The following is a 69747-nucleotide window of genomic DNA, read 5'->3' as shown; positions in this document are numbered from 1 at the left end:
TATGTTCCCCGGAGCACCGCCAGGAGTAATTCCTGAGTGCAGAGCCAGGTGTAACCCCTGTGCAGTGCCAGGTGTGACCCAAAAAGGGATAAAAAGCAACACAAAATAAATTATTTAGGATCTGCCTTTTGAGCATGCTTGGGTGGTGGTGGTGGTGCAAAAATTCAAATAATGGTTGTGGGAAGGTGTATCGGTGGTGGGATTAGTGCTGAAATAGTGAATGGAATAAAGTATTTATTGTGAACAATCACTGTCATCCCGTTGCTCGTCGATTTGCTTGAGCAGGCACCAGTAACGTCTTCATTGTAAGACTTGTTACTTATTTTGGCATATCAAACTCACCACAGGATCTTGCCAGGCTCTGCTGTGCAGGTGGGATACTCTCAGTAGCTTGCCGGGCTCTCCCAGAGGGGTGGAGAAATTGAACCCGAGTCGACTGCATGCAAGGTAAACGCCCTACCTGCTGCGCTATCACTCCAGCCCATTGTGAACAACAATTTATAAAAATAAAAATTAAAAATAAATAAATAAGAGACGGATGATGTTGGCACAAACCCAGTGCTCAACACACATCCTCTCATATGGAACCTGTGCTCTGGCCTGTTCATTTCTGACGCCTCTGTTTTACCAGTGTCACTTGCTGGGAACGTGGCAGGCTATCCCAGAGGACAGGATTCTGTCTTTATTTTCTTTAAAGGGAACGGACCCAACGTGAAAACTTCATTCTCCTCCTTCCTGCACACACCTTCCCATGTGCTGAATGGGCTGTCTACCCTGGTCCCCCCACTCTCTGAATTACTGGCTTGGATGGGCTCATCAATAGCTTCCAGCGCTTCTTGGTCCTGGAGCTGAATTGTTCTGTCTTGTCTTTGCCGTTTTCAGAGTCTGAACAGTCTCGGTAGTTTTATTTGGCCTTGCAAAGCAACATCAGCAACAGCCACAGTGACTCAGCTCACTCTTCATACCCCCTGCCCGGGAGTTGCAGACCCTGTGGCGCTCTCTTTGATTCCCTGGGAGACTGCTGACGAGTTTTGGTGACTTTTTTGGGGTGCTCCCAGACATGTTCTTCCTTGTTATCTTCTTCAGAGGCAGATGCGAAGCTAGAGAAGGAAGAAAATTAGGCTTTGGGCTTGGCCCTTCGCTTTTGCGCTCTTGGCAATGATATCATCTTTAAAATATTTTTTCCAGGCCAGAGCGATAGCACAGCAGGGAGGGTGTTTGCCTTGCTTGTGGCTGACCCAAGATCAATCCTGGATCCCGAAAGATCGCCTGAGCACTGCCAGAAGTAATTCCTGAGTGCAGAGCCAGGAGTAACTCCTGTGCATCGCTGGTTTGAATCCAAAAAGCAATTATAACAATAATAATAAAAACAATTTTTTTCTTTTGTGTCTTCTTATACTCTACAGTACGGCCTCTCAACTTTAAGTTCTTTCTTCCTGCCTTCCTGATCTTTGGGCTTAAATGTTTCCACACATAAACCTCTGTCGAGTAAGTGAGCTGGAGACCCCCAGCTCAGCGCCTCTCTGAGGCCCGGGATTGTGCATGCGACTGCGTCTCCTGGTTCCCTCCGGAAGCTTCCCAGTAAGCGAGCCATCAACCCTGGCAGCTATGTGGGCCCTTCCAGATCCAGAAGACAGTATGGCCAACATGGACTGACCTGGGCCAGAGCAGCTCAGATCCAGCCTTTGTTCAAGCAGGGGTGCGTAGGGATGGGGGTGGGTCCAAGGGCAGGGCAGGGGCAGGCCAGGCTGGGCGCCTACACCCTGTCCCTGCCCCCAGAGACCCCAGAAAAACAAGAACAGAACTGAATCCTGAAGCCTTTCCTAAGAAAGCCTTGCAAAGGTGGCTGTGCATGACCTCAGGCCTCACTTTGCTCTCTAGATCATCTCAGAGTCTCCTGTGGCCCCTGCCCCCATTCCTGAGGGGCCCACCATCCTCTGGGTGCTGCCTGGATGTTTGCATCTGGGTATGCCTCAGGCCACATCCCTTCCCGACCACTGTCCAGGGCGGTGTGGTAGGGGACCCCCGTGGCAGTAGATTTTACCACCCCCTTTTTCTAAATAAAAGGGATCTGCATCTGGGTATGCCTCAGTTTCTCCTCTCTGAGGAGCTCAGACTGTATGTCGAGGAAATGTGGTCTCGGGGCAGGAAATCTGAGTGTTCTTACTCCCCAGCAGCCCATCACCGGGCGGGGCAGCCAGTCTGGGCTCTCTCCTGGCTCTCGTCCCTCCCAAACCCCAGCTCCCCCCCTGGAGGCCGCCCAGCACCCAAGCCTTGGGTGAAGGGGCTCTGTTCCTACACGCCCACACTGGGGACTGTGGCCGTGTGTCCAGCACACCACATGCTCTGGAAGGCGACACTGTCCCTGCCCCTCCCCAGGCAGGCAGATGCCGAGGAGACAGCAAGGGGCTGAGAAGGACACCGGGACCCGACTCTGACTCCAGGGCCCCAAGGGGACGGCCAGGGGCAGGCCTGGGTCTCCATAATCCTGCACGCTCACTGGACCCAACAATGGGTCACAGGCTGGGCAGTGCCCACAGCCTCTCCTCACGCTGCCCGTCAGCTTCTCCACTTTCCTCCCTGAGACCTGAGTCCCTCAGATAAGCTCAGGGGCAGCGTTGTGTCTGCCCCCGGGCATCTGAATACGATTTTTACTTTTTAAACTATGCAAATATTTATACAATTTCTCGTGCCTGGGACCCAGGACGCATGTTCCCGCCCCTGCACCTCCTCAGCTGGTGCTGTTTCCATGGCTGTCACAGGCTCAGGTGGGAAACAACACACCTGAAAAAAATTCAGCAATACAGAGGGAGGGACAGAGGGAACCTGGTCCCAGACAGGGCGTTTAATGGTTCTGCCTCTGGCCTGGCTGCAGCTTCTCTCCCTCATGGTTGGAGACACCCTATCCCTAAACACACACACACACACACACACACACACACACACACACACACACACACACACACACACACACACAATCCCAGCAGGATGGTTTACACAGAGGAACCTTTATTCCTAATTGAAAATGACTAAACCAACAGGAACGGGGATTATACACAGGCCACATCCCTTCCCAACCATTGTCCAGGGCAGTGTGGTAGGGGACCCCCGTGGCAGTAGTGTTTACCACCCCCTTTTTCTAAATAAAAGGGAGCCCTGGGTTCTGACCCTCAAGATTTGGTTGCTCCCAGATCAAGTGTTGCCCTACGGGACCTGCGTCCCATCACTGAGTCTCACAGTCCATCCCCAGGGAGGCGCCTCTACTCCCTTCGTCTCTTCTTGCCGCCATGCTCACACTCCTCGGGGCGGCTGCTGTCCGAAGGTCTCTCGGAGCCACCGTGCTGTTTGGCTTCTCCCAGAAACTTGTCCAAGCCAAGAGGATCTTCTTCAAACTGAACTGGTCCCTCTCGGCCTCGCTGCCTACGATCTGAACCAGCAAACTCCTTATAGGGACAGATCTGTGGGTCTTCTGGCTTCAAGATCATCACCATCCATGTCCTTGTCTGAGATTTCCCTGGGCCTGTAAATGTCGGGGGCCCTATCTTTGCCACATCTCCATGCTTGGTCGTAAACGTTGCATATTTTATCTTCTCCTCCTGTCAATCCCCTCAGATTGGTTGGAGAGCCTCTGGTCGTACTAACCACCATCGGAAGGCCGAGGGTTGGCCACACCAAGGGCAATTGACCTCACTGATACCTCAGTTTTCATGAAGTTTAGGCCTTTTCTCAGGCGCTGCCCTGGAAAGACTGTGGTCATGCCGTCTCTCTTTCCCCTGTCCTGCAGATTCCATCTCTCTCGCGTGCCTCTCCATCCTTTTTCTCAACGTGGGTTTTGAGGTCAGCTCTTCTCCCCCGGCTCTCTGTGCCATTTCTCTAATTGTCTGTTCACGTTTCTCCTTTTCTTTCTGAGCCATCTTTCTCTCTACCCGAGCACGCATGTCCACAGCTTCACGAGCCTTCCGGTCGGCCATGTACAGCGCTTCTGCCAGCTTGGCAACGTTCTCACTGATGCGGACGGTCTGCACTCCCCCTCCAGCGGCAGCCAGGCGTTTGTCTAAGGGGATTGTGTAACACTTCGCGTTCTTCCAGCTGGAGAGAACAAGGAGGAATCCTCCCTGCTTGCTGCTTCTTCACAGTCATCTTCCGGCTGGGAGAATGCACGAGGGGCGCCGGGGGAGAAGGTGGTCCCCGAGGAATTTTCTTATTAACTTTGAATCTTGGAGGCTCTGTGGGATCTTTCTGCATTTCCAGCACAGAATAACCCTGTGTTTGTCTCCAGAGTTGAAAGCCGCCCCCTGCCGGGATGGAGTGTATCAGATATACTGAGCAGGAGCCCGCTTGTCAGCCGCTCAGGGAGGCATGGTGACAGCCAGCTTCTGAGACACAAACCTCTCTAAGGCTCGTCTGCTCGTTTCAGTTATCTCTTGAAAGGCTTCTTCATCGGGTGTCTGGAGGTCTGGTTCATCTGCGTTGGTGACTTCTTTGGACATCAGGTCACTGTACTTGCTGTAAATCACCTTGTCTTTGGACTGTCCTTGTCGAGAAGTTGCATCATACTCGATTTTTCTTGCACATCCTCCTGAATGTCCAGTGCATTTGACATTTTTCCCTTCTGTCCCCTTGCCAGTGGGTATTGGGCCACGTGGATCTCTGGAAAAGCACCTCCATCTCCAAAATCCTCCAGTGAGCGAGGTGTCCACCCTTTCCTGTACCCGTATGCTGGGGGTTCTCTCCGGGAGGACACCAGTGAGGCCTGTGGGGACCTGTGGGATCCTGCCCTTTCCTCCGCCTCACGCTCGTCCTGAGCCTGCTGACCTGGTGCAGGTAACAAGCTGCTGAGCACCATCTTCTCGGGCTCCTTCCAGCGCCAGTGACCTCTCCTGGGTCTCTCTTGAGCTGAAGAGCTTTCCAAGCCTCCAGTCTCTCCTGGTCACTATCTGTGTCAGTAGTGAGCATGTTCAGGGAGATGGGCCACTCTGGTTCCCCTGTGGATGCTCCCCGAAGAAGACTCTCAGAAGGATGCTCTCAGAAGCATCAGAGTCTCAGAGCTCTTGGAGGGAGGCTCCCAGAGGGATGCTCTTCCATTTCTGGATATGAAAGAACTATTATGCAACCTGGAGGGTGGGTGCCAGACAGGGTGTGGTAGGACCTGGCTGGGTCATGATGTAGGGCTAGGGTGGGGCCAGCTTGGTGTCCACACCTTGTCTGTGCCTCCAGGGAATGAAAAAATGCGACTCCTGCTGTCCTGTGTCCTGGGAGAGCCTTGCATGCTTAAGGCCTGTTAGTCTCATGCCTCAGGGCTGACCTGAATATCCCAGACTCCTCTGCAGCTCCCCCTTTCTGCAGAAGTTTTGGGGCGAGAGGTGGGTGACCCAGAAGAGATGTAAGGGCCCTCAGCTCTTTCCTGGGCCCTTGTTGGCAGAGACCCCCACCCCCTCAGGCTGGTTTGGGAACGCCCCTGGTGTTCTTTGTCCTGCGTCTCTGTCTGAGCCTCTGTGTGAGCAGAGGCACCCACGGACTGGGCACAGAGATGCTGTCCCTTAGAGGTGGGCCCATCCCTCTGCTCAGCAGATGGGGGGGTGGGGGCCCAGTGCTCTTTGGCCCCTTGCACCCAACACTGAGACCAGCTCAGCTCTGGGCACCGAGAAGTGCCAAGTTTCAGGTGCCATAGGCTTGGGCCCAGAATCAGTGCTGGATGCCCAGTTTCTAGGTCCCGGCAATGCCTAGTCGAGACCTGCCACCCTGAGCCACACCACTGGGTTCAGTTCCCAGAGGGCCCCAAACTCAGTCCTCAGAAGGGCCAGACGGCGTCAGAGCTGCTCTGCTCCTGCTCACTGTTAGGGTCTGGAGTCCATAATTTCCCCCTCCTCGAGCCCGCACAGAGTTCAGCCAGTAAAGTAACACACAAGCCAAGTTTATTAAGCCAGCTAGCTGGGGTCAAGCTTTCTGGCATGCAGGCCAAAGCAAGACGACGAACAAGGGGAAGCCGCAAGCTTTATTGCCAATGCTTACATCATAGCCCACGCTTACAAATTCAAACAGAACTGAAAGTGAAAATTGCAAGTTTCATAATTGAGAAGAAAACATAATTTCAAATAGTACAAACAGTTACAGATAGGTCATCTAGAAATGTTTTCAGAACGTTCTGGCCGCTGGCCTCCCCGCCTGTGTCTCTTCTATGGATAGCAAGTAAGCTATCTATAGAAGCTTATTCTGAAACTATTTGCCAAGGCTGAGTTTTAGGTCAGTTGTCCTTCCCTTGCAGATGGCCACGGGGAGAAGTGGGATTTTAAGGAAAAACAAAAAGGTTCAAGTAAAACAAGATGTGAAGTAGGAACCAGGCATGATGGAGTTTTTCTTACCTGGCTCCTTATCCAACATTTCCCTCTTTTCTGTTTTAAACTGAGGTTTCATCCTCAGCCACAGGGACATTAGTGTATTGGTATTACTGTCTCATAACCATAATCTGTACTGTATTTATTCTGCTCTTAACAAAACCACTATCTTGTTCAGGATGCAGGGGCCCATGGTCAGGAACAAAAGCAGGAGCACCAGGGGTCCCAGGTAGGATGGGATCAGGGTAAACAACTTGACTTTCTCATTTCCCTTTCTCTTACAAGATACCTGTAGCCCATTTGTCACCATTAAATACAATTCAGGAGTACTTGAATTGGCAAGGTAGGAGGGGAACAAGCAAGGGGTTATGTACAAGCAAGCCAAGTATTGTTGCGTCCCAGTATACAACTCGTCTAGCTGACCTGTGGTATATTTGTTGGGAAGCCACTTTATAGTTTTGGTTACAATAGGCTTGGTAGGTCCCTGACCAAACACGCATCCCAGCATGGGTCATAACTGGCAACGATCAAGGTTAATTCTACCTGTCTCAATATCAGAAACTACCCAGTGCCAATACCGGAGCAGGTAAGGTACTCGCACTACAGTTTTCACTACAAGCATACAGAAACAGAGAATAACCCATGCACTTCCCATGTTTCAAGTCACTTTCATCAGTTTTATCTTGAGGGTGTCTTCTCCCGTGGTCCATACATGCCACTGCTCGTTCTGGTCATTCTATCTCCGAGGGACAGACAGCTTTTTGATTCCGTCTTCTTTCAAAGGAGCTGGTGTGTTCAGGATCACGATGTGAGGCTCTCTCCACCAAGGTTCGCAGGTGGCAGTCTTATGCCGCCTGATTCAAACCAGCTCCCCCAATGCATACAGGTGAGGAGTTTGCTCTGGCAGTGTGCTCCAAGCCCCCAGGGAGCTGGGCCTTGATTCCTGTAAAGGCTAGTAATAACTGGAGAAGGGAGATCACATATTCTGGCCTACACTTCCTCTTTTAAGACTAAGTTGGAATAGTGGCAGCTGACCCAAAAGAATTTCAAAGGGAACAGAGTTCCTCCGTTAATGGGGTTCACACTCACAACAGGGCAATTGGGATTTTCAAGGTGGGAGGGGTTTCCTTAATCTATCTACCTACATCATATTCCCCTAGATATTTCACCACCTTTAATCCTTAAAGGGAAAATGGTCGAAGTTCCATCTTCTGGAGCTGCTTCCTGCTGACATAGGGACTGCACGAGGGGTGAAATCTCAGGCTACCTTAGTTTTTAGTGAGCCCCACGCAATGAATTCGAAAAACAAAATCAGTTAGGCTAAGGAATGCTACTTTGAAATGACCAACCCTTGGAGGCAGAAGAATAAATCACAAATGCTCAAATGCTCAGGGTACAAAAAACCAATTATCAATGGTATAGGAGGCACAGTTCTGAGTTACTTGCTTCTTACTGCCTTGTTCATCCTTTCAATATTTCACTATATTAGTCTAGGGGTCTGTAATTTCAACTTCCCTTTGGAAACCTCGCTCCAATGCCCATCTCCCTCTTCTGCAGGGTGTTCTGGCTTAGAGGAGATATGCTGTAATGGGCTATTAATCCCATGATGGAACAAGATTTGAGAGCTGTTATGCACTAACTAAGAACGAATACTTAGAACCAGTTTAGACGTCCACTCTCAGTTCTTTAATCAATTGAAAGGTTGGGGGAAAGCAATTGATACTTAAAAAAAATTTTTTATTAGTGAATCACTGTGAGATACAGTTACAGACTTACAAACTTTTATGCTTTTGTTTCAGTCATACAATGATCGAGTACCCATCCCTCCACCAGTGCCCATTTTCCACCACCAATTGTCCCAGCACCCCGTCCCCTCCACCCTACCCCGACTCTGTGGCAGGGCATTCCCTTTTTCTCTCTCCTTTTGGGTGTTGTGGTTTGCAGTACAGGTATTAAGAAAGCATTATGTTCGGTTTATAGTCAATTTTCAGCCCGTATCTCCCATCTCTAGCGGGCCCACCTAGCACCCTTTGCTTGGTGGTCCCTTCTCTATCTGAGCTGCCTTTTCCCCCAGCATGTGAGGCCAGCTTCCAAGCTGTGGAGTAATCGTCCTGGTACTTATCTCTACTATTCTTGGGTATTAGTCTCCCATTCTGTTACTTTACATTCCACAAATGAGTGCAATCTTTCTATGTCTGTCTCTCTCTTTCTGACTCATTTCACTTAACATGATACTTTCCCTGTTGATCCACCTATATGCAAATTTCATGACTTCATCTTTTCTAACAGCTGCATAGTATTCCACTGTGTAGATGTACCAAAGTTTCTTTAACCAGTCATCTGTTCTCGGGCACTCGGGTTTTCCCAGATTCTGGCTATTGTAAACAGTGCTGCAACGAACATATAGGGGCATATATCACTTTTAGTGTACTTTTTTGCATCTCCGGGATATATTCCCAGAAGTGGTATTGCTGGGTCAAATGGGAGCTCAATTTCTAAGTTTTTGAGAAGGGTCCATACTGTTTTCCCAGTCGGCATTCCCACCAGCAGTGAAGGAGAGTCCCTTTCTCCCCACATCCACACCAACACCCATCGCTTTTGTTCTTTTGGATGTGGGCCAGTCTCTGTGGTGTGAGATGGTATTTGATTGTTGTTTTGATCTGCATCTCCCTGATGATTAGTGATGAGGAGTATTATTCACGTGTCTTTTAGCCATTTGGATTTCTTTCTTGCGAAAGTTTCTGTTCAGTTCATCACCCCATTTTCTTGTGGGTTTGGATGTTTTATTCTTGTGAGTTCAACCAGTGCCTTGTAAATCCTTGATATCAACCCCTTATCCGATGGATATTGGGTGAATATCCTTTCACATTCTGTGGACTGTCTTTGTATTCTGGTCACTGTATCTTTTGAGGTACAGAAGCTTCTCAGTTTAAGGTAGCCCCATTTGTTTACCTCTGTTTCCACTTGCCTGGTCAGTGGCCAGTCCTCTTTGAAGATACCTGTAGCTTCAATGTCGTGGAGGGTTTTGCCGACATTCAGATTCAATGCGATCCCTATAAAGATATTCATGACATTCTTCAAGGAAGTGGACCAAACATTCCTGAAATGCATATGGAGCAACAACCCCCCAAGAATTGCTAAAGCAATTCTGGGGAAAAATAAGATGGGAGGCATCACCTTCTCCTACCTCAAACTCTACTACAAAGAGGTAATCATTAAAACTGCATGGGACTGGAACAAAGGCAGAACAGCAGACCAATGGAACAGGGTAGAATATCCTTACACACACCCTCAAGATATGATCATCTAATCTTTTATATGGGAGCAAGAAATGTGAAGTGGAGTAAGGAAAGTCTCTTTAACAGATGGTTAAATGTTGCTTTCAGTTTCTGGATCCATTTTGCCACTCTGTGTCTCCTGATTGGTGCATTTAGACCACTGACATTGAGAGAGATCATTGTTATGGGGTTTTGTGCCATCGTTCTGTAAGGGTTTGTTGTGCTTATTGGTGTTTTCCTTCTTGTCTTAGGGAGCCCTTTTAGTCCTTCTTTTAAGTTTGGTTTTGAGTCTATGAAGTTCCTGAGCTGTTGTTTTTCTATAAAATGGTGTATTGTTCCATCGAATTTGAGTGAGAGTTTAGCTGGATAAGTGTTCTTGGTGAGGCTTTCATTTCATTGAGGTTTTTCACTATATCCCACCATTGTCTTCGGGCTTGGAGGGTTTCCTCTGATAGGTCTGCTGTAAATCTAAGGGGTGCTCCTTTGTATGTGATTTCCTTCTTTGACCTTGCTACTTGCAGTATTGGTCTCTATCCATGGCATCATTTTGACTGTGATATGCTTTGGTGTGTTTTTATTAGGGTTTCTTTAAGCTGGCACCCTTGAGGCTCCTAGGATCTGGATGCCTGCGTTCCCTATCTCTGGAACCTTTTTAGCAATGATTTCTTTAACTGTGGCTTTTTTAATTGGGGTTGCCTCCCTGTCCTTCCAGTTCTCCAATGATTCCAATGATGTTTTTGTTGGAGTCATCCCCTAGTCTCTAATTCGCCTTAGAGCTATTTTGAGGTCTTTTCTCTTTTTTTGTTGTTGCCTGTACGATTTCTACTGCTCATCTTCAACTTCACTGATTCTGTCTTCAGCTCTAGACATTCTACTGTTGAGGTACACACTGAGTTTTTAATTTCATGTACCGAATCCTTTCTTTGTGACATTTCTTTTTGTATCTTATTTCTGCTCTCATTTCTTTCTGTATTTTCTTGGCTATCAATTCAACTGTTTCTTTCATTTCTTCCTTTAATTTTCTGTATATTCGCTCCATTGATTTTTTTGAGTTCCTTGAATATCCTCAGCATTTCATCTCAGAATTCTTTGTCGGAGAGATCGTATTTGTGGGTAACCCCAGTTGAGGATTCGGGACTCTTTTCTTCGTCCTCTCCTTGCAGTGGAGATTAGCGCTGTTACTTCATGCTGTCGTGGCTGTATAGAGTAAAACCTTCAAGTTCACTAGCACTGTTCCCTCTTTGTGCAGGAAAGGATTCTGAATAAGCTCTTGGATGTTGGTCAACCTTCTCCCGTTCTAGAGTACGTCCTACCTCTCAGACATTATTCTGTGAGACTTATGATAGGCATCTAGTGAAGCATTGGAGGAGGTGTTCTTTTATACTGGGCTTTGTACAGTGTCTTGTGTCACTGGTTTTTGGGTGGAATTGGAATAGGCCAGTGGATTATTGTAGTATTGTGTTTGAGGCGGCCAGGACATTTTCCACAGAATTAGGTAATAAAGGTTGGGATGTGAGTTGAGAGTGCTAGGAATGGGAAATATAACTGTGGCCACACAGAAGGTCACGCCCACTTTTAGGAGGCCAGGTCCTCTAAGGTGGAGGTCACACCCCCAGCCAGTCCGGATGCTAATGCCCGGGTCTATAGCCCTGTAAAGAAGAGAGGTGGGGAGTTGGGCAGGCGCTGACTCTGGAAGTCGGGACAGGTACCCCCAGGGCTGGTCCTAAGTTGGGGGGCGCAGGGCTGGACATGGAGGGGCTGCACAAGGGGATTCACAGACTGTATAAAGAAGAGTGGTGGAAGTTGGGACTAAACTTGTATTTTAAACAATCCTTGAAAATAAAAAATACAGAGAAATGGAACAAACTTTTAGATTATCTATATTTTTCTTAGTATGAGGGTCAAATATTCCTTCTAGTTTTCTGTTTTATCTCCTACTTCTTTTCATAATTCTTGAGACAAAATCTTTCTGCCAGAATGATTTAAACTTTAAATTTCTTTTTGCCACAAATACATATTTTGTTTCCTGGATATTCCCAATTCAAAAATCATTCAAGACTTTTAGCATTTAGATATTAACATCCTAACTTCAAGACTGGTATCAGCATAATACTGTGATATGTTACCATTCTCAGCTCTCACTACCGAGGTCTCAGGGGTCTTCTGGAGGTGGGTGGGGTGGGTCAGAGCCAGGGGACAGCGGAGCCGGGGTCCAGGCACAGGGGAGATGCTGGTGTCAGTTCCCTCTGGTCTGCAGCAAAGGGACAAGCTTGTGGGCCTGGGGCAGTTCCTAGACCCTCAGAGCTGAGAGGGTGGGGGCTTGGTTGGGAACTTCAGAGCTGTTTCCCTGTCCACATCGGGGGCTAGAGGAAGGGGCCTCAGTTTCCCCTGGATGGCTGCTGGGGGCAGCTCCATCTTATCTGACTCCTCTGCATGTCCTAAAACTTGCTGCCCGTCCTGGGGCTCTAGCAGGTCAGGAAAGCTGACGCATTCCTGCGACCCTAAACTCTGCCCCAGACCTTCAGTCAAGATGAAGAGATGATGGGACAGGGGAGGGCACTAGCCTTGGACAGGGCTAACCAGGATTCCTCCCCCCAGGGTCCGAGATCCCCTCTGGAATGACCCCTGAGTGCAGAGGTCAGGAGCAAGCCTGAGCAGGGCCAGCTGTGGCGGGAAACCATCACCAGCAAAGCTCGAGGGGCAGTGCCGGCCTCTGTGGAACTAACGCCCTGTGCGTCTTGGGGGAGAGCCGCGAGCCTCAGTGGGAGCAGGGACTCGACCTCCCCATACACACGGGGCCTGAAGGAACAGGCATCTGGGAGCACTGGGACCCAGTTTTCCTAGAGTCCCCAAGGAGGAGCTCTGGTCAGTCCCACGGTCCTCCCTCCCAGCCGGGCATCCTTTCCTGACTCTCCATAGACCTATTTCCACGTCTGCCATGGTGACCGATATCCTCATCCTTGGGAGTATTGAAGGACCTGGGACTCCTGGGCAGACCTGCCCTCTCAGTCTGGCTTCCTTAGGGGTCTCACCTGGAGGGGGTGGCATAGTGACATTGGAGGAGCAGGCCGACTCGGTGTCTCTGCCCCCTGCCCTTCTGGGTTCAGACCCCTGGGACTCCACAGGCGGCAGCACCAAGAGGCTGGAAGCAGCCGTGGCCTTTTCCAATCTGCAGTTCCTCCCTTCCCCGGTGCCCATGCCCCTCGAAAGCCTCACCCAGCTGTGGGCTCAGATCTCCAGTGATGTTGTCTGGGTGAGATCAAACTGTGGGCGCGTGGTGTGTGCATTTATTTCCCCAGGACCACCTCCCCAGCAGAGGGAGGGGGGTGCCACAGACTGATGATAAGAGAGGCCCATTTATGAGAGCTGCTGGCAGAGTCAGAGAACGTCTGAAGGGTTCAGGTATAGGACGCACGTAGGGGTGGCTGATCACTTAGAGGTAAATGGGTAAAGCGTTTATACCGGGACAGTTCTCTTGGAATTAACTCAAGGAGAACCTCTGTCTCCTGGGTGGAAAAAATACTACACTACTTTACCCTTTTCTTAGCTACTAGTACATTGAAACATTTAAGTTTACTTAATACTGCAGCAATTTGTATGAACACAGTAAAAAGATACTGATTCCAAAACTTAGTTCTCTGTACTCCATGGGCAAGACTGCTGGGCTCCTACCGTAAACCTGATTAGCTCCTCAGGCCTAGTTTAGTCCTTCCTCACCCACGGGGTCCTGTCTCTTAAGTCATAATGGTTTGCATCAAGATCGTGCTTTTATGTTTTCTGGATTGTCCTATTTTAATGCCTGGGTAGCGTCACTGCTCACCCTGGGTCCATCCCAGTCCAAAAGTGTACCTCTGTTTGTGGGGTGTTAGGAACTATGGGAACCGATGCCTGTGTCAAGGAATTATAACGGAGGCCCAAGATCTATCTCAGAGCCAATCAACTCCCAAATACTAGCAGCACAGCATTAACAGTCTCTCTGTGCTGAAGCAAATAACCCTGCTCTGTAGTAAACTCTGAAAAGTGTATAGGGAAAAGAGAAAAGCAAGGGGAGCGCAAGTGGTCTGGAAGCAGCCTCAGGTCGTCAGGGTGGGACAGGTGCAGCTGGGGATTAATCTCACCTGTAGGCCGTGGCCATATGCCCCAGTGTCTAGCTGCTTCTTTTGGTTTCCTTTTGGGCCACACCTGGCCTTGCTCAGGGATTGAACTGACAGGACTGGGGGACCATATGGCTGCCTGGATCTGTCGGGATGTGAACACCTGTAGGTGCTCACGGCTGACTTGACCCATCTTGACCCAGCCGGACGTTCCTGAGTCCGGGGACCAAGAGGGCGGGCCAGAGAAAGGGGAGGTCAGTTCCCGGGGCTGCCTGCCCCGCACTCACTCTCTAGAGCCAGTGACAGCACCGATCGTGTTTCCTTATTTTATACCCAACCTCTTTTTCCAGCAATCGCTCATGGACAAGGCGCTGTTCCTATTTCAAAGTGACGCCTTTCCTGCTGTGTAGACAGGGAAAGGGCCCCTGGGAATGTTCTTGTGGAAATTAATAAAAATTTCTGAATCCTAGTTCTTAAGTCATCAAAGGCATGAAGACCACATTCTCTTATTTTATTTATATAAATGGAGATAAAAGCACACAACCATTGATAAAATTCAGGAATCAACTTACATTATAGCAAAATTTTAATATTAAAATCAACATATCAGTATTAAAAACAACATTAAAATAAATCAATCTATCAAACTAATTATGGGCCTCAGTTCTAAAAGCTGGGGCCAGAGCTGTCGTCGCTGACCGAGGGCGCTGTGACCGGAGGGAAAAAGGAGGCTGTGAGGTTTAATGATGTACAGTGGGGCCCTACTGTCTCTCTCCCGGTTTCCAATGAGCATCTCCAATCCTGTCTGGAAAGTGTGTCTCTGTGGGCTTCTCAGGGTAAGTCCAACCCTCACCTGGCACCTTCAAAGACGGGGTCACCCATGGGCAGGGATGGAACCATTGATGCAGGACAGGGCCCAGGCCCAGGGTTAAAGTGAATTAAGGAGCAGGTACGAAGACTTCCCGGGTTCCCCGGCCGGGAGAGGCACCCATCAGTCCTTCCTGCTTCTTGGCAGACGGCCGTCCAGGGGCACCTCGCACACCGCTGCTTTCTGTTGACAGACTTGGAGCTATGGGTGCTGTCTAGGTTCCATGCTGCATGGGGACACGTGTTGTCTGACCCCCAAACAGGAGACTGGGTGTGCCCAATTTCCTGATCTCTGGATTCGAGGAAGAAAGTTTTTTTTTTTATTTTTCGATTAATAACTTCTTTATTCTGGAAATGAAAACAAAAGCATGAGATGGCTAAATTTTCTGCTCAAGTATCTCCAAATACGTTGTCATCCATTCCCTGACCTTTCCATGTGATATTTCTTGGGTTTTTATTTCTTTTGTTTTTCTGGGTTTTTCTTGTGTGTGTTTCTTTCCGGATCAATGCCATTCTCTGTTCGTGAGTTGCTGTGGTACAAGCTTTCTTGTAGAGTCGGATTTCTCCAGGGCCCGGATCCACATGTGCCACTGGCGCGCTAGAGGAAGCTGGACATCTTTGACCTCCAGAGTGCTGGACTTGAGATGCTGAGCAAGTTGGCAGGCGGCTGTCACCACACTCTCGAAAAAGTCATCAGCAATCTGCAGCAGCATCTCTCCCACACCTTTGTCTAGTTGCTCATTAGGATCCACTTCCCTTACTAAGTCTTGTCATTTCTTCCTGGTCAATACCTGATTGTTCTCATGGTTTAGTCTCCCTGCAGTCCCAGGAGTAACTGGTGGTTTTACTTCTATAGTATTATTGGCCATGGAGCCTGGTGAAGGGGTGCCTCGGTGAGGATCAGGGAGGGCCACTCAAGAACAGAGCCTTTGCCGTTCAGGTCAACCCCGACAGGCACCCTCCAAGGAAGGCTCAGAGGGATGTGCTCAGAGCGATGCTCTTCCACTTCTGGATAGGGAAGAACTTTTATGCAAGCCTGGAGGGTGGGTGCCAGACAGGGTGTGGCCGAACTTGTAGGGTCAGGAGGTAGGGTTAGGGTGTGGCCAGCTTGGTGTCCACACCCTGTCTGTGCCTCCAGGGAATGAAAAAAGGAGACTCCTGCCTTGTGTCTTGGGAGAACCTTGCACACTCCTGGACTGTTACTCTCACACCTCAAGACAGTCCTGAACCATCTCAGACTCTTATACAGCTCCCCCCTTTCTGAAGGGGAGTGAGGTAGGACAGGTGGGTGACCTCTAAGAGACCTTAGGGTCCCTCAGCTCTTCCCTGGACCCTGCCAATGGAAGACTCTTCAGCTACCCCAGGGGCCATCCTGTCTATGGGATGATTTATTTTGTCATAGATAAGAAGTAACTTGGGAGGGGTCTATGATTGGACCTCACTGGTGCCCATCACATACCCTATTGGCATCAGTAGGTGACCTGACTGGTCATCCCCCAATCCCTGTGTCCACAGGGCACAGCAATCAGTAATCACGCTGCTGCCCCTTCCCAGGAGTCAGCTGCAGAGAAGCCCTGGGCTGGCTTCAGGTGCAGAGTGATAGAGCCATAACACTGGCTGTCTCATGGCCCGTCGGCTTCTCTTCCTTGGGTTCCAAAGATCCTGAGGGGAGTCACTGCAGCAGTGATGCTAATCCAGTCTGAGGGGGGAGTCCTGAAGACTTGGTTCCCCCAAACAAGTTCATTCTAGTCTCCATCACAGATGGGGCGAACGAGTCTTCCTCTTAGCTTTGAGGAAAAGTGGTATCTGGTCCCACCCTGGGCACAGGGGCAGTGGTACAGGTGGATCCTGTCTGAGACAAGACAACACGAGACTAAGATGGTTCGAGTAGCCCTCAGGAGGGTCCCTGCTTGTGGCTGTCCCATTCTCCCCAATGAGGCCATTATTCCATTTTACGTTTTGAACTTTATTTTAAATTTTTAAAATTTTATTTGTGGTGTTCGAGTCACACCCAGAAATTCTCAGAGGTTCTCCTTGTACTGCTGGGGGACCCAGTGGGATGCCAGAGATCGAACTTGGGTCGCCTGCATGCAAGGAAGAAGGCTACCCACTCTTCTATCACTGTAGCCCCCCTTAATGAACCCTTAGTGAAAACTATATATAATCAAAGTTCAAGCATATGTCCTGGCTGGGTCAGTGGACCAAAGGGGGAATGCGGTGACCGCTGGTCATCAGGACTTTCAGATCTCTGAAGTCCCCTTGAGATCAGAAGATAGGTGGGTGAGCTGAGTCTCAGTCTCACAGTCACACACACAAAACCCAGCTGGATGGTTTAAACATAGAAAACTTTATTCCTAATTGAAAACACACGAAACCAATAGGAAACAGGATTAGCTATACACAACCTGCATCCCTCCCCATGCCACGTCCCCAGGGCTGTCTGGTAGGTGACCCTATGGCAGTACCTCAGGATCTCTGAGGGCCTTACAGAGATGGGTTCGGTCTGCACCCAAGCTGCTCTTGCCATCAGTCTGAGCACCTGTGGGGCGCAGCACAGCGGGACCTATTTCCTCTCCTGGTTTCCAACGGGCATCACCAATCCTGTCTGGAAAGTGCGTCTCTGTGAGCTTCTCAGGGTGAGTCCAAACCTCAGCGAACACCTCCAAAGATGGGGTCACTATGGGCAGGGATGGAACCGTTGGTACAGGACAGGGACAAGGCCAAGGGGAAGAACGCTTTAAGCAAATCCAGGAGCAACGTGGAGAATTCCTGGGTTCCCCAGCTGGGAGAGGACCTAGTGGCACCTGTCAGTCCTTCCCCCTTCTTGGCAGATGGCTGCCAAGACACCTCGTGCCCACGCTTATTTCTGTTGACAGAACTTGGAGCTCTGGGCGCTGTCATGGCTCCATGCTGCGTGGGGGGAGGTGGTGTCTGACCCCCAGGCGGGAAACTGGGTGCACCCAGAGTTCCTGACCACAGGACTCGAGGAAGAACGGTTTTGTTTTTTCCAGTTATTAGCTTCTTTATTCTCGATAAGCAAAAAAAAGTCATATTCATATCAACACGGACCTAACAAAGTATGGGGAAAAGGGGAAGGGAGAGGAAAAAAAAAACCTCTCCAAATCCTGCCAATACTGCCTCACCAGACAACACCAAAATGCCCTGTCCCATTTCAATCAGAATAATAAACAGAATTAAATCTTCTCTGGAAGATACATTGCTCCTCTTTAAGACGGGGAGGAGGCTTTGTTCTTTTGGCAGATCCTCTCAGCCATTATATTGCTGCACTGTTAATAAAAGTATATGATTCTGTGTAGAGCACTAAAAAGAAATTCTAAGAATGAGAATTGAGTTTCAGCTCAAGTGTCTCCAAATATGTTATCGTCCATTCTCTGGCCTTTCCATGTTTCATTTTTTGGCTGTTTTCCAGATCAATGCCATTCTCTGTTTGTGAGCTGCTTTGGTAGAAGCTTTTTTGTAGGCTCAGATTTCTTTAGGGCCAAATCCCGGGATCCTCACGTGAGCCACTGCCGCGCTAGAGGAAGCTGGACATCTTTGACCTCCATAGTGCTGGACTCGTGATGCTGAGCACGTTGGCAGGCGGCTGTCACCACACTCTCGATAAAATCATTGACAATCTGCAGCAGCATCTCTCCCACACCTTCGTCTAGTTGCTCAGTAGGATCCACTTCACTTACTGTAGCATTGTCGCACTGTCGTTCCATTGCGCATCGATTTTCTCGAGCGGGCACCAGTAACGGGTTTCTTGCCCGGCTCTGCATTACGGGTGAGATATTCCGGTAGCTCGCCGGGCACTCTGAGAGGGATAGAGGATCAAAGCCGGGTCGGCCCCATGAAAGGCAAATGCCCTACCTGCTGTGCTAATGCTCGAATCCATCGTCACTGTGGAGAGGAATGAATTTATTACGCAACCTCTGAAAGTTTTATTATTGAAGTCAGGCAGCGTGAAGAGGAGCAGACATGATTTTTTTCCGTTTCTCATCTTCAGTAAGAAGCTGAGAAGAGTGAGTTCACAGTGTATATGGGGTGAAGTCTGTGACTAGTCTCTATTGTCCAAAGAAGGAGGCCATAGGGTCGTCTGGCCTCTGGCGTTTCATTCTGTAGCCCTCCATTTCTTCCTCTGTGGGTGCCCGGGTTTCATAGATACAATTGTACGGCCGCTTCCTCTCATGGATCTGTGTGATCTCCTTGACATGAAGAAGGCGGGCCTCCTTGGCATTCAGAGCCTTCTTCAGTTTTTTGTGTTTCTTTTCTTCATCATCACTGTCTGAACTACTCTTTCGATGTGTCTTCTTCTTCTTTTTCTCTTCTTTGAGTGTCTCCAGATGCATTTCCATGAGGGTTGGAGGCTTTTTCACCAATTCTTCAGTTGCATCATTTGGAATATATTCCTCTGAATGAGCAACCTCCTTCCCGGCCTCTCCAGTGCAGTAGGAATACTTGAGAAAGGAGTGGCAACACTTGTATCCCCATCTGCCATCTTTCCAGTAAGATCCCCAAGTATGAGTGTGGTTGTGGATCTTCACATCCTCCTCGTACCTGGAGCGGGCAACAACCCGTTTCTGCCCGTGGATCACGGTCCCATGTCTGGAGTATTCTACGTGGTCTTCAGTTTGACCTAAGAGCAGTTCTGCTGGAGGGGCATCCAGGTGTTCCTGGCCACCATACTTCTCTAAGATGCTTGCTTTCTGCTGCTCTTTGAAGTCTTCTTTTTTGGCTTTGAAGGACTTACACAACAGTTCGAGTTTGGTAGGATCCGCTTGCAGATGCATTTCTGATCCTTGGTTAGAGGCCTCCCAAGCGAACAATTGTGTCTGAGCCATGGTAACGGAGTCACCCGTGTATCTAAGGAAGTTATCGCCCGCATAGCTCACTTCGTCCGGATTCTTTCCTGCATTGGAATAGGGATTCTCTCTCATTGCTCTGGTTTTGGGATCATAGTAGGCAGAATTTGGATCTAAGTTCCGCAAATATTTTGCAATATCTTCTCGAATTCTGAGATTCCGGACAGTGATCCGTCTCTTGGAGTCCAAGTTCTGTCCAGGCATGTCAATGTCATCTGCATATTTATCTTCATCCTCCTCTTCACTGCTATGGTCCTTTCCTGCCTGAAAGTCTGGTTCCTCTTCTCCCCACCGGTGTCTTGGAGAATCAGCCTGTTGCACTAATTTTCCCGAGCCTAATTCTTCTTGGAGTTTTTGGACTTTGAGTGTTCGCTTTGCTAGATCCACTTTGGCATATTCTTCTACAGTTTTCCGGTGTTCCTCTGGATCGTAGCCATTCCAGCGATCCCGCTTTCCATCATAATCGAACATCAGCTGAGGTTGAATATGTTCATCCGGAGCTAGATTAGTCCCTGTAAATTTTGCTCCGACTCGCCTCGGTCTCTCACAGCAGTCTTTCTTCTGGTGTGTCATGGCCCCACAGTTTTCACACGCTCCCTTGCGGTATTTGGTCATCATGGAATTCTCTTTTACGCCCCTCTTGTACCATTCTCCGGATGAGCTATACGGCTTCTGTTTCTCTGGCTGTGGTCTCTGGTGCTTTAAAGTAGGTCTTTTGGATGGATCGATGTACCACGGCACTGAAGATATGTACTGAGGAATATGAGGGTTGATGTCTTTTCCTTCTTCATCAACTTCAGCAGGAGCATTTCCCAGTTTCCGTTGTTCTTCCAGCTCCTTCTTCTTTCTCAGGTCCTTTCGGGTCATTTTCTTTGGTTCCTCCAGCCTCATTTCTTTGGATGCTGACCGTGGAGCAGCCTCGGATTCCTCCTGCTTACTGTCCCTGTCGGTGCTGAACGCATCCAGGGTGACCAAGGTACTCTGGTTCCCCTGCAGATGTTCTCAAAGGGACGTGCTCAGAGGGACGCTCTCAGAGGGATGCTCTCAGAGGGACGCTCTCAGAGGGACGCTCTCAGAGGGACGCTCTCAGAGGGACGCTCTCAGAGGGACGATCTCAGAGGGATGCTCTCAGAGGATGCTCTCAGAGGGATGCTCTCAGAGGGACGATCTAAGAGGGATGCTCTCAGAGGATGCTCTTCCAGTTCTGATGGGGAAGAGCTTTTATGCAGTCTGGAGGGTGGGTGTCAAAGAGGGTGTGGCCAGACCTGATTGGGTGGTAAATTAGGGCTAGGGTGGGGCTAGCTTATGTCCACACCCTGTCTGTGCCTCCAGGGAATGAAAAAAGACTCCTGCTGTGTGTCCTGGGAGACCTTTGATTGCTCAAGGCCTGTTAGTCTCAGGCCTCTGGTCAGTCCTGAAAAATCCTAGACTCCTTGCAGTTCCCCCTTACCGCTAGGAGGTGAAAGGGGGAGAGGTGGGTGACCCAGGAGTAAGGTGAGGGGCCCTCAGCTCTCTCCTGGGCCTTTGTTGGCAGAGCCCCTGTGCTGGGTAGGGACTTCCTGGTATTGTTTGTCCCACATCTCTGTCTGAGTCTCTGTGTGAGCATGGGCACCACAGGCTGGGCACAGGGACTCTGAACTCAGTGGTGGGCCCTTCCCTCTGCTCGGCACCCCGGGACTCCTCAGTAGGGTCTTTGTCCAGGGAGGTAGGTCAGTTTGCAGGTGCTGACCACTGCGTGGAATCTCAGGCCCTGCCTGCCTCGCCCAGACAGCCAGTACCGGCCCTGCCCTTAGATTTCATTGCAGGAGGGAATTTCAGAAGCCAAACAGTAAACCAAGTATTCCTTGGATATTCCTCAGTCGGGAGAGGGAAGGAGTTTCTAGAAAACAGAATCCTGGGCACCAGGGCCCACACCCAGATGCGGGAAAATCTCTCCCAGGCTCCCAGCTGGTGCTCAGGGTCATTGTCATGGGGTTTTAGCCCTAGGGGTCCGTCCTGCCCAGCACCCTCTCTGGTGCCTGGACTGCATCCCGAACAGCACTCAGGCCGGGCCATGGCCTCATCCAACTGAACTCAGCCCGGGTTTCTGAGTTTACCCTTCCTGCAGCTCCCCGCAAAGGCACCCTTGACTCGACTTCCTTCTCCATATTCCAGTCCTGCTTATCTCAGGAGCGACCCAGGCTTTCGTGTTCCTTCCTCTCAAAACTGCTCTACGATGTTCTGCAAAAATTCTCACCCTCCTGGAAAGGCATGTCCTGACAGAAAATCCGGAGCTACCTCAGCAGCTGACCTGGCATATCCTCCTGAATGTGTATTGTGGATGTGAATTTAAGTACCCCCATCTCGGCAGCCCTACGGACAGGGGTTCCCGGTTCTCAAGACCCAGAGCACTCAGGTGAAGGATTCGTCTCTAAGTCTCAGGGCCTTTGCGAGCAGCATCAGGGAGAAATCCCTTGGCGCAGCCCCCATGGAGAGCAGCTTGTCTTCTGAGGGAAGCAGACATGGACAGGAAGTCCACGTCACCTACAGGCCAGCTGTCCAGGCATCTGTGCATGGACAAGCTTCTTGACCCAGGATGCAGCGCAACCCCAGGGTTTCTGGGAAATATGTCCATGGCCTGAGACCTGGAGAGATGGAGGGAGCCGGGTGAGCCTCCTGCGATTAAAGGCCTCATTTTCTCACGATTTCCCCCATGGGGATGTCAGCTCTAAGGCGGGCGGCACCTTCAGCTGCTTCTGTTCTCGCCAGGGCATCTAGATGCACCGTTTCAGCACCACTGGTGCAGGAGAGCGTTGATCACTTTGCCCTTCCGAGGCTGGATCAGAGTCCAGGGAAGAGACATACTATTCGTTAATATTAATGCTTGTTTGTTGTTTGATTTGGGAAATCTGAAGGCCATCAGGCAGGCCTGGGCGGCATCACATACAGTCCCCCAATCAGTGCCAGGAGAACCCCTGAACATTGCTGGGTGTGACCCAAAAAGCAAAAATAAAATTAAAAATAATTTAAAATAAGGTTCAAAGCCAAAACTGGAACGATGGCCTCTTTGGGGAGAATGGGACGGCCGCAAGTACGGACCCTCCTGAGGACCGCTCAAACCATCTTAGCCTCATGCTGTCTTGCCTCAACCAGGATCCACCCATGCCCATTGCCCCTGTGCCCAGGGAGGGACCAGATACCACTTTTCCTCAAAGAGGAAGATTTGGCTTCTCTCCGTGAGGAAGACTCGAATGAACTTGCTTTGGGAACCTACTCTTCAGACCTCCCCCCCAGCAGAAACTACGTACGTGCTCCAGGAAAGCCCGGCACAGTCTGGATTAGCGGCACTGCTGCAGTGACTCCCCTCAGGTCTTTGGAACCCAAGCAAGAGAAGCCGATGTGTTGGGGTCTCGGCAGCAGTTGAGACCCTGGCCAAATCCACTGCCCCTAGAAACAGGAGCAGGCTCTATTCACAGGGGGCTAGGCCCTGTGCCAGCACTCCACCCCGAAAGGCACTCTGGTTTTGGAGATAATGAGATGACACCTGAAAGTCACCACTTGTCTGAGCTAACATACCCGGCCCCGAGATGTGGGAAACAGAAATCATTAGCAAACATCTGTAAAGGGTCCAAGCAAAGTGTACGTGACGAGCGCGATAGCCAGGTGTTCACAATATCTAAGCCGCCCTGGAATTGTGTATAAATACCCTGTGCGGGAGCTAATAAAATTAAAGCTGCCTGACCTCCAGCTCTCCCCACTCTGTGCGGTTCTTTCTCGGTGGCGGCAGTGGGGTGTCCGTGGTATGCAGAGGGTTGGGCAAAGGCTTCTCCCTCTCTCTCACTCCTTCTCCCATAGGGAGTAAGTCCGGTGGCTTGGAGAATCATACCCCAGTTTGCCAGGGTCGAGTGGCCAGGACCCTGACACTGATGGCCAGTACTGGGGTTCTATTCACTCTGCCCCTAAAGCCAGCCCAGGGTTTCTCTGCAGCTGATGCCCGGGAATGGGCAGCAAAGTGATAGCTGATTGCTCTCCCCTGTGGACACAGGGATTGGGTGATGACCAGTCAGGTCACCTACTGATGCCAATAGGGTATGTGATGGGCACCAGTGAGGTCCAATCATAGACCCCTCCCAAGTTACTTCTTATGTATGACAAAATAAATCATCCCATAGACAGGATGGCCCCTGGGGTAGTTGAAGAGTCTTCCATTGGCAGGATCCTGGAAATAGCTGAGGGCTCTTCTCCCCCCGCCCCTCCGTGCAGAAAGGGGGAGCTGCAGAGGAGTCTGAGATGGTTCAGGACTGTCTTGAGGTATGAGATTAACAGGCCATGAGCATGTCAGGTTCTTCCAGGACATACAGCAGCAGTCAGTTTTTTTCATGCTCTGGAGGCACAGACAGGGTGTGGACACCAAGCTGGCCCCGCCCTACCCTAACTCATGACCCTGACAGATCCCGCCACACCCTGTCTGGCACCCACCCTCCAGGCTTGCATAAAAGCTCTTCCCTATCCGAAACTGTTGCATGAACATTCATTCAGTCGGAGGCAGGCGCTGAGACAAGGAACGCCAAAGAAATTTGTGTCATGGAGGGTCCAGGTTCTCTCTGACTCTGTCACAAAAGTAGGGAGCCCTGAAATCTCCTTTTATTACCACCCTACAGTTCACAGGGCTCAGTACAATGAGGCCATAAACTCACGCCTCAGGACAGTGCAGAACAATCCCAGACTTCTCTGCAGCTCCCCCTTTCTGCAGAGAGGCGAGGTGGCCTCAGAGTTTGCCAGGTGGAATTAGCTGCCGGCGTCAGCTCTGTGGAGGAGGCCTCGAGCGTGGGGAACCCGTGAGGTATCGGCTCAGCTGCCGCATGGAGCCTCTTGAGCTGCGACTGCTCCTGAGGGGATCGGCAGCAGCTGCTCTGCTCCAGCCCTGTCTCTGCTGGGGCCCAGGGGTCTTCGACACCAAGGATCAGTGGTTGGGGCCACCCGGTCCAGCTGTTCAGGGTGTTTTCGCGAGGCAGGAGGGGCCCAGGTGCGTCTGGTTAGAGCCTGTTGCTGGCGAGGAGCAGCAGCTACATAAGGGGAAGCTGTGGCCTCCCTGACTGTAGGGCTGGGGAGGCCCAAGATCTATCTCAAGGTTACTCCTGCTCTGCAAGGAATCACTCCTGTGTGTGTGTTTGTGAGTGTGTGTGAGACTGTGCTCTCTGGTCAGGCGCTAATCACCCAGTTTGTGCTGGTCTTTTGGGCATGAGCATGTGAGGGCCAGAGTCTCTGTGCCCAGCCCGTGGGTGCCACTATTCACACAGACCCTCAGAGAGACGCAGGACAAAGAACACCAGGGGTCCACACCCAGCCTGAGGGTCTCTGCCAACAAGGGCCCAGGAAAGGACTGGGGCCCCTCACCTCTCTTCTCAGTCACCCACCTCTCCCCACCCTTGCCTCCCTGCAGAAAGGGGGAGCTCCAGAGGGGTCTGGGATTGCTCAGGACTGTCTTGAGGTGTGAGATTAACAGGCCATGAGCATGCCAGGCTCTCCCAGGACACACAGCAGGAGTCGCCTTTTTTCATTCTCTGGAGGCAGACAGGGTGTGGACACTGAGCTGGACGTGCCCTAGATCCTCTCCAGGGAGCGCGAGTGCGGAAGGAGTGGAAGCAGCAGGCATGAGGCCCAGTAGAGGAAGCCCTGGCTCCGGGGGAAGAAAACAAAGACACTGGAGGAGGTGCTGAGGCTGGGCCGGCTTGAAGGAAGGGACTGTTTTCCACAGAATTACGACACCTGATGTATGGGGATGACCAGAATCCTTACACAGAATCAGTGGAAATACTCTACGACACGGTCCTAGAATTCATCACAGAAATAATGCACAGGGCGATGTCCATCGGATTGAAAGGCCACGCCCAAGTGGAAGATATCGTCTTCCTGGTTCGCAAGGACCTGAGGAAGTTTGATAGGGTGAAAGACTTGCTCACTATGAATGAAGAAGTAAAAGGTGCTAGAAAAGTGTTTGATGGCCCAGACGAGACCCTGAATGACCCATACGAATAACTCCTCCGCTCCTGAATAACCATGATCCCGGAGGCCCAGTAACAATTTTGGAAACCAGCAGCTTCTTGCAGAAATGCCTCTAGACTGCGAACTAAGCTACAGCCCCAGGCCACCCAGGAGGGGAAAGGTTTTTGTCCTCTGGCCTTTCCTTTCAGTGAAGGCTGCAGCATGTGACCGCCATCTTTTGGAGCCCATTAGACAGATGTACAAGCTTGCAGATACACGGCTTCAGGCAGAAATTTCTCTGGACTTAATTACTAAAATACCCGAAATCCAAAACCTATCTAACTATAGCTTAGTTCGCAGTCTAGAGGTCTAGTGACCGCACGAACTCATAAGCTCTTCATTCTCAGCAATGGAAAACAAATTATCAAATGATGCCTTTTCGGCAGGTCTGATTGTTGGGGGGGAATTCCAAATAATAATAGTGAGTTTTCTGTCAAAATATTGAATGTAATCAAAGTAAAGATAGAGTAAAGTGAAAATCATCAGCCACTCGGCAGGTAGTGGGGGTGCGGTGGGGGGTATACTGGGGTTCTTGGTGGTCGAACAAGTGAACTGGTCAAGGGATGGGTGTTTGATCATTGTATGACTGAGACTTAAGCCTGAAAGCTTTGTAACTTTTCTCATGGTGATTCAATTAAAAAAAAAAAGACAATGAAAAAAAAAAAAGGAAAAATGTTTGATAAAGCAAACTCTGCATTGTGACACCTTGTCCTGTCTGATGCTGCATTATCTCTAGGGAAGTCACAACTTGTATGATGACATTACTTTGTCCTCTCCCTGCTTGCCACAAGTAGCTTGTCCCGGTTTTCCCCAGAGTTTAGGCTTACCCCAGGCACACCCATCAAGGTGTTCCCGAATCTCTCCCATCCCTTTGTTTAGCTATAATCACTTCTCCATCCTCTCTTCCCCAAAAGAGTTAAACCGAGGCTTTCCCTTAATCTGACTCTGCTAATTTGCAAGGTCAGAACTTCCTAGGATACTGAATTTATATTATATAAGTTAATATTGCCTTTCTCCTCTTCTTGTACCTTTTGAATAATTTACTTTAAAGCTATGACTGTTTTGTATAGACACAAGAAGACAATATTATGTTTTTATAACTTGGGAATTAATTGGCCTCGAATATTATTCCCTCCCGGGCATCTGCTTGCTCCACTTAAGCCTCAGTTGCCCTCAGTTCCTAGCACCCCAAAGTAGGGTCCCCGACTGGGACGAGAAGGATCCAGGGCAAGCGGTGAGTTATGTGCTACCCTGGCATCGAGATGGGCCTTGCCAAAGTGCCTAATTCTTAACTATAAGTTAAGAGCTTGATCATAGACAAATGCTGTCATGATCCAATAGTATTTATGAGACTGGGACCCTGCCAGGGATAGGAAAGACTGATCTGGCCTGAGCACTGTATCTGAGATTGAGATGGCCCCAGGAGAGCAATTCTATAAGCTTTAATGCATCTCTTATTGTGTCCATACAAAAAAGAGCCGGGAGAGAAGCAGGGAGAGAGAATGAAATAAACTGATCGAGCAACCAGTCTGGCCTTCTTCCTTCCATCGCCTGCCCTCGACCGACGGCACACACAGCGGTTCCGGGGCACCGGACTCGGGCGGTAAGACAGAGCTGCCCGGAGAGCCCGCGAGTGCTCGCACCCCTCAGTGAGCTTTAGTTTTTTTACAACAACTCACTGCATTCTCCATGGGAAGTTCTTGGTATTGAGTCATAAAAATGAAATTTGAAGCGAAGCATTTTCCACCTCGATTTTCAGTCTTAAATTGTACAATGATCACCAAACCTTGAATTGTCTGTCTTTAGATACCTATACTTGAATTTCTTGGCAGGTTTAGTGATGTGTAAATTGAAATATATTTTTAAATTTTTCATTAAATCACCGTGATAGTTAGAAAAATTTCATGATTGAGAAAGTTTAGTAACTTTACCTCACGGTGAATCAACAAAAACAGGGGGAGGAGGGAAAGTAAGCCTTGCATGCAGGTGGCTGTGCATGACCTCAGGCCTCACTTTGCTCTCTAGATCATCTCAGAGTCTCCTGTGGCTCCCCCATTTCTGAGGCGCCCACCATCCTCTTGCTGCATCCTGGAATGTCTGCATGTGGGTATACCTCAGTTTCTCCTCTCTGAGGAGCTCAGACTGTGTATGTCGAGGAAATGTGGTCTCGGCGCAGGAAATCTGAGTGTTCTTACTCCTCAGCAGTCCATCACCGGGCGGGGCGGCCAGTCTGGGCTCTCTCCTGGCTCTCGTCCCTCCCAAACCCCAGCTGTCCCCTGGAGGCCGCCCAGCACCCAAGCCTTGGGTGAAGGGCTCTGTTCCTACACGCCCACACTGGGGACTGTGGCCGTGTGTCCAGCACACCACACACCACGTGCTCTGGAAGGCGACACTTTCCCTGCCCCTCCCCAGGCAGGCAGATGCCAAGGAGACAGCAAGGGGCTGGGACGCACACCGGGACCTGACCCTGAGGCCAGAGCCCAGAGGGGACACTCAGGTGCAGGCCTGGTTCTCCACACTCCTGCACACCCACTGGCCTTGATGGTGGGGACACGGGCTGGGCAAGGCCAGCAGCCTCTCCTCACGCTGGCCGTCAGCTTCTCGCTTTCGTCCCCGAGACCCTGAGTCTCTCTGAAAACCTCAGGGACAGCGTTGTCTCTGCCACTGGGCGTCTGAATTTTATTTTTTTTTCTTTTTAAAATTTGCAAACATTTATCCACTTTCTAGTGTCTGTGACCCAGTACGCATGTTCTAGCCCCTGCATCTCCCCGGCTGCTGTTTTTTCTGTTGCTGTCACAGCCTCAGTTGGGTGGCAGGGGCCTCCCCTAAGACCCCAAAACCCAGGGACACCAAGGAGGCAGGGGCCTCCCCTAAGACCCCAAAACCCAGGGACACTGAGGAGGGATAGGGAGGGACCCAGAATAGATGTCAAATCTGAATGGGGTCCCAAATGTTCTGAGGACAAGTCGGGGGTGTGGACAGAAGGAATCTGGTCCTGGGTGTGACGGCTCTGCCTCAGGCCGGGGTGAGACTCCCCTCCACCATGGATAGAGCTGCCCTATCCCAAAGCACACGCGCGCACACACACACACACAAGCCAGCAGAATGGTTTATACAGGGAAACCTTTATTCCTAATTGAAAACGACTAAACCAATAGGAAAGGGTCCTGATGTCTCTCTCTGAGCCTCTGTGTGAGCAGGGTGCCCCCAGGCTCAACACAGAGACTCTGCCCCTCAGAGGCCGGCCATTCCCTCTGCTCAAGGGGGTAGTGTGGGCCACCTGTTGAAGGGGCATCCTTGCTCCACTTCTATCGAGTAAGGAATTTTCATCCAAACTGTGGGTTCCTGGATTGTGCAATCCACAACAGGTAGGAGAGGGTGTAAGGGATGTTCCTAATGTGGGCTCCTGCTCAGGGAGCCAGAGCCTTTGCCAGGGTCCTCTGACGCTGGCTCCTCTGAATTCCTTGTTTTTATAGCTGAAATCAGGTTGCTGAAGGCTTGGGGCCAGAATTTGGAGGGTTGTGGAGTCTCCTTCGTTCTGAGGGTCAAATCAGATGGGTGAGTTTGATTCCTGACTAGATGGAATGGGACCCAATGTTTCTTTCTTTTTTTTTTTTCTTTTTCTGTCACAGCCAGCGATGCACAGGTGTTACTCCTGGCTCTGCACTCAGGAATTACCCCTGGCGGTGCTCAGGGGACCATATGGGATGCTGGGAATTGAACCTGGGTTGGCTGCGTGCAAGATAAAGGCCCTACACACTGTGATATCACTCCAGCTCCCTGGCACCCAAAGTTTCTTAATGGGATTATCCTTGTTGAAACAAAAGCAGAGCCTTTTATTCAAATGAGGAGTTTCCTTGCAGGCCATTCTTGGTCATTTTTTTCCCAAACAGGAGAATTGTTTCCTGAGTCTGTGCACCTTCCTGAAAATGCCTTTCAGCTGCACTGTCGGGCTCTCCATGGGTAAATATAAAAAGTTTAACAAAAATAATATCAAGGACAAGAAGTCAAGTCGGTGCAAGCCTATTTTTTTGTTTCTTTAAAAATTAAAAACCACTGTACCTAGGTCATAGGTCCAGGACGACTGAATAAAACCTGATGTGTAATAAAACCAGGATCAGAGCACTCCTGTAAAAGCGGCTGCTTCTGCTGAAACCACAGTTGATCTCTAGAATTCAGGGCATTTAGAGAAGCAGCCACAATGCCAGGGAAGAGACCAGCACACAAGCTGAGTCTGAGATGATATTGCAGGCCCTGGCACACGGGCAAGTGAAGAAACCAATGCGTCGGGCTACAGCCTTCACTGAAGCTCTTTGCCTCTGCCAGAAGTAACCTGCTTCCTAACCGTACACACGCGCAGGAGTGTCCTGGTGACAATGCCTTCTGTCCCTCCCAGACTCAGCACCTGTAATGGCTGAGTGGGTGAGTGTTGGGGCCAGACTGAGCTACCAGGATGAGCCCATGTCAACTGCTCCACACAAGGGCAGGAACATAGAGACCCAAGAAAATGGCGAGATTTCTCGTGTGTTCTGACAGGTTTGTATGAGGCTGAACATCTTCTTCTGGCTGTCTTTGTAAATAATTTCCTCTATTATACCGAAATTGTCAATCTTCCTTTTCTCACAGATCCCTGGTTCTACTTTGCCTGTTTGCTGTCAGTCTGCAGATCCTGGGTCCTTAGCCTGTTTGCTGTCAGTCTGCAGATCCTGGGTACTTAGCCTGTTTGATGTCAGTCTGCAGATCCTGGGTACTTAGCCTGGTTGCTGTCAGTATGCAGATGCTACATTGTTTTCCCTATTCAGAAGAACTTTTCATGATCTTCCCCTAACTCCTTTGTTGCTGACCTCACTGCATTGAGCCCTGTGAACTGTAGGGTGGTAATAAAAGGAGATTTCAGGGCTCTCTACTTTTGTCACAGAGTCAGAGAGAACCTGGACCCTCCATGACAGAAATTTCTTTCGCGTTTCTGTCTCAGTGCCTTCAACTGAATGAATTTTCAGGCAACAGTTCTGGGTGGGGAAGAGCTTTTATGCAAGCCTGGAGAGTGGGAGCCAGACAGGGTGTGGTGGGGCCTGGATGGGTCAAGAGGTAGGTCTAGGGCGGGGCCAGCTTGGTGTCCACACCCTGTCTGTGCCTCTAGGGAATAAAAAAAAGGTGACTTCTGCGTGTTACATGGGAGACCCTTGCATGCTTAAGGCCTGTTAGTCTCACACCTCAGGGCTGACCTGAATATCCCAGACTCCTCCACACCGCCCCCTTTTTGAAGGAAGGTGGGGGGATTGGTGGGTGACCCAGAAGGTACCTGAGGGGTCCTCAGCTCTTTCCTGGGCTCTTGTTGGCAGAGCCCCCAAGGCTGGGTAGGGACCCCTGATGTTCTTTGTCCTGTGTCTCTGTCTGAGCCTCTGTGTGAGCAGGGGCGCCCATGGGCTGGGCACAGAGACTCTGACCAGCAGAGGTGGCCCTTCCCTCTGCTCAGCAGATGGGCAGGTGGGGGCCCAGTGCGCTGTTGGCCCCTCACACCCGACTCTGAGACCGCCTCAGCGCTGGACACTGAGAAGGGCTGAGTTCCGGGGGCCTCAGGCTTTGGCCCAGAGTCAGAGCCACATGCCCAATCTGGGCCCCGCAACCCCAAGCCAGGGCCCAGCCCCCCTGAGCTGCACCGCTGGGTTCAGTTCCCGGAGGGCCCAGAGCGCAGTTCTCAGAAGGGCCAGACGGCATCAGAGCTGCTCTGCTCCTGCTCACTGTTAGGGTCTGGAGTCATAATTTCCCCCTCCTCGAGCCCGCACAGAGTTCAGCCAGTAAAGTAACACACAAGCCGAGTTTATTAAGCCAGCTAGCTGGGGTCAAGCTTTCAGACACACAGTCCAAAGCAAGACGACGAACAAGGGAGAAGCCGCAAGTTTTAGAGTCAATGCTTACATCATAGCCCACGCTTACAAATTCAAAAACATAAGTGAAAATTGCAAGTTTCATAATTCAGAAGAAAACATAATTTCAAATGGTACAAACAAATAGTTTCAGATAGGTCATCTGGACATGTTTTCAGAACATTCTGGAGGCGGCCCCCCCCCCCCGCGTCTCTTCTATAGATAGTGGATAGCGGTTATGAAGCTATTTTCCAAGATGAGTTTTCAGCCCGGTTGTCCTTCCCTTGCAGATATCAGAGGGAAAAATGGGATTTTAGGAAAAACAAAAAGGTTTTATTAAAACAAGACGTGAAGCAGGAACCAGGCAGGATGGAGTTGCTCCTGCCCTGCGCTGAGCCCGACACTCACTGCCCTGCGCATCCCCAGGACCCGGCCAGCTGTCGGGAGCCCTGTTGCTCGACTACACCTGGGTGAGAGACAGATGGGTCAGTGCAGGCCAGACTTGGACCCCTGGACATGCTTCTCTGCTCTCTGGCCCTGACTCCCTTGAAGGACAGTGGCACCATCACCAGCATGTGACAGCTTCTCCCAACTTTTCCCGTTAGACTCTCTCGCACCGGTCTTCCTGGTGCCCGCCCTGCTCTGTCCCCTTGCCTGAGCTCCTTTTTAGGACACCGTGAGGACCCTCGAGCGACATCGCTGCCCGACTGTGGGAAAGGCAGTGCCAGGGGCATCTCTCAGATTCCTACCCAGAGGGGCTGTGGGAAGGGAAGGGCCCATTTTCTGGGGAGACTGAGTCTGAGGCTGGTGATGCCTCTGGTGTCCAGAGGCCCTTGTTGGCGTCACCGTGGCTGGGTGGCTGATTCCAACCCGGAGACCCCACCTGGCAACGCGGGTCTGGGTTCACCCTGCTCCTGGCGTGGTTAGTGGCAGACACTGTGCAGGTGGCAGCGCCGTGCCGGGAGCAGAGCAGCGGGCAGGGCTGTGCCGAGGCAGGAGCCACCCTTCCTCATGGCCGTGTGGGCCACTGCGTGTCACCCCAGCCTCTGTCCCCACTATTGGCCTTTGCGGCCGCTTTCACGCAGGGACTTAACTCTGTGTAACTCCCCGGACGAGTCCCTCGGGACCTGCCCTGCCCCCTCTGTCCCGGACTCTGGCTCTCCCCCCTCAGCCCCTCAGCTGCCCGGAAATCTGAGGTTTAGACCCAAGACTGTTCCAAAGGGGTTGTTCCCCGTTCAGCTGCTCTCCGTTCCGCAGACGTGCAGCTGTCCCGTGTTCGCCCCTTGCCCCTTGAGCTATTCCACACACACGATGGCTTCTAGCTGTGCCCGTGTCCCTGTAAACAGCGGGGTTTCTTCTTCTCTGTGGACAGATTTTCTGGTAGCAGGAAGGAATCAGGGCCCCAGAGTTTGCCAGGTGACATTAGCTGCGGGTCAGCTCCGTGGGGGAGCCTCGGGCGTGGGGAACCCGTGAGGTATCGGCTCAGCTGCCGCATGGAGCCTCGTGAGCTGCGCCTACTCCGGAGGGAATTGTCGGCAGCTTCTCACTCCAGGCCTGTCTCTGCTTGGGGCCCAGGGGTCCCTGGCACAAGGGATCGGTGGTCAGGGCCTCCGGGCCCAGCTGCCCGGGGTGGGCGGGCGAGGCAGGAGGGGCCCAGGTGCGCCTGGTTGGAGACTGTTGCAGGGCGAGGGGCAGCAGCTACATGAGGAGAAGCTTCTGCCCCGCTGACCGTTTGCAGGGCTGGGGTGTTGGGGGCTGGGAGGGAAGGTTGGGAAGAGCAATTCTGGGGCAGTGGGGCTCTGTCTCCCTAAAGCTGTTTCTTACTCTGCTACTCCGTCAAGCACTGGAAATCTCTCTCTGTTGCTCCCTGTCCTTCTCTCTCCTGTGCTGGGCCAGGCCCTGAGTTTCCCAGTCCTTGCCGAGGCCCTGGTCTCTTCCTTTGGATTCCCTCCTTTCGTTCTTTGAAAACACCTAGAGATTCCAGGAGCTGCTGGTATCAGCTCCATCTTAGCCCACCCCTCTGCATGTCCTAAACCTTCCTGCCAGTCCCAGGACTGTAGTGGGTCAAGGAAGCTGACCCTTTCCTGAGACCTTAAACGCTGCCCCAGACCTTCAGTCACAGATGAAGAGATGATGGGGCAGTGAAGGGAGGTGGGCAGGAGAGGGCACTTGCCTTGCACAGAGCTGACTGGCCCTCCCTGCACCCATACGGTCCGAACATGTTCATTCTAGTCTCCATCACAGACAGGAAGCCCGAGTCTTCTTCTTAGCTCTGAGGAAAAGTGGTATCTGGACCCGCCCTGGGCACAGGGCAGTGTTATGGGTGCATCCTGGTTGAGACAGGACAACATGAGGCTAAGATGGTTCGAGTGGCCCTCTGGAGGGTCAGTGCTTGTGGCTGTCCTATACTGCCCAAAGAGGCCATCATTCCATTTTAGTTTTGAACTTTATTTTAAATTATATTTTATTTTATTTGTGGTTTTTCGAGTCACACCCGGCAGTGCTCAGAGGTTTCCCTCGCACTGCTGGGGGACCCAATGGGATGCCAGAGATCAAACCTGGTTCGCCTGCATGCAAGGAAGATGGCTACCCACACTGCTATCACTGTAGCTTCCCTTTATGAACCCTTAATAAAACAAATATATATATATATATTTTATATATATATATATATATGTACATACAATCAAAGTTAAACATACATCCTGGCTGGGTGAGTGGACCAAAGGGGGAATGCAGGTAACCACTGGTCACGAGGACTTTCAGATCTCTGAAGTCCCCTTGGGATCAGAAGATAGGTGGGTGAGCTGAGGCTCAGTGTCATGGTCACACACACACAAAACCCAGCTAGATGGTTTAAACATAGAAAACTTTATTCCTTATTGAAAACACACTAAACCAATAGGAAACAGGATTAGCCATACACAACCTGCATCCCCTCCCCATGCCACGCCCCCAGATCTGCTTGGTAGGTGACCCCTGTGGCAGGACCCCAGGTACCCTGAGGGCCTTTCAGAGGTGGCTTTGACCTGCACCCAAGCTGCTCTGCCATCAGTCTGAGCACGTGTGGGGCCCAGCGCAGCGGGACCTATTTCCTCTCCTGGTTTCCAACGGGCATCTCCAATCCTGTCTGGAAAGTGCGTCTCTGTGGGCTTCTCAGGGTGAGTCCAAACCTGAGCGAGCACCTTCGAAGACGGGGTCACCCATGGGCAGGGATGGAATCCTTGGTGCAGGACAGAGATCAGCACCAGGAGAAGAATGGTTTAAGCAAATCCAGGAGCAACGTGGAGACTTCCTGGGTTCTCCAGCTGGGAGAGGTGCTAGCTGCACCCATCAGTCCTTCCTGCATTTTGGCGGACGGCTGTGCAAAGATGCCTCACGCCACACTGCTTTCTGTTGACAGAACTTGGAGTTCTGGGTGCTGTCTTGGCTCCGTGCTATGTTGGGGCACATGTTTTCTGACACCCGAGGCGGGAAATTGGGTGTGCCCAGAGTTCCTGACCACGGGGCTCGAGGAAAAACAGTTTTGTTTTTTCCTATTAATACCTTCTTTATTCTGGATGAGCAAACAAAAGTCATATTCAGATAAACACGGACCTAACAAAGTATAGGGAAAAGGGAAAGGGAGAAGGGAACAAAAATCTTTCCAAATCCTACGAATACTGTCTCACCAAACAACAACAAAATGCCCTGTCCCATTTCAATCACAAAAATTAAATCTTCTCTGGAACATACATTGCTCTTCTTTAAAATGGCTGGGAAAAGTGACCGGAAGTTGGGAAGGAGGCTTCTTCTTTTGGCGAATCCTCTCAGCCATTATATTGCTGCACTGTTACTAAAAATATATGATTCTGTGTATAGCAATAAAAAGAAATTCCAGGGATGAGAATTGACTTTCAGCTCAACTGTCTCCAAATATGTTATCGTCCATTCTCTGGCCTATCCATGTGTCATTTTTTGGCTGTTTTCCGGATTAATGCCATTCTCTGTTTGTGAGCTGCTGTGATAGAAGCTTTCCTTTTATTTTAATTTTTAAATTATTTTTGAATCACCATGAGATAGTTACAAGCTTTCATGTTTGGGTTACAATCTCAAAATGATCAAACACCCATCCCTCCACAGTGCACATTCCCCACCACCAGTATCCCAGGTATAAACCCCCCTTCCCAGCCTCCCCCTGACTTTAAGGCAGACAATATTCCCCATACACTCGCTCTACTTTTGGGCATTATAGCTTGCGACACAGAAACTGAGAGGTCATCATGTTTGTTCCATTATCTACTTTTGGCATGCATCTTCCATCCCAACTGATTCCTCCAGCCATCTTTTTCTTAGTGATCCCTTCTCTATTCCATCTGCCTAGTAGGAGCTTTCTTGTAGGATTGGAATTCTTCATGGCCAAATCCCGGGATCCACATGTGACTCTGGTGCTCTAGAGGAAGCTGGACATCGTTGACCTCCAGAGTGCTGGACTTGCTATGCCGAGCACGTTGGCAGGCGGCTGTCACCACACTCTCGATAAAGTCATCAGCAATCTGCAGCAGCATCTCTTCCACACCTTCCGCTAGTTGCTCATTAGGATCCACCTCTCTTACTGTAGCACTGTCGCACTGTCGTCCCGATGCTCATAAATTTGCTCGAGCGGGCACCTGTAACGTCTCCATTGTGGAATTGTTGTTACTGTTTTTGGCATATCCAATGTGCCACGGAAAGCTTGCGGGGTTCTGCCGTAAGGGCGGGGTATTCTCGGTAGCTCGCCGAGCACTCTGAGTAGGATTAAGGATCAAAGCCGGGTCCGCCGAGTGAGAGGCAAACGCCCTACCTGCTGTGCTAACACTCAGTCCATCGTCACTGTGGAGAGGAAGGAGTTTATTATGCAACCTCTGAAAGTTTTATTATTGAAGTCAGGCAGTGAGAAGAGCAGACACGATTTTTTCCGTTTCTCATCTTCGGCAAGGAGCCGAGAAGAGTGAGTTCACTGTGTCCATGGGGTGAAGTCTGTGACTAGTCTCTACTGTCCAAAGAAGGAGGCCATAGGGTCGTCTGGCCTCTGGCGTTTCATTCTATAGCCCTCCATTTCTTCCTCTGTGGGCGCCTTGGTTTCATAGATACAATTGTACGGCCGCTTCCTCTCATGGATCTGCGTGATCTCTTTGACATAAAGAAGGCGGGCCTCCGTGGCATTCAGAGCCTTCTTCAGTTTTTTGTGTTTCTTTTCTTCATCATCACTGTCTGAACTACTCTTTCGATGTGTCTTCTTCTTCTTTTTCTCTTCTTTGAGTGTCTCCTGATGTGTCTCCATAAGGGGTGGAGGCTTTTTCACCGATTCTTCTTCAGTTGCATCATTTGGAATATATTCCTCTGAATGAGCAACCTCCTTCCCGGCCTCTCCAGTGCAGTAGGAATACTTGAGAAAGGAGTGGCAACACTTGTATCCCCATCTGCCATCTTTCCAGTAAGATCCCCAAGTATGAGTGTGGTTGTGGATCTTCACATCCTCCTCGTACCTGGAGCAGGTGACAACCCGTTTCTGCCCATGGATGACGGTCCCATGTCTGGAGTATTCTACGTAGTCTTCGGTTTGACCTAACAGCAGTTCTGCTGGAGGGGCATCCAGGTGTTCCTGGCCACCATACTTCTCTAAGATGCTTGCTTTCTGCTGCTCTTTGAAGTCTTCTTTTTTGGCTTTGAAGGACTTATACAACAGTTCGAGTTTGGTAGGATCCGCTTGCAGATGCACTTCTGATGCTTGGTCAGAGGCCTCCCAAGCGAACAATTGTGTCTGAGCCATTGTAACGGAGTCACCCGTGTATCTAAGGAAGTTATCGCCCGCATAGCTCACTTCGTCCAAATTCTTTCCTGCATTGGAATAGGGATTCTCTCTCATTGCTCTGGTTTTGGGATCATAGTAGGCAGAATTTGGATCTAAGTTCCGCAAATATTTTGCAATATGTTCCCGAATCCTGAGATTCCGGACAGTGATCCGCCTCTTGGAGTCCAAGTTCTGTCCAGGCATGTCAATGTCATCTGCATATTTATCTTCATCCTCCTCTTCACTGCTATGGTCCTTTCCCGCCTGAAAGTCTGGTTCCTCTTCTCCCCACTGGTGTTTTGGAGAATCAGCCTGTTGAACGAATTTTCCCGAGCATAATTCTTCTTCGAGTTTTTGGACTTTGAGTGTTCGCTTTGCTAGATCCACTTTGGCATATTCTTCTACAGTTTTCCTGTGTTCCTCTGGATCGTAGCCATTCCAGCGATCCCGCTTTCCATCATAATCGAACATCAGCTGAGGCTGAATATGTTCATCCGGAGCTAGATTAGTCCCTGTAAATTTTGCTCCGACTCGCCTCGGTCTCTCACAGCAGTCTTTCTTCTGGTGTGTCATGGCCCCACAGTTTTCACACGCTCCCTTGCGGTATTTGGTCATCATGGAATTCTCTTTTACGCCCCTCTTGTACCATTCTCCGGATGAGCTATACGGCTTCTGTTTCTCTGGCTGTGTTCTCTGGTGCTTTAAAGTAGGTCTTTTGGATGGATCGATGTACCACGGCACTGAAGATATGTACTGAGGAATATGAGGGTTGATGTCTTTTCCTTCTTCATCAACTTCTGCAGGAGCATTTCCCAGTTTCCGTTGTTCTTCCAGCTCCTTCTTCTTTCTCAGGTCCTTTCGGGTCATTTTCTTTGGTTCCTCCAGCCTCATTTCTTTGGATGCTGACCGTGGAGCAGCCTCGGATTCCTCCTGCTTACTGTCCCTGTCGGTGGTGAACGCGTCCAGTGTGACCGAGCCACTCTGGTTCCCCTGCAGAGGTTCTCAAAGGGACGTGCTCAGAGGGACGCTCTCAGAGGGATGCTCTCAGAGGGACGATCTCAGAGGGACGCTCTCAGAGGATGCTCTTCCAGTTCTGATGGGGAAGAGCTTTTATGCAGTCTGGAGGGTGGGTCCCAAAGAGAGTGTGGCCAGATCTGATTGGGTCTTCAGCTAGGGCTAGGGTGGGGCTAGCTTCATGTCCACACCCTGTCTGTGCCTCCAGGGAATGAAAAAAGACTCCTGCTGTGTGTCCTGGGAGACCTTTGATTGCTCAAAGCCTGTTAGTCTCAGGCCTCTGGTCAGTCCTGAAAAATCCTAGATCCCTTGCAGTTCCCCCTTTCACCTAGGAGAAGGGGGAAGAGGTGGGTGACCCTGAGTAAGGTGACGGGCCCTCAGCTCTCTCCTGGGCCTTTGTTGGCAGAGCCCCTTGCCTGGGTGGGGACTTCCTGGTATTGTTTGTCCCACATCTCTGTCTGAGTCTCTGTGTGAGCAGAGCCACCACAGGCTGGGCACAGGGACTCTGAACTCAGTGGTGGGCCCTTCCCTCTGCTCGGCACCCCGGGGCTCGTCAGTGGGGTCTTTGTCCAGGGAGGTTGGTCAGTTTGCAGGTGCTGAGCACTGCGTGGACTCTCAGGCCCTGCCCACCTCCCCCAGGCAGCCAGTACCGGCCCTGCCCTTAGATTTCATTGCAGGAGGGAATTTCAGAAGCCAAACAGTAAACCAAGTATTCCTTGGATATTCCTCAGTTGGGAGAGAAGGGGAGTTTCTAGAAAACAGAGTCCTGGGCAACAGGGCCCGCACCCAGATGCGGAAAAATCTCTCCCAGGCTCCCAACTGGTGCTCAGGTTCATTGTCATGGGGTTTTAGCCTTGGGGGTCTGTCCTGCCCAGCACCCTCTCTGGTGCCTGGACTGCATTCCGGACAGCACTCAGGCGGGGCCATGGCCTCATCCAACTGAACTCAGCCCGGGTTTCTGAGTTTACCTTTCCTGCAGCTCCCCGCCAAGGCACCCTTGACTCGACTTCCTTCTCCAGATTCCGGTCCTGCTTATCTCAGGAGCTACCCAGGCTGTCATGTTCCCTCCTCTCAAAACTGCTCTACGATGTTCTGCAACATTTCCCACCCTCCTCCTGGAAAGACATCATCTGGCAGAAAATCCGGAGCTACCTCAGAAGCTGACCTGGCATATCCTCCTGAGTGTGTATTGTGAGATGTGAATTTAAGGTACCCCCATCTCGGCAGCCCAACAGGACAGGGGTTCCCGGTTCCCAAGACCCAGAGCATTCAGGTGAAGGATTCGTCTCTAAATCTCAGGGACTTCGAGACCAGCATCAGGAAGATATCCCTTGGAGCAGACCACAGGGAGGGCGGCTTGTCTTCTGAGGGGAACAGACACAGACAGGTAGCCCACGTCATCACACGCCAGCCACCCTCCAGGCGGCTGTGCGTGGACAAGCTTCTTGACCCAGGATGCAGCCCAACACCAGGGTTTCTGGGAAATATGCCCATGGACTCTGGCCTGGAGAAATGGAGGCACCCGGGTGAGCCTCCTGTGCTTAAAGACCCCATTTTCTCAAGATTTCCCCCATGGGGATGTCAGCGCTAAGGCGGGCGGCACCTTCAGCTGCTTTCGTTCTCGCCAGGGCATCTCACTGCACTGTTTCAGCACCACTGGTCAGGTGAGCGTTGATCACTTTGCCCTTCCGAGGCTGGATCAGAGTCCAGGGAACAGACATACTATTCGTAATATTAATGCTTGTTTGTTGTTTGATTTGGGAAATCTGAAGCCCATCAGGGAAGCCTGGGCGGCATCACATACGGTACCCCGAACCCCTGAGCATTGCTGCGTGTGACCCAAAAAACAAAAATAAAATAAAAAGTAACTTAAAATAAGGTTCAAAGCCAAAACGGTAATGGTGGCTTGTGTGGGGAGAATGGGACTGCCATAAGCACAGACCCTCCTGAGAGCTGCTCAAACAATCTTAGCCTCATGCTGTCTTGCCTCAACCAGGATCCACCCATGCCCATTGCCCCTGTGCCCAGGGAGGGACCAGATACCACTTTTCCTCAAAGAGGAAGATTTGGCTTCTCTCTGTGAGGAAGACTCGAATGAACTTGCTTTGGGAACCTACTCTTCAGACCTCCCCCCCAGCGGAAACTACGTACGTGCTCCAGAAAAGCCCGGCACAGTCTGGATTAGTGGCACTGCTGCAGTGACTCCCCTCAGGTCTTTGGAACCCAAGCAAGAGAAACCAATGTGTTGGGGTCTAGCAGCCAGCCTGAGACCCCGGCCAAATCCACTGCCCCTAGAAACAGGAGCAGGCTCTATTCACAGGGGTCTAGGCCCTGTGCCAGCACTCCACCCCGAAAGGCACTCTGGTTTTGGAGATAATGAGATGACACCTGAAAGTCACCACTTGTCTGAGCTAACATACCGGCCCCGAGATGCGGGAAACAGAAATCATTAGCAAACATCTGTAAAGGGTCCAGCAAAGTGTACGTGACGAGCGCGATACCCAGGTGTTCACAATATCTAAGCCGCCCTGGAATTGTGTATAAATATCCGGTGTGGGAGCTAAGTAAATGAGAGCTGCCTGACCTCCAGCTCTCCCCTCTCTGCGTGGTTCTTTCTCAGTTATGCCGGTGGGGTGTCCACGTTGTGCAGAGGGGATGGGCAGAGGCTCTCCCTCTCCCACTCCTTCTCCCATAAGGAGTAAGTCCGGTGGCTTGGGGGATCAAACCCCAGTTTGCCAGGGTCGACTGGCCAGGACCCTGACACTGATGAACTGCGAGATGGCCAGTATTGCGGTCCTATTCACTCTGCCCCTGAAGCCAGTCCAGGGCTTCTCTGCAGCCAACCCCGGGAATGCCGTGATAGCTGATTGCTGTGCCTTGTGGACACAGGGATTGGGGTTGACCAGTCAGGTCACCTACTGATGCCAATAGGGTATGTGATGGGCACCAGTGAGGTCAAATCATAGACCCATCCCAAGTGACTTCTTATCCATGACAAAATATCATCCCATAGACAAGATGGCCCCAGGGGTAGCTGAAGAGTCTTCCATTGGCAGGTCCTGGAAATAGCTGAGGGCTCTTATCCCCCCCTCACCCCCATGCAGAAAAGGGGAGCTGCATAGGAGTCTGAGATGCTTCAGGACTGTCTTGAGTTGTGAGATTTACAGGCTATGAGCATGCCAGGTTCACATGGCCGACCCGGGTTTGACTCCCAGCATCCCATATGTTCCCCGGAGCACCGCCAGGCGTAATTCCTGAGTGCAGAGCCAGGTGTAACCCCTGTGCAGTGCCAGGTGTGACCCAAAAAGGGATAAAAAGCAACACAAAATAAATTATTTAGGATCTGCCTTTTGAGCATGCTTGGGTGGTGGTGGTGGTGCAAAAATTCAAATAATGGTTGTGGGAAGGTGTATCGGTGGTGGGATTAGTGCTGAAATAGTGAATGGAATAAAGTATTTATTGTGAACAATCACTGTCATCCCGTTGCTCGTCGATTTGCTTGAGCAGGCACCAGTAACGTCTTCATTGTAAGACTTGTTACTTATTTTGACATATCAAACTCACCACAGGATCTTGCCAGGCTCTGCTGTGCAGGTGGGATACTCTCAGTAGCTTGCCGGGCTCTCCCAGAGGGGTGGAGAAATTGAACCCGAGTCGACTGCATGCAAGGTAAGCGCCCTACCTGCTGCGCTATCACTCCAGCCCATTGTGAACAACAATTTATAAAAATAAAAATTAAAAATAAATAAATAAGAGACGGATGATGTTGGCACAAACCCAGTGCTCAACACACATCCTCTCATATGGAACCTGTGCTCTGGCCTGTTCATTTCTGACGCCTCTGTTTTACCAGTGTCACTTGCTGGGAACGTGGCAGGCTATCCCAGAGGACAGGATTCTGTCTTTATTTTCTTTAAAGGGAACGGACCCAACGTGAAAACTTCATTCTCCTCCTTCCTGCACACACCTTCCCATGTGCTGAATGGGCTGTCTACCCTGGTCCCCCCACTCTCTGAATTACTGGCTTGGATGGGGTCATCAATAGCTTCCAGCGCTTCTTGGTCCTGGAGCTGAATTGTTCTGTCTTGTCTTTGCCGTTTTCAGAGTCTGAACAGTCTCGGTAGTTTTATTTGGCCTTGCAAAGCAACATCAGCAACAGCCACAGTGACTCAGCTCACTCTTCATACCCCCTGCCCGGGAGTTGCAGACCCTGTGGCGCTCTCTTTGATTCCCTGGGAGACTGCTGACGAGTTTTGGTGACTTTTTTGGGGTGCTCCCAGACATGTTCTTCCTTGTTATCTTCTTCAGAGGCAGATGCGAAGCTAGAGAAGGAAGAAAATTAGGCTTTGGGCTTGGCCCTTCGCTTTTGCGCTCTTGGCAATGATATCATCTTTAAAATATTTTTTCCAGGCCAGAGCGATAGCACAGCAGGGAGGGTGTTTGCCTTGCTTGTGGCTGACCCAAGATCAATCCTGGATCCCGAAAGATCGCCTGAGCACTGCCAGAAGTAATTCCTGAGTGCAGAGCCAGGAGTAACTCCTGTGCATCGCTGGTTTGAATCCAAAAAGCAATAATAACAATAATAATAAAAACAAATTTTTTCTTTTGTGTCTTCTTATACTCCACAGTACGGCCTCTCAACTTTAAGTTCTTTCTTCCTGCCTTCCTGATCTTTGGGCTTAAATGTTTCCACACATAAACCTCTGTCGAGTAAGTGAGCTGGAGACCCCCAGCCCAGCGCCTCTCTGAGGCCCGGGATTGTGCATGCGACTGCGTCTCCTGGTTCCCTCCGGAAGCTTCCCAGTAAGCGAGCCATCAAACCTGGCAGCTATCTGGGCCCTTCCAGATCCAGAAGACAGTATGGCCAACATGGACTGACCTGGGCCAGAGCAGCTCAGATCCAGCCTTTGTTCAAGCAGGGGTGCGTAGGGATGGGGGTGGGTCCAAGGGCAGGGCAGGGGCAGGCCAGGCTGGGCGCCTACACCCTGTCCCTGCCCCCAGAGACCCCAGAAAAACAAGAACAGAACTGAATCCTGAAGCCTTTCCTAAGAAAGCCTTGCAAAGGTGGCTGTGCATGACCTCAGGCCTCACTTTGCTCTCTAGATCATCTCAGAGTCTCCTGTGGCCCCTGCCCCCATTCCTGAGGGGCCCACCATCCTCTGGGTGCTGCCTGGATGTTTGCATCTGGGTATGCCTCAGGCCACATCCCTTCCCGATCACTGTCCAGGGCGGTGTGGTAGGGGACCCCCGTGGCAGTAGATTTTACCACCCCCTTTTTCTAAATAAAAGGGATCTGCATCTGGGTATGCCTCAGTTTCTCCTCTCTGAGGAGCTCAGAGTGTGTATGTTGAGGAAATGTGGTCTCAGGGCAGGAAATCTGAGTGTTCTTACTCCCCAGCAGCCCATCACCGGGCGGGGCAGCCAGTCTGGGCTCTCTCCTGGCTCTCGTCCCTCCCAAACCCCAGCTCCCCCCTGGAGGCCACCCAGCACCCAAGCCTTGGGTGAAGGGGCTCTGTTCCTACACGCCCACACTGGGGACTGTGGCCGTGTGTCCAGCACACCACATGCTCTGGAAGGCGACACTGTCCCTGCCCCTCCCCAGGCAGGCAGATGCCGAGGAGACAGCAACGGGCTGGGAAGGACACCGGGACCCGACTCTGACGCCAGGGCCCCAAGGGGACAGCCAGGGGCAGGCCTGGGTCTCCATAATCCTGCACGCTCACTGGACCCAACAATGGGTCACAGGCTGGGCAGTGCCCACAGCCTCTCCTCACGCTGCCCGTCAGCTTCTCCACTTTCCTCCCTGAGACCTGAGTCCCTCAGATAAGCTCAGGGGCAGCGTTGTGTCTGCCCCCGGGCATCTGAATACGATTTTTACTTTTAAAAATATGCAAATATTTATACAATATCTAGTGCCTGGGACCCAGGACGCATGTTCCCGCCCCTGCACCTCCTCAGCTGGTGCTGTTTCCATGGCTGTCACAGGCTCAGGTGGGAAACAACACACCTGAAAAAAATTCAGCAATACAGAGGGAGGGACAGAGGGAACCTGGTCCCAGACAGGGCGTTTAATGGTTCTGCCTCTGGCCTGGCTGCAGCTTCTCTCCCCCATGGTTGGAGACACCCTATCCCTAAAACACACAGACACACACACACAATCCCAGCAGGATGGTTTACACAGAGGAACCTTTATTCCTAATTGAAAATGACTAAACCAACAGGAACGGGGATTATACACAGGCCACATCCCTTCCCGACCACTGTCCAGGGCAGTGTGGTAGGGGACCCCCGTGGCAGTAGTGTTTACCACCCCCCTTTTTCTAAATAAAAGGGAGCCCTGGGTTCAGACACTCCAGATTTGGTTTTTACTCTGGTTGCTCCCAGATCAAATGTTGCCCTATGGAAACTGAGTCCCATCGCTGAGTCTCACAGTCCATCCCAGGGAGGCGCCTCTACTCCCTTCTTCTCTTCTTGCCGTCATGCTCATGCTCCTCGGGGCGGCTGCTGTCCGAAGGTCTCTCGGAGCCACCGTGCTGTTTGGCTTCTCCCAGAAACTTGTCCAAGCCAACAGGATTTTCAAACTGAACTGCTCCCTCTCGGCCTCGCTGCCTATGAGCTGAACCAGAAAACTCCTTATTGGGAACAGATCAGTGAGTCTTTTTTCTGGCTTCAAGGTCATCACCATCCATGTCCTTGTCTGAGATTTCCCTGGGCCTGTAAATGTTGGGGGCCCTATCGTGGCCACCTCTCCATGCTTGGCCATAAACTTGGTGTATTCCATCTTCTCCTCCTACAAAACTGCTGTCCGTCCCCTCAGTTTGGTTGAAGAGCCTCTGGTCATACTGACCACCATTGGAAGGCTGAGGGTTGGCCACACCAAGGGCAATTACCTCTCTGATATCTCGGTTTTCCTAAAGTTTAGCCCATTTCTTGGGTGCTGCCCTGGAAAGACTTGGTCATGCCGTCTCTCTTTACGCCTGTCCTGCCGGATTCTATCTCTCTCCTGTGCCTCTACATCCTCTTTCTCAACGTGGGTTTTGAGGCCAGCTCTTCTCCCCCTGGCTCTCTGCGCCATTTCTCTCAGCTTCTCTTCATGTTCCTCCTTTTCTTTCTGAGCCATCTTTCTCTCTACCCGAGCACACTTGTCCACAGCTTCACGAGCCTTCCGGTTGGCAACGTACAGTGCTTCTGCCAGTTTGGCAAAGTTCTCACTGATGTGGACGGTCTATACTCCCCTTCCAGCCGCAACCAGGCGTTTATCTAAGGGGATTGTGTAACCCTTCGTGTTCTTCCAGTTGGAGATACAAGGAGGAATCTTCCATGCTTGCTGCTCCTTCACAGTCATCTTCCGGCAGGACGGGTGCAGGGGCAGAAGGGGGTCCCCGAGGAATGTTCTTGTTAACTTTGAATCTGGGAAGCTCCGTGGGATCTTTCTGTATTTCCAGCACCTGAATATCCCTCTGTCTCCGGAATTGAAAGCTGCCCACTGCTGATATGGAGTGTATCTTATATACTGAGCGGGCGCCCACTTGTCAGCCTCTCAGGGAGGCATGGCGGCAACCAGCGTCTGAGACCCAGACCTCTATAAGTCTTGTCTGGTCCTTTAGGTTATCTCTTGAATGGCTTCTTTTTCGGGTCTCTGGAGGTCTGGGTTATCTGTGTTGGTAACCTCTTTGACTGTATTTGCTGTAAATGCCTTTCTCTTTGAACTGTCATTGTCCAGCAATTGCACGATACTTGACTTTTCCTTCCGCATCCACCTGAATGGCAAGTGCATTGGACATTTTTCCCTTCTGTCCCATAGCCAGTGGATATTGGGCCACGTGGATCTCTGGAAAAGCACCTCCATCTCCTCTAATAAGTGAGGTGTCCACCCTTTCCTGTACCCCTGTGGTGGGGGTTCTCTTCGGGAGGAAACCAGTGAGGATTGTGGGGACCTGTGGGATCCTGCCCTTTCCTGCGCCTCAAGCGGGTCCTGAGCCTGCTGACCTGGTGCAGGTAACAAGCTGCTGAGCACCATCTTCTCGGGCTCCTTCCAGTGCCAGCGACCTCTCCTGGGTCTCTCTTGATTCTCTTGAGCTCCGGAGCTTTCCAAGCCTCCTATTCCTCCTGGTCGCTGTTCCCGTTGGTGACTTCTTTGAGCACCAGGTGACTGAACTAGCTATAAATGACCTTGTCTTGGACTATCCTGGTGGACGAATTGCACCATACTTGATTTTTCCTTCCGCATCCACCTGAATGACCAGTGCATTTGACATTTTTCCCTTCTGTCCCATAGCCAGTGGATATTGGGCCACGTGGATCTCTGGAAAAGCAGCTCCATCTCCAAAATCCTCTAATAAGCGAGGTGTCCAACCTTTCCTGTACCCATATGCTGGGAGTTCTCTTCGAGAGGAAACCAGTGAGGTCTTTGGGGACCTTTGGGATCCTGCCTTCTCCGCCTTGGTGGTGGGAGCATCCAGGGACATGGGGCACTCTGGTTAACCTCCAGAAGCTCCCCGAAAAAGGCTCTCAGAAGGACGCTCTCAGAGGGAAGCTCTCAGAGGGATGCTCTTCCAGTTCCATTTTGGGCTAGACTTAGCTACCAGATGAGGCCATGTCAACTGCTCCACACAAGGGCAGGAACATAGGGAACCATGAAAATGGGAGCTATTTCTCGTGTGTCCTGACTGGTTTGGATGAGGCTGAACAAGTTCTTCTTTTGGCTGCCTTAGTAAATGATTTCCTAAATCTCGGTATACCGGTATACCAAAATTGCCAGTCTTCCTTGTCTCATAGATCCTAGTCCTACTTACCCTGTTTATTGTCAGTCTGCACATCCTGGGTACTTAGCCTGTTTGTTGTCAGTCTGCAGATCCTGGGTACTTAGCCTGTTTGTTGTCAGTATGCAGATGCTACATTGTTTGTTTTTCCTATTCAGAAGAACTTTTCATGATCTTCCCCTAACTCTTTTGTTGCTGACCTCACTGCATTGAGCCCTATGAACTGTCGGATGGTAATAAAAGGAGATTTCAGGGCTCTCAACTTTTGTCACAGAGTCAGAGAGAACCTGGCCCCTCCATGACATGAATTTCTTTTGCGTTCCTTTTCTCAGTGTCTCCTCTGACTGAATGAACGTTCACACAAAAGTTCCGGATGGGGAAGAACTTTTATGCAAGCCTGGAGGGTGGGTGCCAGACAGGGTGTGGCAGGACCTGTCAGGGTCACAAGCTAGGGCTAGGGCGGGGCCAGTTTGCTGTTCACACCCTGTCTGTGCCTCCATGGCATGAAAAACATTGATTCCTGCTGTATGTCCTGGGAGAACCTGGCATGCTCATAGCCTGTAAATCTCACAACTCAAGACAGTCCTGAAGCATCTCAGACTCCTATGCAGCTCCCCTTTTCTGCATGGGGGTGAGGGGGGGATAAGAGCCCTCAGCTATTTCCAGGACCTGCCAATGGAAGACTCTTCAGCTACCCCTGGGGCCATCTTGTCTATGGGATGATATTTTGTCATGGATAAGAAGTCACTTGGGATGGGTCTATGATTTGACCTCACTGGTGCCCATCACATACCCTATTGGCATCAGTAGGTGACCTGACTGGTCAACCCCAATCCCTGTGTCCACAAGGCACAGCAATCAGCTATCACGGCATTCCCGGGGTTGGCTGCAGAGAAGCCCTGGACTGGCTTCAGGGGCAGAGTGAATAGGACCGCAATACTGGCCATCTCGCAGTTCATCAGTGTCAGGGTCCTGGCCAGTCGACCCTGGCAAACTGGGGTTTGATCCCCCAAGCCACCGGACTTACTCCTTATGGGAGAAGGAGTGGGAGAGGGAGAGCCTCTGCCCATCCCCTCTGCACAACGTGGACACCCCACCGGCATAACTGAGAAAGAACCACGCAGAGAGGGGAGAGCTGGAGGTCAGGCAGCTCTCATTTACTTAGCTCCCACACCGGATATTTATACACAATTCCAGGGCGGCTTAGATATTGTGAACACCTGGGTATCGCGCTCGTCACGTACACTTTGCTGGACCCTTTACAGATGTTTGCTAATGATTTCTGTTTCCCGCATCTCGGGGCCGGTATGTTAGCTCAGACAAGTGGTGACTTTCAGGTGTCATCTCATTATCTCCAAAACCAGAGTGCCTTTCGGGGTGGAGTGCTGGCACAGGGCCTAGACCCCTGTGAATAGAGCCTGCTCCTGTTTCTAGGGGCAGTGGATTTGGCCGGGGTCTCAGGCTGGCTGCTAGACCCCAACACATTGGTTTCTCTTGCTTGGGTTCCAAAGACCTGAGGGGAGTCACTGCAGCAGTGCCACTAATCCAGACTGTGCCGGGCTTTTCTGGAGCACGTACGTAGTTTCCGCTGGGGGGGAGGTCTGAAGAGTAGGTTCCCAAAGCAAGTTCATTCGAGTCTTCCTCACAGAGAGAAGCCAAATCTTCCTCTTTGAGGAAAAGTGGTATCTGGTCCCTCCCTGGGCACAGGGGCAATGGGCATGGGTGGATCCTGGTTGAGGCAAGACAGCATGAGGCTAAGATTGTTTGAGCAGCTCTCAGGAGGGTCTGTGCTTATGGCAGTCCCATTCTCCCCACACAAGCCACCATTACCGTTTTGGCTTTGAACCTTATTTTAAGTTACTTTTTATTTTATTTTTGTTTTTTGGGTCACACGCAGCAATGCTCAGGGGTTCGGGGTACCGTATGTGATGCCGCCCAGGCTTCCCTGATGGGCTTCAGATTTCCCAAATCAAACAACAAACAAGCATTAATATTACGAATAGTATGTCTGTTCCCTGGACTCTGATCCAGCCTCGGAAGGGCAAAGTGATCAACGCTCACCTGACCAGTGGTGCTGAAACAGTGCAGTGAGATGCCCTGGCGAGAACGAAAGCAGCTGAAGGTGCCGCCCGCCTTAGCGCTGACATCCCCATGGGGGAAATCTTGAGAAAATGGGGTCTTTAAGCACAGGAGGCTCACCCGGGTGCCTCCATTTCTCCAGGCCAGAGTCCATGGGCATATTTCCCAGAAACCCTGGTGTTGGGCTGCATCCTGGGTCAAGAAGCTTGTCCACGCACAGCCGCCTGGAGGGTGGCTGGCGTGTGATGACGTGGGCTACCTGTCTGTGTCTGTTCCCCTCAGAAGACAAGCCGCCCTCCCTGTGGTCTGCTCCAAGGGATATCTTCCTGATGCTGGTCTCGAAGTCCCTGAGATTTAGAGACGAATCCTTCACCTGAATGCTCTGGGTCTTGGGAACCGGGAACCCCTGTCCTGTTGGGCTGCCGAGATGGGGGTACCTTAAATTCACATCTCACAATACACACTCAGGAGGATATGCCAGGTCAGCTTCTGAGGTAGCTCCGGATTTTCTGCCAGATGATGTCTTTCCAGGAGGAGGGTGGGAAATGTTGCAGAACATCGTAGAGCAGTTTTGAGAGGAGGGAACATGACAGCCTGGGTAGCTCCTGAGATAAGCAGGACCGGAATCTGGAGAAGGAAGTCGAGTCAAGGGTGCCTTGGCGGGGAGCTGCAGGAAAGGTAAACTCAGAAACCCGGGCTGAGTTCAGTTGGATGAGGCCATGGCCCCGCCTGAGTGCTGTCCGGAATGCAGTCCAGGCACCAGAGAGGGTGCTGGGCAGGACAGACCCCCAAGGCTAAAACCCCATGACAATGAACCTGAGCACCAGTTGGGAGCCTGGGAGAGATTTTTCCGCATCTGGGTGCGGGCCCTGTTGCCCAGGACTCTGTTTTCTAGAAACTCCCCTTCTCTCCCAACTGAGGAATATCCAAGGAATACTTGGTTTACTGTTTGGCTTCTGAAATTCCCTCCTGCAATGAAATCTAAGGGCAGGGCCGGTACTGGCTGCCTGGGGGAGGTGGGCAGGGCCTGAGAGTCCACGCAGTGCTCAGCACCTGCAAACTGACCAACCTCCCTGGACAAAGACCCCACTGACGAGCCCCGGGGTGCCGAGCAGAGGGAAGGGCCCACCACTGAGTTCAGAGTCCCTGTGCCCAGCCTGTGGTGGCTCTGCTCACACAGAGACTCAGACAGAGATGTGGGACAAACAATACCAGGAAGTCCCCACCCAGGCAAGGGGCTCTGCCAACAAAGGCCCAGGAGAGAGCTGAGGGCCCGTCACCTTACTCAGGGTCACCCACCTCTTCCCCCTTCTCCTAGGTGAAAGGGGGAACTGCAAGGGATCTAGGATTTTTCAGGACTGACCAGAGGCCTGAGACTAACAGGCTTTGAGCAATCAAAGGTCTCCCAGGACACACAGCAGGAGTCTTTTTTCATTCCCTGGAGGCACAGACAGGGTGTGGACATGAAGCTAGCCCCACCCTAGCCCTAGCTGAAGACCCAATCAGATCTGGCCACACTCTCTTTGGGACCCACCCTCCAGACTGCATAAAAGCTCTTCCCCATCAGAACTGGAAGAGCATCCTCTGAGAGCGTCCCTCTGAGATCGTCCCTCTGAGAGCATCCCTCTGAGAGCGTCCCTCTGAGCACGTCCCTTTGAGAACCTCTGCAGGGGAACCAGAGTGGCTCGGTCACACTGGACGCGTTCACCACCGACAGGGACAGTAAGCAGGAGGAATCCGAGGCTGCTCCACGGTCAGCATCCAAAGAAATGAGGCTGGAGGAACCAAAGAAAATGACCCGAAAGGACCTGAGAAAGAAGAAGGAGCTGGAAGAACAACGGAAACTGGGAAATGCTCCTGCAGAAGTTGATGAAGAAGGAAAAGACATCAACCCTCATATTCCTCAGTACATATCTTCAGTGCCGTGGTACATCGATCCATCCAAAAGACCTACTTTAAAGCACCAGAGAACACAGCCAGAGAAACAGAAGCCGTATAGCTCATCCGGAGAATGGTACAAGAGGGGCGTAAAAGAGAATTCCATGATGACCAAATACCGCAAGGGAGCGTGTGAAAACTGTGGGGCCATGACACACCAGAAGAAAGACTGCTGTGAGAGACCGAGGCGAGTCGGAGCAAAATTTACAGGGACTAATCTAGCTCCGGATGAACATATTCAGCCTCAGCTGATGTTCGATTATGATGGAAAGCGGGATCGCTGGAATGGCTACGATCCAGAGGAACACAGGAAAACTGTAGAAGAATATGCCAAAGTGGATCTAGCAAAGCGAACACTCAAAGTCCAAAAACTCGAAGAAGAATTATGCTCGGGAAAATTCGTTCAACAGGCTGATTCTCCAAAACACCAGTGGGGAGAAGAGGAACCAGACTTTCAGGCGGGAAAGGACCATAGCAGTGAAGAGGAGGATGAAGATAAATATGCAGATGACATTGACATGCCTGGACAGAACTTGGACTCCAAGAGGCGGATCACTGTCCGGAATCTCAGGATTCGGGAACATATTGCAAAATATTTGCGGAACTTAGATCCAAATTCTGCCTACTATGATCCCAAAACCAGAGCAATGAGAGAGAATCCCTATTCCAATGCAGGAAAGAATTTGGACGAAGTGAGCTATGCGGGCGATAACTTCCTTAGATACACGGGTGACTCCGTTACAATGGCTCAGACACAATTGTTCGCTTGGGAGGCCTCTGACCAAGCATCAGAAGTGCATCTGCAAGCGGATCCTACCAAACTCGAACTGTTGTATAAGTCCTTCAAAGCCAAAAAAGAAGACTTCAAAGAGCAGCAGAAAGCAAGCATCTTAGAGAAGTATGGTGGCCAGGAACACCTGGATGCCCCTCCAGCAGAACTGCTGTTAGGTCAAACCGAAGACTACGTAGAATACTCCAGACATGGGACCGTCATCCATGGGCAGAAACGGGTTGTCACCTGCTCCAGGTACGAGGAGGATGTGAAGATCCACAACCACACTCATACTTGGGGATCTTACTGGAAAGATGGCAGATGGGGATACAAGTGTTGCCACTCCTTTCTCAAGTATTCCTACTGCACTGGAGAGGCCGGGAAGGAGGTTGCTCATTCAGAGGAATATATTCCAAATGATGCAACTGAAGAAGAATCGGTGAAAAAGCCTCCACCCCTTATGGAGACACATCAGGAGACACTCAAAGAAGAGAAAAAGAAGAAGACACATCGAAAGAGTAGTTCAGACAGTGATGATGAAGAAAAGAAACACAAAAAACTGAAGAAGGCTCTGAATGCCACGGAGGCCCGCCTTCTTTATGTCAAAGAGATCACGCAGATCCATGAGAGGAAGCGGCCGTACAATTGTATCTATGAAACCAAGGCGCCCACAGAGGAAGAAATGGAGGGCTATAGAATGAAACGCCAGAGGCCAGACGACCCTATGGCCTCCTTCTTTGGACAGTAGAGACTAGTCACAGACTTCACCCCATGGACACAGTGAACTCACTCTTCTCGGCTCCTTGCCGAAGATGAGAAACGGAAAAAATCGTGTCTGCTCTTCTCACTGCCTGACTTCAATAATAAAACTTTCAGAGGTTGCATAATAAACTCCTTCCTCTCCACAGTGACGATGGACTGAGTGTTAGCACAGCAGGTAGGGCGTTTGCCTCTCACTCGGCGGACCCGGCTTTGATCCTTAATCCTACTCAGAGTGCTCGGCGAGCTACCGAGAATACCCCGCCCTTACGGCAGAACCCCGCAAGCTTTCCGTGGCACATTGGATATGCCAAAAACAGTAACAACAATTCCACAATGGAGACGTTACAGGTGCCCGCTCGAGCAAATTTATGAGCATCGGGACGACAGTGCGACAGTGCTACAGTAAGAGAGGTGGATCCTAATGAGCAACTAGCGGAAGGTGTGGAAGAGATGCTGCTGCAGATTGCTGATGACTTTATCGAGAGTGTGGTGACAGCCGCCTGCCAACGTGCTCGGCATAGCAAGTCCAGCACTCTGGAGGTCAACGATGTCCAGCTTCCTCTAGAGCACCAGAGTCACATGTGGATCCCGGGATTTGGCCATGAAGAATTCCAATCCTACAAGAAAGCTCCTACTAGGCAGATGGAATAGAGAAGGGATCACTAAGAAAAAGATGGCTGGAGGAATCAGTTGGGATGGAAGATGCATGCCAAAAGTAGATAATGGAACAAACATGATGACCTCTCAGTTTCTGTGTCGCAAGCTATAATGCCCAAAAGTAGAGCGAGTGTATGGGGAATATTGTCTGCCTTAAAGTCAGGGGGAGGCTGGGAAGGGGGGTTTATACCTGGGATACTGGTGGTGGGGAATGTGCACTGTGGAGGGATGGGTGTTTGATCATTTTGAGATTGTAACCCAAACATGAAAGCTTGTAACTATCTCATGGTGATTCAAAAATAATTTAAAAATTAAAATAAAAGGAAAGCTTCTATCACAGCAGCTCACAAACAGAGAATGGCATTAATCCGGAAAACAGCCAAAAAATGACACATGGATAGGCCAGAGAATGGACGATAACATATTTGGAGACAGTTGAGCTGAAAGTCAATTCTCATCCCTGGAATTTCTTTTTATTGCTATACACAGAATCATATATTTTTAGTAACAGTGCAGCAATATAATGGCTGAGAGGATTCGCCAAAAGAAGAAGCCTCCTTCCCAACTTCCGGTCACTTTTCCCAGCCATTTTAAAGAAGAGCAATGTATGTTCCAGAGAAGATTTAATTTTTGTGATTGAAATGGGACAGGGCATTTTGTTGTTGTTTGGTGAGACAGTATTCGTAGGATTTGGAAAGATTTTTGTTCCCTTCTCCCTTTCCCTTTTCCCTATACTTTGTTAGGTCCGTGTTTATCTGAATATGACTTTTGTTTGCTCATCCAGAATAAAGAAGGTATTAATAGGAAAAAACAAAACTGTTTTTCCTCGAGCCCCGTGGTCAGGAACTCTGGGCACACCCAATTTCCCGCCTCGGGTGTCAGAAAACATGTGCCCCAACATAGCACGGAGCCAAGACAGCACCCAGAACTCCAAGTTCTGTCAACAGAAAGCAGTGTGGCGTGAGGCATCTTTGCACAGCCGTCCGCCAAAATGCAGGAAGGACTGATGGGTGCAGCTAGCACCTCTCCCAGCTGGAGAACCCAGGAAGTCTCCACGTTGCTCCTGGATTTGCTTAAACCATTCTTCTCCTGGTGCTGATCTCTGTCCTGCACCAAGGATTCCATCCCTGCCCATGGGTGACCCCGTCTTCGAAGGTGCTCGCTCAGGTTTGGACTCACCCTGAGAAGCCCACAGAGACGCACTTTCCAGACAGGATTGGAGATGCCCGTTGGAAACCAGGAGAGGAAATAGGTCCCGCTGCGCTGGGCCCCACACGTGCTCAGACTGATGGCAGAGCAGCTTGGGTGCAGGTCAAAGCCACCTCTGAAAGGCCCTCAGGGTACCTGGGGTCCTGCCACAGGGGTCACCTACCAAGCAGATCTGGGGGCGTGGCATGGGGAGGGGATGCAGGTTGTGTATGGCTAATCCTGTTTCCTATTGGTTTAGTGTGTTTTCAATAAGGAATAAAGTTTTCTATGTTTAAACCATCTAGCTGGGTTTTGTGTGTGTGTGACCATGACACTGAGCCTCAGCTCACCCACCTATCTTCTGATCCCAAGGGGACTTCAGAGATCTGAAAGTCCTCGTGACCAGTGGTTACCTGCATTCCCCCTTTGGTCCACTCACCCAGCCAGGATGTATGTTTAACTTTGATTGTATGTACATATATATATATATATATAAAATATATATATATATATTTGTTTTATTAAGGGTTCATAAAGGGAAGCTACAGTGATAGCAGTGTGGGTAGCCATCTTCCTTGCATGCAGGCGAACCAGGTTTGATCTCTGGCATCCCATTGGGTCCCCCAGCAGTGCGAGGGAAACCTCTGAGCACTGCCGGGTGTGACTCGAAAAACCACAAATAAAATAAAATATAATTTAAAATAAAGTTCAAAACTAAAATGGAATGATGGCCTCTTTGGGCAGTATAGGACAGCCACAAGCACTGACCCTCCAGAGGGCCACTCGAACCATCTTAGCCTCATGTTGTCCTGTCTCAACCAGGATGCACCCATAACACTGCCCTGTGCCCAGGGCGGGTCCAGATACCACTTTTCCTCAGAGCTAAGAAGAAGACTCGGGCTTCCTGTCTGTGATGGAGACTAGAATGAACATGTTCGGACCGTATGGGTGCAGGGAGGGCCAGTCAGCTCTGTGCAAGGCAAGTGCCCTCTCCTGCCCACCTCCCTTCACTGCCCCATCATCTCTTCATCTGTGACTGAAGGTCTGGGGCAGCGTTTAAGGTCTCAGGAAAGGGTCAGCTTCCTTGACCCACTACAGTCCTGGGACTGGCAGGAAGGTTTAGGACATGCAGAGGGGTGGGCTAAGATGGAGCTGATACCAGCAGCTCCTGGAATCTCTAGGTGTTTTCAAAGAACGAAAGGAGGGAATCCAAAGGAAGAGACCAGGGCCTCGGCAAGGACTGGGAAACTCAGGGCCTGGCCCAGCACAGGAGAGAGAAGGACAGGGAGCAACAGAGAGAGATTTCCAGTGCTTGACGGAGTAGCAGAGTAAGAAACAGCTTTAGGGAGACAGAGCCCCACTGCCCCAGAATTGCTCTTCCCAACCTTCCCTCCCAGCCCCCAACACCCCAGCCCTGCAAACGGTCAGCGGGGCAGAAGCTTCTCCTCATGTAGCTGCTGCCCCTCGCCCTGCAACAGTCTCCAACCAGGCGCACCTGGGCCCCTCCTGCCTCGCCCGCCCACCCCGGGCAGCTGGGCCCGGAGGCCCTGACCACCGATCCCTTGTGCCAGGGACCCCTGGGCCCCAAGCAGAGACAGGCCTGGAGTGAGAAGCTGCCGACAATTCCCTCCGGAGTAGGCGCAGCTCACGAGGCTCCATGCGGCAGCTGAGCCGATACCTCACGGGTTCCCCACGCCCGAGGCTCCCCCACGGAGCTGACCCGCAGCTAATGTCACCTGGCAAACTCTGGGGCCCTGATTCCTTCCTGCTACCAGAAAATCTGTCCACAGAGAAGAAGAAACCCCGCTGTTTACAGGGACACGGGCACAGCTAGAAGCCATCGTGTGTGTGGAATAGCTCAAGGGGCAAGGGGCGAACACGGGACAGCTGCACGTCTGCGGAACGGAGAGCAGCTGAACGGGGAACAACCCCTTTGGAACAGTCTTGGGTCTAAACCTCAGATTTCCGGGCAGCTGAGGGGCTGAGGGGGGAGAGCCAGAGTCCGGGACAGAGGGGGCAGGGCAGGTCCCGAGGGACTCGTCCGGGGAGTTACACAGAGTTAAGTCCCTGCGTGAAAGCGGCCGCAAAGGCCAATAGTGGGGACAGAGGCTGGGGTGACACGCAGTGGCCCACACGGCCATGAGGAAGGGTGGCTCCTGCCTCGGCACAGCCCTGCCCGCTGCTCTGCTCCCGGCACGGCGCTGCCACCTGCACAGTGTCTGCCACTAACCACGCCAGGAGCAGGGTGAACCCAGACCCGCGTTGCCAGGTGGGGTCTCCGGGTTGGAATCAGCCACCCAGCCACGGTGACGCCAACAAGGGCCTCTGGACACCAGAGGCATCACCAGCCTCAGACTCAGTCTCCCCAGAAAATGGGCCCTTCCCTTCCCACAGCCCCTCTGGGTAGGAATCTGAGAGATGCCCCTGGCACTGCCTTTCCCACAGTCGGGCAGCGATGTCGCTCGAGGGTCCTCACGGTGTCCTAAAAAGGAGCTCAGGCAAGGGGACAGAGCAGGGCGGGCACCAGGAAGACCGGTGCGAGAGAGTCTAACGGGAAAAGTTGGGAGAAGCTGTCACATGCTGGTGATGGTGCCACTGTCCTTCAAGGGAGTCAGGGCCAGAGAGCAGAGAAGCATGTCCAGGGGTCCAAGTCTGGCCTGCACTGACCCATCTGTCTCTCACCCAGGTGTAGTCGAGCAACAGGGCTCCCGACAGCTGGCCGGGTCCTGGGGATGCGCAGGGCAGTGAGTGTCGGGCTCAGCGCAGGGCAGGAGCAACTCCATCCTGCCTGGTTCCTGCTTCACGTCTTGTTTTAATAAAACCTTTTTGTTTTTCCTAAAATCCCATTTTTCCCTCTGATATCTGCAAGGGAAGGACAACCGGGCTGAAAACTCATCTTGGAAAATAGCTTCATAACCGCTATCCACTATCTATAGAAGAGACGCGGGGGGGGGGGGCCGCCTCCAGAATGTTCTGAAAACATGTCCAGATGACCTATCTGAAACTATTTGTTTGTACCATTTGAAATTATGTTTTCTTCTGAATTATGAAACTTGCAATTTTCACTTATGTTTTTGAATTTGTAAGCGTGGGCTATGATGTAAGCATTGACTCTAAAACTTGCGGCTTCTCCCTTGTTCGTCGTCTTGCTTTGGACTGTGTGTCTGAAAGCTTGACCCCAGCTAGCTGGCTTAATAAACTCGGCTTGTGTGTTACTTTACTGGCTGAACTCTGTGCGGGCTCGAGGAGGGGGAAATTATGACTCCAGACCCTAACAGTGAGCAGGAGCAGAGCAGCTCTGATGCCGTCTGGCCCTTCTGAGAACTGCGCTCTGGGCCCTCCGGGAACTGAACCCAGCGGTGCAGCTCAGGGGGGCTGGGCCCTGGCTTGGGGTTGCGGGGCCCAGATTGGGCATGTGGCTCTGACTCTGGGCCAAAGCCTGAGGCCCCCGGAACTCAGCCCTTCTCAGTGTCCAGCGCTGAGGCGGTCTCAGAGTCGGGTGTGAGGGGCCAACAGCGCACTGGGCCCCCACCTGCCCATCTGCTGAGCAGAGGGAAGGGCCACCTCTGCTGGTCAGAGTCTCTGTGCCCAGCCCATGGGCGCCCCTGCTCACACAGAGGCTCAGACAGAGACACAGGACAAAGAACATCAGGGGTCCCTACCCAGCCTTGGGGGCTCTGCCAACAAGAGCCCAGGAAAGAGCTGAGGACCCCTCAGGTACCTTCTGGGTCACCCACCAATCCCCCCACCTTCCTTCAAAAAGGGGGCGGTGTGGAGGAGTCTGGGATATTCAGGTCAGCCCTGAGGTGTGAGACTAACAGGCCTTAAGCATGCAAGGGTCTCCCATGTAACACGCAGAAGTCACCTTTTTTTTATTCCCTAGAGGCACAGACAGGGTGTGGACACCAAGCTGGCCCCGCCCTAGACCTACCTCTTGACCCATCCAGGCCCCACCACACCCTGTCTGGCTCCCACTCTCCAGGCTTGCATAAAAGCTCTTCCCCACCCAGAACTGTTGCCTGAAAATTCATTCAGTTGAAGGCACTGAGACAGAAACGCGAAAGAAATTTCTGTCATGGAGGGTCCAGGTTCTCTCTGACTCTGTGACAAAAGTAGAGAGCCCTGAAATCTCCTTTTATTACCACCCTACAGTTCACAGGGCTCAATGCAGTGAGGTCAGCAACAAAGGAGTTAGGGGAAGATCATGAAAAGTTCTTCTGAATAGGGAAAACAATGTAGCATCTGCATACTGACAGCAACCAGGCTAAGTACCCAGGATCTGCAGACTGACATCAAACAGGCTAAGTACCCAGGATCTGCAGACTGACAGCAAACAGGCTAAGGACCCAGGATCTGCAGACTGACAGCAAACAGGCAAAGTAGAACCAGGGATCTGTGAGAAAAGGAAGATTGACAATTTCGGTATAATAGAGGAAATTATTTACAAAGACAGCCAGAAGAAGATGTTCAGCCTCATACAAACCTGTCAGAACACACGAGAAATCTCGCCATTTTCTTGGGTCTCTATGTTCCTGCCCTTGTGTGGAGCAGTTGACATGGGCTCATCCTGGTAGCTCAGTCTGGCCCCAACACTCACCCACTCAGCCATTACAGGTGCTGAGTCTGGGAGGGACAGAAGGCATTGTCACCAGGACACTCCTGCGCGTGTGTACGGTTAGGAAGCAGGTTACTTCTGGCAGAGGCAAAGAGCTTCAGTGAAGGCTGTAGCCCGACGCATTGGTTTCTTCACTTGCCCGTGTGCCAGGGCCTGCAATATCATCTCAGACTCAGCTTGTGTGCTGGTCTCTTCCCTGGCATTGTGGCTGCTTCTCTAAATGCCCTGAATTCTAGAGATCAACTGTGGTTTCAGCAGAAGCAGCCGCTTTTACAGGAGTGCTCTGATCCTGGTTTTATTACACATCAGGTTTTATTCAGTCGTCCTGGACCTATGACCTAGGTACAGTGGTTTTTAATTTTTAAAGAAACAAAAAAATAGGCTTGCACCGACTTGACTTCTTGTCCTTGATATTATTTTTGTTAAACTTTTTATATTTACCCATGGAGAGCCCGACAGTGCAGCTGAAAGGCATTTTCAGGAAGGTGCACAGACTCAGGAAACAATTCTCCTGTTTGGGAAAAAAATGACCAAGAATGGCCTGCAAGGAAACTCCTCATTTGAATAAAAGGCTCTGCTTTTGTTTCAACAAGGATAATCCCATTAAGAAACTTTGGGTGCCAGGGAGCTGGAGTGATATCACAGTGTGTAGGGCCTTTATCTTGCACGCAGCCAACCCAGGTTCAATTCCCAGCATCCCATATGGTCCCCTGAGCACCGCCAGGGGTAATTCCTGAGTGCAGAGCCAGGAGTAACACCTGTGCATCGCTGGCTGTGACAGAAAAAGAAAAAAAAAAAAGAAAGAAACATTGGGTCCCATTCCATCTAGTCAGGAATCAAACTCACCCATCTGATTTGACCCTCAGAACGAAGGAGACTCCACAACCCTCCAAATTCTGGCCCCAAGACTTCAGCAACCTGATTTCAGCTATAAAAACAAGGAATTCAGAGGAGCCAGCGTCAGAGGACCCTGGCAAAGGCTCTGGCTCCCTGAGCAGGAGCCCACATTAGGAACATCCCTTACACCCTCTCCTACCTGTTGTGGATTGCACAATCCAGGAACCCACAGTTTGGATGAAAATTCCTTACTCGATAGAAGTGGAGCAAGGATGCCCCTTCAACAGGTGGCCCACACTACCCCCTTGAGCAGAGGGAATGGCCGGCCTCTGAGGGGCAGAGTCTCTGTGTTGAGCCTGGGGGCACCCTGCTCACACAGAGGCTCAGAGAGAGACATCAGGACCCTTTCCTATTGGTTTAGTCGTTTTCAATTAGGAATAAAGGTTTCCCTGTATAAACCATTCTGCTGGCTTGTGTGTGTGTGTGTGCGCGCGTGTGCTTTGGGATAGGGCAGCTCTATCCATGGTGGAGGGGAGTCTCACCCCGGCCTGAGGCAGAGCCGTCACACCCAGGACCAGATTCCTTCTGTCCACACCCCCGACTTGTCCTCAGAACATTTGGGACCCCATTCAGATTTGACATCTATTCTGGGTCCCTCCCTATCCCTCCTCAGTGTCCCTGGGTTTTGGGGTCTTAGGGGAGGCCCCTGCCTCCTTGGTGTCCCTGGGTTTTGGGGTCTTAGGGGAGGCCCCTGCCACCCAACTGAGGCTGTGACAGCAACAGAAAAAACAGCAGCCGGGGAGATGCAGGGGCTAGAACATGCGTACTGGGTCACAGACACTAGAAAGTGGATAAATGTTTGCAAATTTTAAAAAGAAAAAAAAATAAAATTCAGACGCCCAGTGGCAGAGACAACGCTGTCCCTGAGGTTTTCAGAGAGACTCAGGGTCTCGGGGACGAAAGCGAGAAGCTGACGGCCAGCGTGAGGAGAGGCTGCTGGCCTTGCCCAGCCCGTGTCCCCACCATCAAGGCCAGTGGGTGTGCAGGAGTGTGGAGAACCAGGCCTGCACCTGAGTGTCCCCTCTGGGCTCTGGCCTCAGGGTCAGGTCCCGGTGTGCGTCCCAGCCCCTTGCTGTCTCCTTGGCATCTGCCTGCCTGGGGAGGGGCAGGGAAAGTGTCGCCTTCCAGAGCATGTGGTGTGCTGGACACACGGCCACAGTCCCCAGTGTGGGCGTGTAGGAACAGAGCCCTTCACCCAAGGCTTGGGTGCTGGGCGGCCTCCAGGGGACAGCTGGGGTTTGGGAGGGACGAGAGCCAGGAGAGAGCCCAGACTGGCCGCCCCGCCCGGTGATGGGCTGCTGGGGAGTAAGAACACTCAGATTTCCTGCGCCGAGACCACATTTCCTCGACATACACAGTCTGAGCTCCTCAGAGAGGAGAAACTGAGGTATACCCACATGCAGACATTCCAGGATGCAGCAAGAGGATGGTGGGCGCCTCAGAAATGGGGGAGCCACAGGAGACTCTGAGATGATCTAGAGAGCAAAGTGAGGCCTGAGGTCATGCACAGCCACCTGCATGCAAGGCTTACTTTCCCTCCTCCCCCTGTTTTTGTTGATTCACCGTGAGGTAAAGTTACTAAACTTTCTCAATCATGAAATTTTTCTAACTATCACGGTGATTTAATGAAAAATTTAAAAATATATTTCAATTTACACATCACTAAACCTGCAAAGAAATTCAAGTATAGGTATCTAAAGACAGACAATTCAAGGTTTGGTGATCATTGTACAATTTAAGACTGAAAATCGAGGTGGAAAATGCTTCGCTTCAAATTTCATTTTTATGACTCAATACCAAGAACTTCCCATGGAGAATGCAGTGAGTTGTTGTAAAAAAACTAAAGCTCACTGAGGGGTGCGAGCACTCGCGGGCTCTCCGGGCAGCTCTGTCTTACCGCCCGAGTCCGGTGCCCCGGAACCGCTGTGTGTGCCGTCGGTCGAGGGCAGGCGATGGAAGGAAGAAGGCCAGACTGGTTGCTCGATCAGTTTATTTCATTCTCTCTCCCTGCTTCTCTCCCGGCTCTTTTTTGTATGGACACAATAAGAGATGCATTAAAGCTTATAGAATTGCTCTCCTGGGGCCATCTCAATCTCAGATACAGTGCTCAGGCCAGATCAGTCTTTCCTATCCCTGGCAGGGTCCCAGTCTCATAAATACTATTGGATCATGACAGCATTTGTCTATGATCAAGCTCTTAACTTATAGTTAAGAATTAGGCACTTTGGCAAGGCCCATCTCGATGCCAGGGTAGCACATAACTCACCGCTTGCCCTGGATCCTTCTCGTCCCAGTCGGGGACCCTACTTTGGGGTGCTAGGAACTGAGGGCAACTGAGGCTTAAGTGGAGCAAGCAGATGCCCGGGAGGGAATAATATTCGAGGCCAATTAATTCCCAAGTTATAAAAACATAATATTGTCTTCTTGTGTCTATACAAAACAGTCATAGCTTTAAAGTAAATTATTCAAAAGGTACAAGAAGAGGAGAAAGGCAATATTAACTTATATAATATAAATTCAGTATCCTAGGAAGTTCTGACCTTGCAAATTAGCAGAGTCAGATTAAGGGAAAGCCTCGGTTTAACTCTTTTGGGGAAGAGAGGATGGAGAAGTGATTATAGCTAAACAAAGGGATGGGAGAGATTCGGGAACACCTTGATGGGTGTGCCTGGGGTAAGCCTAAACTCTGGGGAAAACCGGGACAAGCTACTTGTGGCAAGCAGGGAGAGGACAAAGTAATGTCATCATACAAGTTGTGACTTCCCTAGAGATAATGCAGCATCAGACAGGACAAGGTGTCACAATGCAGAGTTTGCTTTATCAAACATTTTTCCTTTTTTTTTTTTCATTGTCTTTTTTTTTTTAATTGAATCACCATGAGAAAAGTTACAAAGCTTTCAGGCTTAAGTCTCAGTCATACAATGATCAAACACCCATCCCTTGACCAGTTCACTTGTTCGACCACCAAGAACCCCAGTATACCCCCCACCGCACCCCCACTACCTGCCGAGTGGCTGATGATTTTCACTTTACTCTATCTTTACTTTGATTACATTCAATATTTTGACAGAAAACTCACTATTATTATTTGGAATTCCCCCCCAACAATCAGACCTGCCGAAAAGGCATCATTTGATAATTTGTTTTCCATTGCTGAGAATGAAGAGCTTATGAGTTCGTGCGGTCACTAGACCTCTAGACTGCGAACTAAGCTATAGTTAGATAGGTTTTGGATTTCGGGTATTTTAGTAATTAAGTCCAGAGAAATTTCTGCCTGAAGCCGTGTATCTGCAAGCTTGTACATCTGTCTAATGGGCTCCAAAAGATGGCGGTCACATGCTGCAGCCTTCACTGAAAGGAAAGGCCAGAGGACAAAAACCTTTCCCCTCCTGGGTGGCCTGGGGCTGTAGCTTAGTTCGCAGTCTAGAGGCATTTCTGCAAGAAGCTGCTGGTTTCCAAAATTGTTACTGGGCCTCCGGGATCATGGTTATTCAGGAGCGGAGGAGTTATTCGTATGGGTCATTCAGGGTCTCGTCTGGGCCATCAAACACTTTTCTAGCACCTTTTACTTCTTCATTCATAGTGAGCAAGTCTTTCACCCTATCAAACTTCCTCAGGTCCTTGCGAACCAGGAAGACGATATCTTCCACTTGGGCGTGGCCTTTCAATCCGATGGACATCGCCCTGTGCATTATTTCTGTGATGAATTCTAGGACCGTGTCGTAGAGTATTTCCACTGATTCTGTGTAAGGATTCTGGTCATCCCCATACATCAGGTGTCGTAATTCTGTGGAAAACAGTCCCTTCCTTCAAGCCGGCCCAGCCTCAGCACCTCCTCCAGTGTCTTTGTTTTCTTCCCCCGGAGCCAGGGCTTCCTCTACTGGGCCTCATGCCTGCTGCTTCCACTCCTTCCGCACTCGCGCTCCCTGGAGAGGATCTAGGGCACGTCCAGCTCAGTGTCCACACCCTGTCTGCCTCCAGAGAATGAAAAAAGGCGACTCCTGCTGTGTGTCCTGGGAGAGCCTGGCATGCTCATGGCCTGTTAATCTCACACCTCAAGACAGTCCTGAGCAATCCCAGACCCCTCTGGAGCTCCCTCTTTCTGCAGGGAGGCAAGGGTGGGGAGAGGTGGGTGACTGAGAAGAGAGGTGAGGGGCCCCAGTCCTTTCCTGGGCCCTTGTTGGCAGAGACCCTCAGGCTGGGTGTGGACCCCTGGTGTTCTTTGTCCTGCGTCTCTCTGAGGGTCTGTGTGAATAGTGGCACCCACGGGCTGGGCACAGAGACTCTGGCCCTCACATGCTCATGCCCAAAAGACCAGCACAAACTGGGTGATTAGCGCCTGACCAGAGAGCACAGTCTCACACACACTCACAAACACACACACAGGAGTGATTCCTTGCAGAGCAGGAGTAACCTTGAGATAGATCTTGGGCCTCCCCAGCCCTACAGTCAGGGAGGCCACAGCTTCCCCTTATGTAGCTGCTGCTCCTCGCCAGCAACAGGCTCTAACCAGACGCACCTGGGCCCCTCCTGCCTCGCGAAAACACCCTGAACAGCTGGACCGGGTGGCCCCAACCACTGATCCTTGGTGTCGAAGACCCCTGGGCCCCAGCAGAGACAGGGCTGGAGCAGAGCAGCTGCTGCCGATCCCCTCAGGAGCAGTCGCAGCTCAAGAGGCTCCATGCGGCAGCTGAGCCGATACCTCACGGGTTCCCCACGCTCGAGGCCTCCTCCACAGAGCTGACGCCGGCAGCTAATTCCACCTGGCAAACTCTGAGGCCACCTCGCCTCTCTGCAGAAAGGGGGAGCTGCAGAGAAGTCTGGGATTGTTCTGCACTGTCCTGAGGCGTGAGTTTATGGCCTCATTGTACTGAGCCCTGTGAACTGTAGGGTGGTAATAAAAGGAGATTTCAGGGCTCCCTACTTTTGTGACAGAGTCAGAGAGAACCTGGACCCTCCATGACACAAATTTCTTTGGCGTTCCTTGTCTCAGCGCCTGCCTCCGACTGAATGAATGTTCATGCAACAGTTTCGGATAGGGAAGAGCTTTTATGCAAGCCTGGAGGGTGGGTGCCAGACAGGGTGTGGCGGGATCTGTCAGGGTCATGAGTTAGGGTAGGGCGGGGCCAGCTTGGTGTCCACACCCTGTCTGTGCCTCCAGAGCATGAAAAAAACTGACTGCTGCTGTATGTCCTGGAAGAACCTGACATGCTTATGGCCTGTTAATCTCATACCTCAAGACAGTCCTGAACCATCTCAGACTCCTCTGCAGCTCCCCCTTTCTGCACGGAGGGGCGGGGGGAGAAGAGCCCTCAGCTATTTCCAGGATCCTGCCAATGGAAGACTCTTCAACTACCCCAGGGGCCATCCTGTCTATGGGATGATTTATTTTGTCATACATAAGAAGTAACTTGGGAGGGGTCTATGATTGGACCTCACTGGTGCCCATCACATACCCTATTGGCATCAGTAGGTGACCTGACTGGTCATCACCCAATCCCTGTGTCCACAGGGGAGAGCAATCAGCTATCACTTTGCTGCCCATTCCCGGGCATCAGCTGCAGAGAAACCCTGGGCTGGCTTTAGGGGCAGAGTGAATAGAACCCCAGTACTGGCCATCAGTGTCAGGGTCCTGGCCACTCGACCCTGGCAAACTGGGGTATGATTCCCCAAGCCACCGGACTTACTCCCTATGGGAGAAGGAGTGAGAGAGAGGGAGAAGCCTTTGCCCAACCCTCTGCATACCACGGACACCCCACTGCCGCCACCGAGAAAGAACCGCACAGAGTGGGGAGAGCTGGAGGTCAGGCAGCTTTAATTTTATTAGCTCCCGCACAGGGTATTTATACACAATTCCAGGGCGGCTTAGATATTGTGAACACCTGGCTATCGCGCTCGTCACTTACACTTTGCTGGGACCCTTTACAGATGTTTGCTAATGATTTCTGTTTCCCACATCTCGGGGCCGGGTATGTTAGCTCAGACAAGTGGTGACTTTCAGGTGTCATCTCATTATCTCCAAAACCAGAGTGCCTTTCGGGGTGGAGTGCTGGCACAGGGCCTAGACCCCTGTGAATAGAGCCTGCTCCTGTTTCTAGGGGCAGTGGATTTGGCCAGGGTCTCAACTGCTGCCGAGACCCCAACACATCGGCTTCTCTTGCTTGGGTTCCAAAGACCTGAGGGGAGTCACTGCAGCAGTGCCGCTAATCCAGACTGTGCCGGGCTTTCCTGGAGCACGTACGTAGTTTCTGCTGGGGGGGAGGTCTGAAGAGTAGGTTCCCAAAGCAAGTTCATTCGAGTCTTCCTCACGGAGAGAAGCCAAATCTTCCTCTTTGAGGAAAAGTGGTATCTGGTCCCTCCCTGGGCACAGGGGCAATGGGCATGGGTGGATCCTGGTTGAGGCAAGACAGCATGAGGCTAAGATGGTTTGAGCGGTCCTCAGGAGGGTCCGTACTTGCGGCCGTCCCATTCTCCCCAAAGAGGCCATCGTTCCAGTTTTGGCTTTGAACCTTATTTTAAATTATTTTTAATTTTATTTTTGCTTTTTGGGTCACACCCAGCAATGTTCAGGGGTTCTCCTGGCACTGATTGGGGGACTGTATGTGATGCCGCCCAGGCCTGCCTGATGGCCTTCAGATTTCCCAAATCAAACAACAAACAAGCATTAATATTAACGAATAGTATGTCTCTTCCCTGGACTCTGATCCAGCCTCGGAAGGGCAAAGTGATCAACGCTCTCCTGCACCAGTGGTGCTGAAACGGTGCATCTAGATGCCCTGGCGAGAACAGAAGCAGCTGAAGGTGCCGCCCGCCTTAGAGCTGACATCCCCATGGGGGAAATCGTGAGAAAATGAGGCCTTTAATCGCAGGAGGCTCACCCGGCTGCCTCCATCTCTCCAGGTCTCAGGCCATGGACATATTTCCCAGAAACCCTGGGGTTGGGCTGCATCCTGGGTCAAGAAGCTTGTCCATGCACAGATGCCTGGACAGCTGGCCTGTAGGTGACGTGGACTTCCTGTCCATGTCTGCTTCCCTCAGAAGACAAGCTGCTCTCCATGGGGGCTGCGCCAAGGGATTTCTCCCTGATGCTGCTCGCAAAGGCCCTGAGACTTAGAGACGAATCCTTCACCTGAGTGCTCTGGGTCTTGAGAACCGGGAACCCCTGTCCGTAGGGCTGCCGAGATGGGGGTACTTAAATTCACATCCACAATACACATTCAGGAGGATATGCCAGGTCAGCTGCTGAGGTAGCTCCGGATTTTCTGTCAGGACATGCCTTTCCAGGAGGGTGAGAATTTTTGCAGAACATCGTAGAGCAGTTTTGAGAGGAAGGAACACGAAAGCCTGGGTCGCTCCTGAGATAAGCAGGACTGGAATCTGGAGAAGGAAGTCGAGTCAAGGGTGCCTTTGCGGGGAGCTGCAGGAAGGGTAAACTCAGAAACCCGGGCTGAGTTCAGTTGGATGAGGCCATGGCCCGGCCTGAGTGCTGTTCGGGATGCAGTCCAGGCACCAGAGAGGGTGCTGGGCAGGACGGACCCCCAGGGCTAAAACCCCATGACAATGACCCTGAGCACCAGCTGGGAGCCTGGGAGAGATTTTCCCGCATCTGGGTGCGGGCCCTGGTGCCCAGGATTCTGTTTTCTAGAAACCCCTCCACTCTCCCGACTGAGGAATATCCAAGGAATACTTGGTTTACTGTTTGGCTTCTGAAATTCCCTCCTGCAATGAAATCTAAGGGCAGGGCCGGTACTGGCTGTCTGGGCGAGGCAGGCAGGGCCTGAGATTCCACGCAGTGGTCAGCACCTGCAAACTGACCTACCTCCCTGGACAAAGACCCCACTGAGGAGTCCCGGGGTGCCGAGCAGAGGGAAGGGCCCACCACTGAGTTCAGAGTCCCTGTGCCCAGCCTGTGGTGCCCATGCTCACACAGAGACTCAGACAGAGATGTGGGACAAACAATACCAGGAAGTCCCTACCCAGCACAGGGGCTCTGCCAACAAAGGCCCAGGAGAGAGCTGAGGGCCCCTCACCTTACTCCTGGGTCACCCACCTCTCCCCCTTTCACCTCCTAGTGGAAAGGGGGAACTGCCAGGAGTCTAGGATTTTTCAGGACTGACCAGAGGCCTGAGACTAACAGGCCTTGAGCAATCAAAGGTCTCCCAGGACACACAGCAGGAGTCTTTTTTCATTCCCTGGAGGCACAGACAGGGTGTGGACATGAAGCTAGCCCCACCCTAGCCCTACTTTACCACCCAATCAGGTCTGGCCACACCCTCTTTGACACCCACCCTCCAGACTGCATAAAAGCTCTTCCCCATCAGAACTGGAAGAGCATCCTCTGAGAGCATCCCTCTGAGATCGTCCCTCTGAGAGCATCCCTCTGAGAGCATCCCTCTGAGAGCGTCCATCGGAGAGCATCTCTCTGAGAACATTCCTCTGAGATCATCCCTCTGAGATCGTCCCTCTGAGAGCATCCCTCTGAGAGCATCCTCTGAGAGCATCCCTCTGAGATCGTCCCTCTGAGAGCGTCCCTCTGAGAACATCTGCAGGGGAACCAGAGTGGCTTGGTCACCCTGGATGCGTTCAGCACCGACAGGGACAGTAAGCAGGAGGAATCCGAGGCTGCTCCACGGTCAGCATCCAAAGAAATGAGGCTGGAGGAACCAAAGAAAATGACCCGAAAGGACCTGAGAAAGAAGAAGGAGCTGGAAGAACAACGGAAACTGGGAAATGCTCCTGCCGAAGTTGATGAAGAAGGAAAAGACATCAACCCTCATATTCCTCAGTACATATCTTCAGTGCCGTGGTACATCGATCAATCCAAAAGACCTACTTTAAAGCACCAGAGAACACAGCCAGAGAAACAGAAGCCGTATAGCTCATCCGGAGAATGGTACAAGAGGGGCGTAAAAGAGAATTCCATGATGACCAAATACCGCAAGGGAGCGTGTGAAAACTGTGGGGCCATGACACACCAGAAGAAAGACTGCTGTGAGAGACCGAGGCGAGTCGGAGCAAAATTTACAGGGACTAATCTAGCTCCGGATGAACATATTCAACCTCAGCTGATGTTCGATTATGATGGAAAGCGGGATCGCTGGAATGGCTACGATCCAGAGGAACACCGGAAAACTGTAGAAGAATATGCCAAAGTGGATCTAGCAAAGCGAACACTCAAAGTCCAAAAACTCCAAGAAGAATTACGCTCGGTAAAATTAGTGCAACAGGCTGATTCTCCAAGACACCGGTGGGGAGAAGAGGAACCAGACTTTCAGGCAGGAAAGGACCATAGCAGTGAAGAGGAGGATGAAGATAAATATGCAGATGACATTGACATGCCTGGACAGAACTTGGACTCCAAGAGACGGATCACTGTCCGGAATCTCAGAATTCGAGAAGATATTGCAAAATATTTGCGGAACTTAGATCCAAATTCTGCCTACTATGATCCCAAAACCAGAGCAATGAGAGAGAATCCCTATTCCAATGCAGGAAAGAATCCGGACGAAGTGAGCTATGCGGGCGATAACTTCCTTAGATACACGGGTGACTCCGTTACCATGGCTCAGACACAATTGTTCGCTTGGGAGGCCTCTGACCAAGCATCAGAAGTGCATCTGCAAGCGGATCCTACCAAACTCGAACTGTTGTATAAGTCCTTCAAAGCCAAAAAAGAAGACTTCAAAGAGCAGCAGAAAGCAAGCATCTTAGAGAAGTATGGTGGCCAGGAACACCTGGATGCCCCTCCAGCAGAACTGCTGTTAGGTCAAACCGAAGACTACGTAGAATACTCCAGACATGGGACCGTGATCCATGGGCAGAAACGGGTTGTCACCTGCTCCAGGTACGAGGAGGATGTGAAGATCCACAACCACACTCATACTTGGGGATCTTACTGGAAAGATGGCAGATGGGGATACA

General features: G+C 51.2%; 4 protein-coding genes and 2 pseudogenes across 4 annotated transcripts in view; 2 read left to right on the top strand and 4 right to left on the bottom strand.

Moving 5' to 3' along the window:
* Positions 1–3260: 3260 nt before the first annotated feature.
* On the bottom strand, positions 3261–4846 carry LOC129402439 (SNW domain-containing protein 1-like; annotated as a pseudogene).
* A 13795-nt stretch (positions 4847–18641) lies between these two features.
* LOC129401699 (pre-mRNA-splicing factor SLU7-like) lies at positions 18642–22192 on the bottom strand. Its single transcript, XM_055124486.1, has 3 exons — positions 22122–22192; positions 21967–22063; positions 18642–20429 (listed from the first exon to the last, which is right to left on the bottom strand). Exons 1-3 carry the CDS (start codon positions 22190–22192, stop codon positions 18642–18644), a joined length of 1956 nt encoding a protein of 651 aa, XP_054980461.1.
* A 14149-nt stretch (positions 22193–36341) lies between these two features.
* Positions 36342–39375, bottom strand: LOC101538324 (pre-mRNA-splicing factor SLU7-like). The gene is made up of 2 exons (XM_055124485.1): positions 39370–39375; positions 36342–38132 (listed from the first exon to the last, which is right to left on the bottom strand). Exons 1-2 carry the CDS (start codon positions 39373–39375, stop codon positions 36342–36344), a joined length of 1797 nt encoding a protein of 598 aa, XP_054980460.1.
* Positions 39376–44608: 5233 nt separating this feature from the next.
* On the bottom strand, positions 44609–46176 carry LOC101544586 (SNW domain-containing protein 1-like; annotated as a pseudogene).
* A 3248-nt stretch (positions 46177–49424) lies between these two features.
* On the top strand, positions 49425–52455 carry LOC129401698 (pre-mRNA-splicing factor SLU7-like). Its single transcript, XM_055124484.1, has 2 exons — positions 49425–49430; positions 50668–52455. Exons 1-2 carry the CDS (start codon positions 49425–49427, stop codon positions 52453–52455), a joined length of 1794 nt encoding a protein of 597 aa, XP_054980459.1.
* A 14142-nt stretch (positions 52456–66597) lies between these two features.
* LOC129401697 (pre-mRNA-splicing factor SLU7-like) overlaps positions 66598–69747 on the top strand; it is a 3569-nt gene continuing 419 nt past the window's right edge. The window contains exons 1-2 of the mRNA XM_055124483.1: positions 66598–66627; positions 68376–69747. The exon at positions 68376–69747 is cut by the window's right edge and continues 419 nt beyond it. Coding sequence (XP_054980458.1) covers positions 66598–66627; positions 68376–69747 — 1402 coding nt within the window. The remainder of the gene's footprint in view (positions 66628–68375) is intronic.

The sequence above is a fragment of the Sorex araneus genome, chromosome 2, assembly GCF_027595985.1.
Source record: "Sorex araneus isolate mSorAra2 chromosome 2, mSorAra2.pri, whole genome shotgun sequence".
NCBI lineage: Eukaryota > Metazoa > Chordata > Mammalia > Eulipotyphla > Soricidae > Sorex > Sorex araneus.
Note: the sequence above shows the minus strand (reverse complement) of the source record. Positions and strands in the feature narration are given on the sequence as shown.

Bases quoted from the DNA above. Each gene is read 5' to 3' on its own strand.
- LOC129401699 (XM_055124486.1), bottom strand. From the start codon at position 22,192: ATGCCCTGGCGAGAACAGAAGCAGCTGAAGGTGCCGCCCGCCTTAGAG. The intron at 22,064-22,121 runs GTGAGAAAATGA...CCATCTCTCCAG, and splicing joins ACATCCCCATGGGGGAAATC to GTCTCAGGCCATGGACATAT. The intron at 20,430-21,966 runs GTAGGTGACGTG...GAACATCTGCAG, and splicing joins GATGCCTGGACAGCTGGCCT to GGGAACCAGAGTACCTTGGT.